The sequence below is a fragment of the Martes martes genome (genome assembly GCF_963455335.1).
Source record: "Martes martes genome assembly, chromosome: 8".
Lineage (NCBI taxonomy): Eukaryota > Metazoa > Chordata > Mammalia > Carnivora > Mustelidae > Martes > Martes martes.
In genome coordinates this window covers 85,182,852-85,248,660 of record NC_137895.1, presented here as the reverse complement: position 1 = coordinate 85,248,660, position 65,809 = coordinate 85,182,852, and the positions used below count along the sequence as shown (strand labels likewise).

Here is a 65,809-nt window from a genome sequence, read left to right as displayed (position 1 = left end):
AGTGAGCCTTATCCTGTCCCTCTATGCCCCTTTGTTAGCTCCCTTTTCTCCATGCTAAGGAGGCCATGTGCTCCAGCCAAGACACCCAGCTGAGTCCAGTCTTCCAGCTACGACCATCAAGAGGCAGCCATGGGAGGGAAGAGGCCATTTTGGAAGTAGAGTCCCTAACTTTAGCTGTTTCAGCCCCCGGCCATTTGTGTTTTCCTAGTTCTGGCCCAAGATACCATGGAGCATGGACTAACCATCCTTGTCCACATTCCTAATCCACATAATCCATGAGCATAATCAAATAGTTGCTGTTTTAGGCCACTAAGTTTGAAGTGGTTTGCTTTGCAGCAACAGATAACTGGAACAGAATTTGGTCCCTGGAAGTGAGACACTGCCATAACCAAACTTAAAACATCTGGCAGGAGATGCCTGACAGGCCTCAAGGAGTCCAGTAGGGCAGGCTAGAAGGGCTTCAAGGAGATGGCAGGTGGAAGTTCAAAGGAAAGTTGAGGAAAATGTACTTGGAACCTGGAGGAACAAAGACCCTTGTTGCATCATGGTAGAGAGTTTGGCAAAACTTTTCTCTGCACTAATGTGTTAAAAAAAAAAACAAAAACAACAACAACAAAAAAAAAAAAACAGAGAAAGTGCCTAATGAATGGAAGGATCTGGCTAAGATTTCCAGGCAGAACGTTGAAGGGGCAATGGGCTTATCTTGGCTTTGTATCCTAAGAAACAGGTAGTGAGGGGCGCCTGGGTGGCTCAGTGGGTTAAGCCGCTGCCTTCGGCTCAGGTCATGATCTCAGGGTCCTGGGATCGAGCCCCGCATCGGGCTCTCTGCTCAGCGGGGAGCCTGCTTCCCCCTCTCTCTCTGCCTGCCTCTCTGCCTACTTGTGACCTCTCTCTGTCAAATAAATAAAATCTTAAAAAAAAAAAAGAATTAAAACCACTTTTAAAAAAAAAAGAAAAAAAGAAACAGGTAGTGAGAGGAACACTAAAGAAAGAATTATTCTGTTTTTAAGCAGAATTTAGAGGAGACATAAAAAGCCCCTGATGGTCTTTTGAGCCAGCAAAGAATTCTCAAAGTAATAGAGGGTCCCATGGCAAAAATGAAATCCAAGACACTATCAGGAAAACACGGTCTCCTGGTAAAGATGAGGCCAAAAGTGTGATTACAAAGCCCGTTGTTAAGACCTCAGAAAGCTCTAAAATGGTGCCTCATAGAATCTTTCCAACAGATAGAAGTACTCCTAAGAGTCTTAAAGTTGCTTTTTGCACAGCCTCTCTGCTAGACAATGGGGTTTCTCAAGAGCTTAAAGATAGTAGTCTTCAGCAGCCTTACTGGGGGTCCAAGACAGAGGAGGCCTTCCCTTAGATTTATGAGTGCAACTTGTCTAAAGAAGTTGGTTACTGAGCCCCAGTTAGATTCAGAGAAAAACCACAGAGTTTTTAAGACCTGTATTTGAGGGGAGGAGGGCACCTGGGTGATGCAGTCAGTTAAGCTTCTGACTGTTGGTTTCTGCTCAGGCCATGATCTCAGGGTCATGAGGTGAAGCCCTGAATCAGGCTCTGTGCTCAGCATGGAGTCTGCTTGAGATTCTCTTCTCCCTCTGCCCCTCTCTCCCTCCCCACCCACTCTCTGGCTTACTCCCCCCCAAATAAATAAATAAATCTTAAAAAAAAAAAAAAAAAAGAAAAGAAAAGACTTGTATTGGTAGAAGCACCACCAGCTCAACCTGAAAGGGAGAGAAATAATACAAAATGAAGAGGCCATTGGACCTATGCCTGTCTTGCTCTTATATGGGGTGTGTGTGTGTGTGTGTGTGTGTGTGTGTGTGTGTATAGGTGGGTGCAGGTAAATAATTTGTCTTTAGTTCAGATTGAGAATAGCCTTTCCTAAGGAACCAAACCTGAGGAGACTCACATGCACATAGACTTGATTTAGAAGTGATTGTGGGGACGCCTGGGTGGCTCAGTTGGTTAAGCAACTGCCTTCAGCTCAGGTCATGATCCTGAAGTCCCAGGATCAAGTCCTGCATCAGGCTCCCTGCTCAGCATGGAGTCTGCTTCTCCCGCTGACCTCTCTCCTCTCATGTTCTCTCTCTCTCACACAAATAAATAAATAATTTTTTTTTTTTTTTAAAGAAGTGATTCTGGACCTCAAGCCTAAGCCTGATATAGTAGGGGAATGAAACTTCATGGGATCTTGGGAGGGGTACGAGGCCAGAGGGTGTAATGGAACAGTTCAAAACAACGAGCACAGTTCTTCGACTAATGGAATGTGATGGAAGGGCTACTCTGTGTTCCATGAGTTCTCTGGCCAAGCAATTCTGGCAGAAGTCCTGGCTGCCCCTGATGAGACCTCCTTGATTCAGAAGCTAGTTCTTCACTGGACCAATCCGTCTGGCACTAGAGTGAAATGCACTGAGTGACTGGACCCAGGTCATACATTCAGCCCAGAGCCACCCTCATGGGCAGGGATAGGGAAAATGAGGGGTATCTCTCCAAAGGAAAACCAGAGTATGGCTCCCAGGAGAATGTTGAATGTCAAGCAGGTGAAAACAGCACAAATCTAGCACCTTAAGACAGGGAGCCTGTCCTCAGGGAACTCAGCACAGCAGTATGGAGATGACAGGGAAGTGACTGTCATGGGGGAGGTGCCACACGAGTGTGGTTAGACAAAGAGTTAGGAAAGTCTTCTCCGAGAACTTTGAGCTGGATCTTAAAGGAGGAACAAATTTTAGTCAAGTAGGCAAGAGAGAAGAGGGCCATTCAGACAGAGGGAACAGCTTGAACAAAGGCCTGGTGTGTGCATGGTGGAGGGGCGGTTGGGGGAAGCCAAATAATTGACACTATGTGCCTCTTCTAGTGCGAAGTACTAACAAGGACACATTCTACTCATGCAATTTATACCAAAAATTCTCAAAGCCTGAGTCTTATGAGAAAACACTAGACAAAACCAAATGAGGGTTATTCCACAAGCTAATGCTTATATTCTTTAAAAATGTTCTGAAATGAATAGGTGGTGGGGATTAAAGAGTACACTTATGATGAGCCTGGAATAATGTAGAGTTGTTGAATCGCTATATTGTATACTTGAAACTAATATAACACTGTATTTAACTATCCTGGAATTAAAATTAAAAACTTAATACAAAAAAGACCACAAATTTTTTAAAATGTTCCAAAATGTAAGCTTTTGGTGTTATCTCCAAAGGAGTGTGCCCACTGTTGCATTTCAGTGAGTAATATTTTAAAAGTTGATTTATTTAATGTTAATTAAATATATAGATACACACATACATTTTATGTATACTTAAGAAGAAGAAAAAAATCTAGATGGATGGATATATGTTAAGAGGTTAATTGTGGTTATCTCCAGGTGGTGAATAAGATTTCAGGTCTTTTCTTGTGGTTTATCTAGATTTACTAATTTTTCTATACTGAAAAATTACATAACTTGTATAATTAATATACTAAAAAGAAAAATTCAAAGAATAGGGGCACCTGGATGGCTCAGTTACGTGTCTGACTCCTTTGTGGGTTTTTTAAAAAGATTTTATTTATTTATTTATTTATTTGAGAGAGAGAGAGAGCACAAGATGAGTGAGAAGCAGACTCCCTGCTGAGCAAGGAGCCTGATGTGGGGCTCCATCCCAGGACCCGGAGATCATGACCCCAGCTGAAGGCAGACACTTAACCACTGAGCCACCCCAGGTGTCTCACGTCTGACTCTTGATTTTATTTTATTTTTTAAAAGATATTATTTATTTGAGAGGGAGACAGATAAGAAGACAGAGAGAGAACACACATACATGAGCAGGGGGAGAGAGAAGCAGACTCTCTGCTGAGCAGGGAGCCCCAGGACTCAATCCCAGGACCCTGAGATCATAACCTGAGCCAAAGGCAGACACATAACTGACTGAGCTACCCAGGTGTCCTGACTCTTGATTTTAGCTCAGGTGGTGACCTCGGAGTAATGAGATGGAGCCCCAGATCAGGCTCCTTGCTGAGGGAAGCCTGTCTGAGATTCCCTCTGTTCCTCTCCCTCTGCCCCTCTCCCACTTCACACTCAGGAGAGCACATGCTCTCTCTCTCTCTCTCTCTCAAAGAAAAAAGAAAGAAAGGAAGGAAGGAAGGAAGAAAGAAAGAAAAAAAGAAAGAAACAGGAAGAAAGAAAGAAAGATAATGTAAGGGCCTATTTAGCCAGAGTGGCCCCACCTTGGTTGAACAGCCATTTTGTTGTTTATGCAGTAAAACTTAAATAGACCCTGTCTCCCCAGTGGAACTTACTTAAAAGCAAGTCCGGGAAACCAATCCCAGGTAACAAAGCCCAAATACGAGGGTGGGTCAGTTCAGGTGGAGATAACAGCCCGAATGCAGGGATGAGTCGGGTCAGGTGGAGACATCCAGTCGGTAAAGCGCGCGTATTGTCTAGCTACCAAGGAGTGTGGGCCCCTTGCCTTTTGGGCGCCAATTCTGTCCAAGGTAATAGGCTAGTTCAAATATCTACTATAGGGTAAATTGTAATTCAATTGGCCACCCGTGTGGGACCTAGCATGACTGTGCAGATTTCTCTGTGTGTTACAATCTCACTGGCCACCTGTGTGTGGCCAGGCCCAACCACATGGCCTTTGCTCTATAAAAGTTAGTCTGTGAGGCAGGGAGGGGTCGCCCTCTCTGTAAGAGGTGGCCCCAGCGGGTTAGTTTGATTCTTGATGCTTGGCGCGAAATAAAGCTTTGCTTGACCTTCGCTTTGTATCAGTCTCGCTCCTTTGACCATGGACCCATTATTGGGGGACCCAATAATAAGAAGAGAGAGAGAAAGGCAGGAAGAAAGAAACACAGACAGACAGACAGGAAGAAAGAGAGAATGAGAGAGAGAGGGAGGGAGGAAGGAAAGGAAGAAAGAGAGAGAGGAAGGAAGGAAGGAATGCACACCACAGACCTCCTGAATCATAATCTGCATTTTGACAAAAGGTTCAGGTGACTTATTTGCGTATCCATGTTTCAGAAGCCTTATGTAAGGACTTTGGACTTCGTTCTGTAGTCACCAGGGAGCCTGCCGTCAGATCTGTCTTCCCTTCCTGTCCTCAGTAGGGGAGAGAGTAGGTGGTTCCTTGTCTTCTCTTCCTGGTTTCTTCACCAGCTCCTCTCCTCCACCAACGTCAAAGCAGACCAGGCCTCCTGCTCTGTTCCCTTCACAGACCTTGCCTCAGCCACATTGTCCTAAACACACCTCACAAAACCCTTGACTGTTGGGAAACCCTTGGATCTGAAAGATGGTAAATGGAAAGGTAGGATTCAGTGATTCTATGAATGAATGCTTTGCACAGCATGGTGGTGACCTTATGAAACTCATTATGCCCAAGCAGGGGTACATGCTGAAAACGTACGTACGTTCGAATAACATTAAGAAAAACATAGAGATGCTAAAGTCCATAGCAAATTAAGAAGAGGAGCTGAGGATGCTTGGAGACATCATTCCTGACCTTTTCTTTGTAATAAGCTGTGTTTTTTTTTCCCCTGACTATAAAAACTAATATGTGTCCATTATTGAAAGCATGGGAAATACATTAGTTTAAAGAAGAAAATAAAAGGGGAGTCAGAGGGAAAAACAGAAAGTATTCAAAACAAACTGGGAGAGAGAGGTGGAAATCCAGGCATGAAAACACACACACACACACACACACACACACACATTCTTCCTTTTCCACCCACTCCCTGGGCCCTTCTGATTTGGTTATATCAATAATTATGAATTATTGATATATTTAATTCGATAATTATGAATTATCAAATATTTACATATTAAGACTATAAACCCGGTTGACCAGGGACTATGTAGTATATGGTGATTACTTTTCCTTTCTTGCACATTTTGCTTTTCTGGAGATTAATCAGTTATCGTTGTTAGTTGTTTGTATATTTACTTTCCTATGTCCTTATTATTTTTTCTTTGCCACCTCAAGTGGGTAAATATCGTCCCAATATGTTCAAATATATTGGATGTTCTAATTGGTTTCATCTTGTTGACACCATATAGTCTTTCCAAATCTTCGGACTTCTCTAGCCTGCCCTGGTTGTCATGCAGGGAGTCTGCAGGCATCTCCCCTCTTCTCCATCCTCGGGAACCCCCTTCACCACGCTCCTCTGTTGGAAACTTGCACTCTAGATTCCATGAACTTCCCTTTCTTGGGTTTCTACTCTTTTTGGTAGAAAACCTTCCCCAACAACTTCCTGAGAAAGAGTTGATGGGAAATAATAGTGTTGGCTTCTTGCGTGTCTAGAAGCGTCTTCATTTTGTGTTTGCCATTCATCATTTGGCTGTGTGTCAAATGAAAGGCTGGAAAGAACTTCCCTTCAGAATTTCTCTGTCTCCTAAATAAATAAATAACATCCTAAAAAAAAAAGTTTTATGTTGAAATAATTATATGGGCAGCGAGGTCCCATACAGCCTTCACCAGTTTCCCTCAATGATTCCATCTTCTGTGATGATAGCGTACTACCCAAACTGGAACATTAACATTGGTATGTGTATACACAGTTCTGTTGTTGGGTCCCCCAATAATGGGTCCCCCAATAATGGGTCCGTGATTAAAGGAGCAAGACTGATGCAAAGCAAAGGTCAAGCAAAGCTTTATTTCGTGCCAAGCATCAAGAATCAAACCGACCGTCAAACAGACTAGTCGGGGCCACCCCTTCCAGAGAGGACGACCCCTCTCTGTTTCACAGACTAACTTTTATAGAGCAAAGGCCATGTGGTTGGGCCTGGCCACACACAGGTGGCCAATGAAATTGTAACACACAGAGAAAGCTTCACAGTCATGCTAGGTGACCAATTGAGTTACAATTTACCCTAGTAGACATTTGAACCAGCCTATCACCTTGGTTAAAATTGGCACCCAAAAGGTGCCCAAAGGGCGGGGCCCATACTCCTTGGTAGCTAGGAGACAGTATGCACCCCCACTGATTGAATACCTCCACCTGGCCTGACCCACCCTTGTATTTGGGCTTTTTTACCTGGGACTGGTTTCCGGGACTTGTTTTTAGGTAAGTTCCCCGGGGGGGCGGGGGGGACAGAGTCAATTTAAGTTTTACAACAAAATGGCAGTTCAACCGGGGTGGGGCCGCTCTGGCTGAATAGGCCCTTACACTGTGACATGTTATCACACATGTAGATTTATGTAACTACCACTGCAGTGAAGACACAGAACCATTCCATCATCACAAACATCTTCCCTGAGCTATCCCTTTATGGTCACATCCACCCTTACCATCCCTAACTAATCTGTTTTCTATCTCCTATAATTTTTTTTTACATTTTCCAAGTGTTATATAGTGGAATTATACAGCTCTTAACTTGGGGGGGATTTTTCTTTTTTCACACAGCCTAAGGCCTTTGACACCCATTTGACATCCATTTGAGCTGCTGCATATGTCGGTAGTGTGTGCTTTTTACTGCTGAGTTAAGAGTCCATGCTATGGTTGTGCCACAGTTCACTTAACCATTCACCTACTGAAGGACATTTTGGTTGTTTCTAATTGTTGGCTATTACAAATAAAGCCTTGGGGCGCCTGGTGGCGTAGTCCGTTGGGTATCTGCCTTCAGCTCAGGTCACGATCTCAGGGTCCTAGGATCAAGCCCCTGCATGGGGTTCCCTGCTCGTCGGGTAGTCTGCTTCTCTCTCTCCCTCTGCCCCTTCCCCTTGCTCATTCTCTCTCTCTCTCTCTCTGTTGTTCTTTCTCAAATAAATAAATAAAATCTTTAAAAAAAAAAAACTACAAATAAACTCTATGAACATTCATGTAAAGGTTTTGTGTGGATATAAATTTTCATTTCTCTAGTATAAATGCCCAGGAGTGTGATGGCTTGGGTCGTATGGTGTTTGTTCATTTTTTTTTCTTTTTTAAACAGATTTATTAAGACATAATTTACATAACATAGAGTTCACCCATTTAAATTGTACGATGTAATATTTTTAGTATATTTAGAGTCCCTCCCCTCTTCCCCACTGACCCACAACGGACTGTGACAAAAAGGAAGAAATCAACCTTTATTACGGTAAGACATTGAGATTTGGGGGTTATTTGCTACAACATTTAGCCTGCCCTGACTAATTTGGCTCCATCTTTGGAGAAACTGCCTTTAACTCCTGGATCTCAGTTTCCTCATCAGAAAATGAGGGGTTCAAAATAGGGACTCTCTTGCTTGGGTTTCAACAATAACACTCCACTCCATGGCGAGGATGTGGAGAAAGGGGAACCCTCCTACACTGTTGGTGGTAATGCAAGCTGGTGCAACCACTCTGGAAAACAGTATGGAGGTTCCTCAAAAAGTTGAAAATGGAGCTGCCCTATGACCCAGCAATCGCACTACTGGGTATTTACCCTAAAGACACAAATGTAGTGATCCGAAGGGGCATGTGCACCCAAATGTTCACAGCAGCAATGTCCACAATAGCCAAACCATGGAAAGAACCTAGATGTCCATCATCAGATGAATGGATAAAGAAGATGTGGTCTATATATACAATGGAATACTATGCAGCCATCAAAAGAAATAAAACCTTGCCAATTGCAATGACATGGATGGAACTAGAGGTTATTATGCTGAGCAAAATAAGTCAATCAGAGAAAGACAATTATCATATGATCTCCCTGATATGAGGAATTTGAGAGGCAACATGGGGGGTTTGGGGGGTAGGGAAGGAAAAAATGAAACAAGATGGGATTGGGAGGGAGACAAACCATAGAGACTCTTAATCTCACAAAACAAACTGAGGGTTGCTGGGGAGAGAGGAGTAGGGAGAGGGTGGTTGGGTTATGGACATTGGGGAGGTTATGTGCTATGGTGAGTGCTGTGAAATGTGTAAACCTGGCGATTCACAGACCTGTACCCCTGGGGCAAATAATACATTATATGTTAATTAAAAAGAAGTGGACCGACCATGGGCCAGGACATCAGCTGCACAAGGTTCCTTAGGAAGCCATGGAAACCATTATACATGTCAATCATTCCTGACTTGGATATTTCCAATTCTCTATATACACACCTCTGCATTTTAACTATTCTTGTGTATATGCATATTCTTGTGTTCTGTGCAGGACAGAGATGAATTTTCCATGGAGCTAATGAAGCTGAAGCTTCAGCATCCACTGCAGGTGGTTAAAACTTCGATTTCCCACTTTGCTGTCCCTTCCTTCACATTTACCCCTGTGCTAAATGGCACTGGAATGGTTACAGGCATTTTTGGAATCAGCTAAGGGGAAGCTCCTTCATCCCCATCCCCCACCCAGCCCATTCCCCACCCACCAAGCACACCCACTCCCACAACTGTATAAGCATCAGGCTCCACAAAACCTGGCCAACTGCAGTGTAGAACATTTTCTCAGGTGCTGCTACAGCTACTTGAGGTGTTGGGCCTGATGACTCAGGCCCCAAGCCCAGGAGCTGACTTGTCAGGTCAATCTGGGCCAATCAAAAATAAAAAATGGACCCAGGTTCAAAAAGTCGCCAGAGTGGATCAAATTAAAATGCCTCTTTATGGGCTCATCTCTGAGGTATTTTAGGTCCCCAGTAATATTACCAGACCCACCTCTATCTTTGCTTCTCAAGGATCCCTGGATTAAAAGGAGCCTGCCATTCCCTATCTAGGCCTGGTGACTCCCTACCCCCCCACCCTGTGAACAGTGTTTTAAGCACTCAGAAACATGCCCATGTCCTTAATGAAATCAAACATTTCACTGGCAGTAACATATACTGTGTTTAAAAAAAACAACAAAAGGGTGTTTAAAAAAGCAAGGTGATTCCGTCTCCTTGAAAATTAAGGGGGTCAAGGGTTTGTGCTAGCACCATCTAGTGACAAAAAGAGGTAAGTTTGGCTCACCAAAATCTGTCAAAACACTGGGGAGAGAAATACCAGTGGTGCTGTCCCACCCCCACCCTTTTCTGGAAGCTGTTCAGAGTACTGTGGTTTACTCGATTCCACTATGCCTTTTGGTCTTTAACTTATGACCCCAAATAGATCAGGCAGAGATGGAAGTATGAAGTACAAACTGGGAGGGCAAGAGACAGGGCCCATTTTAACCTCTAATACGCAATCTTGTAGGGGTCACACTTCAGTCCTTTAGAAGTTCAGCAAGCCACTGGCTTCATGTAGCAGGAGGCCCTTTAAGATGGTAGGCCAGGTGGGGAGAGGTCAACACAACTCTGCTGACCCCTGGCTGAACCTGTTGCATATTCTAGACCATCCTGACTTCTAATTGGAAACTGCTCCCTGGGCTAAACCCTCAGTTTCTCTCCTTACCAGCTCTGTTTTTTTTTTCCTGCCTTTGGCTCAGTCTAGGTTTGGCCTTCCACTTCTTTCAGTTCAGCTCCCTTCTTCCTTCCATTCTAACTTTCCCAAAACAAACCTGGCTTTAGGCATGTACTTGCAGCTTTTATTGAGTTTGTTTTTGTTTTCCTAAATTTTACTTCATGTGCAAAGTACCTTTAATGAGATCTACCCTCTTAACAGATTTTTAAGTGTACAGCATGATATTGCTATCTACAGGCACAATATTGTACAATAGATCTCCAGGTCTTATTCATCTTGGATAACTGAAACTTTGCAGTCATTGATTAGCAACACTCCCTATCCCTCTTCCCCCAGTCCCTAGCAGCTACCATTATAGTCCTTGTTTCTATGATTTTGACTATTTTAGATAACTTACATAAGGGCAATCATACAGTATTTGACCATCCATGACTGCCTTATTTCACTTAGCAAAATGTCCTCAAGTTTCATCCATGTTATCACATATGGCAGGATTTCTTTCTTTCTCAGGATGAATAATATTCCATTATATATAATGGCACATTTCTTTTATCTATTGATCTTTTCAGTGGACATTTAAATTGTTTCCACATCTTGACTCTTGTGAATAGTATCACAATGAACATGGGAGTGCTATTATCTCTTGGAGAACTTGATATAAATTTTTTTGGATAAATACCCAGATATGGGATTGCTGGGTCATATGGTAGTTCTATTTTTAATTTTTAGAAGGATTTCCATATAGGCTGTACCATTTAACATTCCCACCAACAATGTACAAGGGTTCCACTTTCTCCGCATGTTTGCAAAAACATTTGCCTTGTTTTTGTTCTTCTATAATAGCTATGCTAACATGTGTGAGGAGATGTCTGACTGTGGTTTTGCTTTGCATTTCCTTGATGATTAATAACATTGAGTGTCTTTTCATATACCTGTTGGTCATTTATATGCTTTCCTTTGGGGAAATGTCTATTTAAATCCCTTGCCCAGGGGCACCTGGATGGCTCAGTGGGTTAAAGCCTCTGCATTTGGCTCAGGTCATGATCCCAGAGTCCTGGGATCGAGCCCCACATCGGGCTCTCTGCTCAGCAGGGAGCCTGCTTCTCTCTGCCCCCACTCCCTTCTCTGCCTGCCTCTCTGCCTACTTGTGATCTCTGTCAAATAAATAAATAAAATCTTTAAAAAAAAAAAAAAGTCCCTTGCCCAAGGGCCCCCGGTGTGGCTCAGTTGTTAAGCGACTCCCTTTGGCTCAGGTCATGGTCTCAGAGTCCTGGGATGGAGCCCTGCATGGGGCTCCCTGCTTAGCAGGAAGCCTGTTTCTCCCTCTCCCACTCCCTCCCACCCCTTGTGTACCCTTTCTCACTGTTTCTCTCTCTGTCAAATAAATAAATAAAATATTTTAAAAATTAAATCCTTTGCCCATTTTTAAAGTTATGTTATTAGTTCTTCTGCTGTTGAGTTATAGGAGTTTGTTCTACACTTTGGAAATTAATTCCTTATCAAATCTATGGTTTGCAAACATTTTCTCCCATTCTGTAAGTTGCCTTTTTACTCTATCAATGGATTTCATTGCTGTGCATTTTTTAGTTTGATGTAGTCTCACTTGTCTATTGTTGTCTCTGCTTTTCGTGTCACAGCCATGAAATCATTGCCAAGATCAGTGTTTCCTTTTTTTTCTACCTATCAAACAGTTTCAGTCTTACATTTAAGTTCTTCATCCACTATTTTGCATATGAGTATCCAGTTTTCCCACCACCACTTACTGATACTGAGTTTTCATTCAGCAGATATTTATTGAGCATCTTTGGACCAGGCATTATGGTACATACAGGGGATTCAAGGCTGAGAACAACATAATGGTTGCAAGCACATCCTCTGGAACCAGACAGCCTAGGTTCAAATCCTGGTACCATCATTTCTATCTGCATGACCTTGAGCAGATTACAAATTAGTTATACCCCAATGTCCTCATATCTAAAAAAATAACTATGGTCTTTTCCTCACAGGATTGACGTGATTATTGAAAGAATATATGTAGAAGTCCTAGACAGGTGTCTGGCACCCGATAAGCACTCTCAAGTGCTGCCTCTTAAGGCATGGTCCTTGCCTCTCAAGGAGCTCACAACTTACACTTGCCCCTATCCACCTGACCTACTTGGCAGTCAGGGCCATCTTGCTCTTTTAACACTTCAAATGACCCAAAGCTCCCGGCTACCTTTTCCTGGAACCATGAGATGAACAGGATACAAGTTCCTGTGTCACAGATTCCTTGCGTGACTCTGGGTAAGTAATATCTACCCTCTGGGTCTCACTTAATGCACTTGTAAAGGAAGGTAGCTGGGCCAAAATGGATTTCCAACATCCCAACAAACTCCTTGTTCTGGGTAGTTCAAGTTGAAACTATGTCAGCTTGGGAAGTCACTTAATCTCTTTGCCTTAGCTTCCTCACCTGTAAAATGGGATAATATTACTAACCACCCCCTAGGCTGCAGTGAGAGTTCAACGCAAACCGGGCTGGCACCGCTCTCCCAGCTGACCTCAGGTTCTGACCCACCCGCCTCCGCCATTCAACGCATGCGCGCTGTCGTCCCTGCCGCTCGCTAGCCGGTTCCCGACTTCCGGTTCCGCCGGGACCTGGAGGCCAGACCGACTAATGGCGGCGTCCACGAAAAAGGCCGCCGGGGGAGTTGAAGAGGCCGCGACGGAAGAGGAACCGCGAATTCTGGAACCCGGGGCAGCCCCGTTTGGAAACTTCCCTCATTATTCCCGCTTCCATCCTCCAGAAGAACGTCTCCGCCTCCTGCCCCCGGAGCTGCTTCGCCGGCTCTTTCCGCAGAGCTCCGAAACGAGGCCGATCCTGGGGCTCGACGTGGGGTGTAACTCTGGGGTGAGTGACGGGGGCGGGGTCGGAGGTCTGGGAGCTGGGCGGTTGGCTTCCTCCGCTTTCGCTGGGGCTTTGGTTTGGGCGGGGCATTACACCCATCACGACTTTTCCAGAATGAGTTTAAAGGCGTCTCCTGGGCCAACCCCTTGCTGCAGCTACCGGACCTCCAGGGTCCCACCACCATCTCTCTTAGGAATCGTGGGGAGGAACAATTTTTAACTCCGTTCCAAATTCCTGCGTCCCTCTCTTGCGTTCGCCTCCTCACAGCCAAACCTCATGTGGGTAGGGCCACCGTATTTGGGCGTCTGGCATTTGCCTTCTGTCCAGCGTGGCTGGCGACCTGGCCTCAGAGAGGGGGCTTCCGGAGACCCACCTTTGGGAGCACAGGGTTGGGATTGGTTTCCGGGGAGAGGTGAGCCGGGGTGACAGAATCATGTCTGGAATTTAGATTCGGGTACCATATAGTGTAGGATAGACGCTGGAGCCAAGTGGATATTTATTTAAAAAGCAGTGTGTTGACCGAATACAGTGGAGAGGATGAGAGGGAGAATACAGCTTCCTGGCGGAGGAAGGCATTGCCACGTCTTCTTACCACAAAGTATTTTTAGGCGTAGAGTGATTATAGTGAAATCACATCCAGAATATCGAAATCTCTCTCTGACACCTATCTGTAACTACTAGCGTATCCTAGAGGAACAGACATTCTAACCCTATGATTGCAGATCACAGGCATGTAATAAAAAGTAAGCCTTTATTCCTGACCCTAAATTCTTTCCCCCTACACAGTGGCACCCGCTGTTTATAATTTCTTGGGTATGCATCCTATGTGTACACAAGCATTTATGTATGTATAAATATCCCACCTCTTTTAGCTTTATACATAGTAACACACTATTTTTCACCTTGCTTTTCACTTAATAATTTGGAGGTCACCTATGTCACTACATTTTTTTAGCAGCTTCAAAATTGTATGGATGTACCATAATTTATAGGGTGCTTTTTTCACATTTCTAAAACTCCCAGGTCCCACTCTGGACTGATTCAGGATCTGGGGTGATTGAGCCCTTGAGTCTGTATTTTTTTTTTTTAAGATTTTATTTATTTATTTATTTGACAGAGAGAGAGAGCACAAGCTGGGGGAGCGACAGGGAGAGGGAGAAGCAGGCTCCCCTATGGACAGAGAGCCTGATGTGAGGCTCCATCCCGGGACCCTGGGATCATGATCTGAGCCAAAGGCAGATGCTTAACTGACTGAGCCACCCAGGCACCCCTGTATTTTCTTTTTTAAGCTTCTAGGGTGTTCTGAGATTGGGGAATTGAGGATGGAGAGGGTGAAGAGATGTGGAGGAGGAACTGATGTGACAAAATGACTAGTCAAATTGGCATACCCAAGATCAGATAGGAAGAGGGAGTCAGCAAAGATATAAGCATATAAATGGGGAGAAAATTAAGCAGCATAGTATAGGACCTTCCTACTCAAGATGTGGTCCTTGATCTGTAGCATCAGTATGACTTGACACTTAGAAATGCAGACTCTGAGGGTGCCTGGGTGACTCTGACAGTTAAGAGTCTGACTCTTGATCTCAGCTCAGGTCTTGATCTCAGAGTTGTGAATTCAAGCCCCGCATTGGGCTGCATGCTAGGTATAGAGCCTACTTAAAAAACAAAAACAAAAAAGACTAAAAAAAACTAGGAATACAGGGGCGCCTGAGTGGCTCAGTGGGTTAAGCCTCTGCCTTTGGCTCAGGTCATGATCTTGGGGTCCTGGGATCGAGTCCCACATCGGGCTCTCTGCTCAGCGTGGAGCCTGCTTCCCCTCTCTCTCTGCCTGCCTCTCTGCCTACTTGTGATCTCTGTCTGTCAAATAAATAAATAAAATCTTAAAAAAAAAAACAAAACTAGAAATACAGAACCTCAGTTCCCCTCCTCCACAGTCTACTAAATCAGCATCTTTATTTTAATAAGATCTGTAGATGATATGCATATCATTAATTATTAATACACATATTAAAATGTGAGTAACCTGGTATAGAGGAAAGAACCTAATGTAGCCTAAATCATTCCATGTACTATGTGACATTGGACAAGTCATTAGCCTCTGAATCATAATTTTTAAAATGTAGAATTTTTTGTGAACTATGCCACACATGCAGAAAAGTGCATAAAACATAAATTTATACTTTATGAATTATTATAATGTAGACACCTTTATGACAGTTGTCCAGATCAAGAATAAAACATTGTCATAGGAATCCCTTATATCACTACCCCTGTTCATAAACCCCCTCTCCATCCAGAGGTAAAAACTAGCCTGACTTTTATTATTATTTACTTGCTTTTCTTTCTTTTTTTTTTTAAAGATTTTATTTATTCATTTGACAGACAGAAATCACAAGTAGGCAGAGAGGCAGGCAGAGAGAGAGAGGAGGAAGCAGGCCCCCCGCTGAGCAGAGAGCCCAATGCAGGGCTCCATCCCAGGACCCCGGGATCATGACCTGAGCCGAAGACAGAGGCTTTAATCCACGGAGCCACCCAGGTGCCCCACTTGCTTTTCCTTATAGCTCACTATTTTTGTATCCCTCAGCAATATAGTTTAATCTTGCCCATTTTTGAACTTCATATAAATGGAAGGTTGCCGTGTATTTTGTTTTGTGTCTTGCTTTTTTACTCAGCATTGTGTATTTGTGAGAGCCATCTATATTGATACACTGAGCTGAATTCCTTCATTTGTAACTGCTATTTAGAGCACCCTAATGAATATACCACATTATTTATCCATGCTACTATTATTGGACATTAGGTGATTTCCCGCCACACTTTCTTCACCTGCACAAAGGGCATGAGTATTTTCTTTACAGGATTGTTGCACAGAGCAAAATGAGGTGATACATAAAAATGCCTTGAAGAAGTGCATTAGAACAACACAAATTTGAATTGGTTATAATGGTTATAGAACTCAGCATTAGAGAAGGGAGATGGTGACTTGTTTGCAAGTCAGAAAGGTGCTGAGTTGGTGAAAATCACAAATCATTAGACTTGGCTAGAAGGAATATCAGTAGGGACTTTTGGGAGTAATGGATGCAGAAGCAGAGGAAATCCCAGAACGGGGTGGTGAGGCATAAGCCAGGTAATAACACTGAGGCTGTAGAGTGAAGGCTAAATAAGGAATCTTTGGAATCCAGACTTACTCAACCACAAGTCTGAAAAGCAGATTTTCGTAATATGGTGCTTGCTGTGTTCTTCACCTTCCTGATAAGGAACACTGGTTATGACCTTGGAACTCTTTCCTCCTCCTTGGGGTCTGAGATACCTAAAAAAAGAAAGGAGAAAAAAGTGAGTTTACCAGCATATTACTTAAGCTGGAAAAGACTGCTCTTGGCTCCTTTGCCACACTCATTTGTGTAACTTTCAACCATACAACCCAATGTACCACCAATGTCAGGAAAGTATAGAGAGGACACATTATAGCCTGAGACCCCTGGAGGGTGCTGAGAATCTGCTCTGTGGAAAACTTTTTTGGCAACCTCCTTAGTCTAGGAGCTTCACATCCTATAAAGCCAAGAGTATGTAACAGTCTGATGGGATGATGAGAGATAGAGGTTTTTCTTCCATTCACTGGTTGAGAGCTGCAATGACAAAGCTCTTCTGGATTTCTCTAGGATCTGAGTGTGGCTCTATACAAACACTTCCTTTCCCTACGTGATGGGGAGACCTGCTCAGATGCCTCAAGAGAACTCCATCTACTCTGCTGCGACATAGATCCAGTCCTGGTGGAGCGAGCTGAAAAAGAATGCCCTTTTCCTGATGCCCTGACCTTTATCACCCTGGACTTTATGAATCAAAGAACCCGGAAAGTTCTCTTGAGCTCTTTCTTAAGCCAATTTGGACGTTCAGTTTTTGACATTGGCTTCTGCATGTCAGTAACCATGTGGATTCATCTGAACCACGGGGACCATGGCTTGTGGGAGTTCCTGGCCCACCTTTCCTCCCTTTGCCGCTACCTCCTTGTGGAGCCACAGCCCTGGAAGTGTTACCGGGCAGCTGCACGGCGTCTCCGGAAGCTGGGTCTTCATGATTTTGACCACTTCCATTCCCTTACCATCCGAGGTGATATGGCCAGTCAGATTGTGCAGATCTTAACCCAGGACCATGGCATGGAATTAGTTTGCTGCTTTGGCAACACCAGCTGGGACCGAAGCCTTCTGCTCTTCAGGGCAAAAGAAACCACAGAGACTCATCCAATTCCTGAATTACTGACAGAGGAAGGGAAAGAAAGGAATAGATTAGGCTTCTGGAGACAGTGAGATGGGACGGTGGGAAGACCAGGAAAGGTATTGAAAGGGTGTTTTACTAAGAACTAAGTTAACTTAATTCATGATTGTAAAGCAGCCTCAAAACGTGGCAGAAGCTTTTGGCAAAATGTGCAGGACATGAAATTGAAAGAATCAGTATCTATTCCCTACTGTTTGAGTTCGTCCTGGAAGGGAATATATCTGTGGAGCAATGAGCTGGGCTGTCCAGATTGAGATGGCCTAGAGAAAGTGATCCTGGTTCTAGGATATGGAAGGGGCTGCTTATAATGGTTAGAGACGTAGACCAGGCTAGCCTTAGAATGCATCAGGTCCATGGGCAACTTGAATCTAATCTGGCTTCTTCAGGCTGTTTCTGGACTTACTCACCCTGCCTTTAGGCAAAACCTCACAATACAATCTGGAAAGAAGAGTCACTGGCCTGGCTAAAGGAGAGGGTTGGTAAGAAAAACATCTTATTTTTCCAGAGCAGGTCAAGTGTCCAACATGCTCTGGCTCAGCACAGCAGGTAACAGATACTGTCCAAAATGAACTGACTAGCATTTATAAAATGTTTAAAAGATTTAAATTATGAACCCAATATCCAGCTGGTCCAAAAGAAATTAATGAAGTGGGATTGTATAATTATGTATAATAAAAGTGACTTGAGTATGATTGAGAATGTCCTGTGATTCTGGCATTGGTAGGAAACTTCTGCTTTTAACCACTCCCATCCAGGGAAGGTTTCAGCTAAGAAAAAGAACCTCACCCAAGCTCAGAATGGAAAACACGCCAGAGAGTAAGTTAATGGACTTTTTTGTTAGCATCCTCTGCCAAAGCATACCAGTACGGGGGTGGGAATATGTGCAGGGAAGCAGGCATAAAATGCAGTCTACAGTTGGATGACTTTAGCATAAATGCTATGGGATAGGTGTCACTGATGTCTGTCAGGTTTTTGACACCTGTGAGTTGAGTGCAAGGGAAAGTGGAAGATGGAGAAAGATTTGTTTGGTGGAGAGAAGATAAGAAAACAAAATATAGCTAAGAAGGGAGACTAGATTGACGAGCTTCAAAATCCTGAAGGTCCTATTATTTTCTGAAGTTATAGAAGGAGGAGTAGGGAATAAGAGAGTCTGAACCACCAGTTCGACACTGGATCTCTTGATGGAGAAGTTAGAAAAGTTCCTGCTAGAGAATTTGCGCTTTATACATGACAGCAAAAACTAGTGCAGTCCCTAAACAGTAGAATGGAACCAAAACCTTCATTTAGGAAAACCAGTTTTTCTATTTTGTGCAGGGTAATTACGTGGTTGGTGCCATTTCCAATCTCAGACTCCAGTACTACTTTTCAATCTTTTTATATTCCAGTTCCTGATCACTTTCATCCTAGTGACTCTTCTAGACTTTTACCCTTCTGCAGGTTCTTGACTGTATCCCAGCTCCATTCATCTAAGCAGATGACCTAGCCACCAATCAGCGCCATTCTTGTTTGCTGGGTCAGGAAGTCTTTTCTTGCCCTCCGTCTTAATCCCTTTCATCTTCCCTCCTTTTCACTTCTGAACTTACCCAGTGAGCTTTTACCCAGATAATCTCTGCCCAAATTCCTGATCCCAACCTCTACTACCTCTCCCAAACTGTGTTTTTTTGAGAATCCCCTTGGTGTCTCCTTGGCCTCATTGACTCCTTCCTGTCCACCTGCCAGCATGCTCAGTTCTCTCTCATCTTCAGTACCAACTTTTCCTCTGTCCAGTCTCCCTTCAGGTTTATTCAGTCTCTCTCCCTCTATCTCTTTACCACCAAACATGAGCAAAGTCCTTGAAAGAATAGACCCCAGAGCCACACTCTCTGATTTCCCATTCATCAGTGACCCCCTTAATGCCAAATCCTGAGGCCTTGTTCAGTCTTTCCTGGGTCAAGGCACTATTCACTACTGACCCCTTCTTTGAACTCCTCTTCCTTGGTTTCCTCACCATGCCCTTAACCATTTTTTCTTCCTCTCTCTTAGTTTTTCTCTACTCTTGAAGGAGTTCAAATTTTAATTGAACTTAAGTTACCTGGAGAGTCCTGGATTCATCTCCAGAAACAGTGATTCAGGTTAGGAATGGGGTCTGGGAATTGGTTTGGCTTGATTAGATTTGGGTTTTTTGCATTTTTAAAAAATTATGGTAAAATGCATATAACATAAAATTTACCATTTTAACTGCTTTTAAGTGTGTAATTCCATAGCATTAAATACACTCACAATGAGGAGTCAGCTCTTTGTTAAAAAACCCCAGGTGACTCTGTGGCAAACCAAAATAGACCACACTTTGATTGCTTAGGGTTCCTTAGGGTCCCTCCAGTCCACTTCCACTCCCCTGCCTTTAGCAACCACCTATGTGCTAATCACTCCCAAATATATTGGTGGCCCCACCTCCACAGTTGTAGGTTAATATTTTTCCTGTTTTGTAGTCATATCACCCTAGATAGCTGTTAGTCGCTTCAGAGTCAACATATCCCAAACTCATTACCCTCATTCCAAACCTAATCCTATCTGTTGCCATCCACCCATTGCTCAAGTTGCAAACTTCAGTTTTTGACAAAGTCAAAAAGTCCAGTAAATTCTACCAATAATATGTAAATCCCATTTATTCCATCCCAGGTGGCTGGTGCCTAACAGGCATTTCTGTGTTAAGTCATCTACCCTCTAACCCCTACTGCCAGTTTTCCCTTCCTCAGATATCTAGTTATGCCAGTATTTTTTTTTAAAGATTTTGTTTATTTGATAGACAGATCACAAGTAGACAAAGAAGCAGGCAGAGAGAGAGAGGGAAGCAGGCTCCCTGCTGAGCAGAGAGCCCGATGTGGGGCTTGATCCCAGGACCCTGGGATCATGACCTGAGCCAAAGGCAGAGGCTTTAACCCACTGAGCCACCCAAGCGCCCCTAGTTATGCCAGTATTATGCTTTAAAACCTTCAGTGTTTTCCTAGTGCCTAGAGTCCTGTCCTTTATCCAGTGCCTAAACCATTGTTGTTCAATAGTAGCCACTTGCTATTTAAAATTTAAATGAAGTAAAATGAAATAAAATTTAAAGTTTAGCTCTTCAGTCATACTAGCCACATTGCAGGCGTTCAATAGGCGATGTGACTAGTGGCTACCTTGTTAGTACAGATTTAGACCATTTCCATCACTGCAGAAAGGTATATTGAGCAGCACTGGTCTTAATGCTTTTCCTCCTCACACCAATCACACTGAACTCCTACCACCCTGTCAGACTTGCCACGTCCTTTCATACCTATGAGACATAGCATAAACTCCCTCTGTTTCCCTTCTTTCTCCCCCAGCTCTGCCACCTTGCAACCTAGTTGAACTGTTTGTACTAAAAGATGGCTCAGATGTTATATTTTGTCAGAAATCTTTCCCCCAACTCCTGTATACTTTGCATTTGTTACTACATTCTAGTGGGGACTTCGTGTGGAAGCCTCTATTACGGTATTTACCTCATTATATTATAATTATTTATATGGCTCTGCCCCCCCCCCCCACATAAGACTGATCTCCTCAAGCCTGACTTATCTTTATATGTTGAGGCCTAACACAATGGCTGACACATGGCAGGTAGCTGAGAAGTACTTGTTGAATTAATATATGAATGAACAAAAGAGAAATGGATCTGAATTCGAGTACTGAGAAGAAAAGGGAGATCTGTGATTGGGCAGAAAACTGCCCAGGAAACGGGGAGAAATTAGAAATGGGGAGAAATTAGAAAATTGAGAGAGAGATAAGCTTAGCCTTTGGCATGGAAGTTTGAGGTATGTTTTCTCAAACATATCTTTGCAATAAAATGTCCATTTTGGGGTCCCTGGTGGCTCAGTCGGTTAATCATCTGACTGGCTCAGGTCATGATCCCAGGGTCCTGGGATTGAGCCCCCGTGTTGGGCTCTCTGTGCAGTGGGGAGTTGGCTTCTCCCTCTCTCTCTGCCCTCCCTCACCCCCCGCTCATGTTCTGTCTCTCACCTAAATCTTTAAAAAATAAAAATAAATAAATGTCCATTCCAAGGCCTGGTTTGGGCATCTAGACAGTAAGACTAGATAGAAAAATTTGGAAGTCAGTCATATACAGTGATTGAGGTTTAAAGAGTAGTAAATTCCAAAAATACATGGATATGATGAGAGGACCAGATCCTAGGTCTGAGGGCTGCCAATAGTTATTGAGTTTGGGGGTGGCAGGGAGGGAAGGAAGAACCAAAAGAGGTCTGGTTAGAAACAGGAGAAAAGAAAAAAAGAGATAATATATCACCATGTGCCAGACAGCATCACAAAGCCAAGGCAGAGCTGGGCTTTGAACCTAGGCAGTGCAGTGGCAGAGTCTGGGCCTTGGCTACCATGCCTCAAGATGTCACAGAAATCCAAGACTGGGAAGAGACTCCAGAAAGCCAGGGAAAAAGAGCATGAGCTTTGGAGTTACTGTGCTTCCTCAAGTTAAGTAAGAACAGGAGACCCAGTCAGGCAGCTCTCGGCTATTCCAGGTAGTCTTTGAAATGCCCTCAGAGAAGTCAGGCCTAATTCTAGGTTGAGCAGTACTCTAGGTTGAGTACCTGAGTAGCACCCCTGCTGCCGCCTACCTATTTAACAGACTTGGCCTGCCTGAGCGTTTTGGAAAAGCAGTCAGCGGCTACACAGAGCACACACAGACACTGTTCTAATTAGTTTTAATTACGTTCTCACTGTACCTTTGACTCGCCAGCTACCCTGATCTTCCCCTGAATTCCTGAAATTCCTAATCGGCCCCTAACTTTGATCCCTGAGTGGGACCTCCAAAAAGTGGGTTTCGGGGCACCTGGGTGGCTCAGTGGGTTAAGCCTCTGCCTTCAGCTCAGGTCGTGATCTCAGGGTCCTGGGATGGAGTCCCACATCGGGCTCTCTGCTTGGCAGGGAGCCTGCTTCCTCCTCTCTCTCTCTCTCTGCTTGTCTCTCTGCCTACTTGTGATCTCTGTCAAATAAATAAAATAAAACCTTTTTTTTTTTTTTAAGTGGGTTTCAGTCTGTCTCATGCTTAGGAGGTGAGGATTCCAAGGCCAACTTCAGGATGTATCAGTCAGATCCTTCTCAGCCCCATGAGATCAAGTTTGACCCAGGAACAGTGCAGTGGAAAGAAAAATCCGGTTTGGAATCGAGATCTGTAACTCATTCCATAACCACCCTGTTCAAGTCACTTAACCTCTCTGAACCTCAGTTTACTCATCGGTACAACCAAAATCACAAGACCTTCCTTTTCCTGTGCCCAAATGAACTGGAGTGTGTACAGGTATTTTGCAGAATATAAAGTGTTAAACCGAAACAAGGTGCTGTGACATTCTATAAGCATGCCCCAGACTACGACTATGTTTGTTGGACTAAAAGCTTATGAGAAAAATATCTCATCTCTGTAGAATGCATCTTACTGTCTCTAATAATTTGTGTTTTAGGACAAGGAAGTAATGAGTTCAGCTTTAGCACTGCAGAGCATTTTAAAGGAAGCAATGCTGGGAGGGAATGATCGTTGCTGATGGAAATGAGGCCAATTTATGATGGTCTCAGAGTGATCACAGTGGTTACAGATGTGACTTTACCTACTTCTCTGTAAATTTTAAGGATACTTTGGAAACCTTGTGCCTCTGCAGCTGGTGCTCTCTCCCTTCACCAGGGCAGTGCAAAGAAATGTATGCAAGGCTGTGGCAGGTTGAATAATGGTCCCCTAAGATGTTCACATCCCAATCCCTGGAACTTGTGAATGCTACCTTAGATAGCAAAAGGGACTTTGTAGATGCGTACAGATGTGTAGATATATAGATTAAGGATTACAGATTTTCCAATTGAAAGATTAATCTGGATTATCCAGATGGGTCCTAAATGTAATCACATGTGTCCTTATAAGAGGGAGACAAAGGGAGATTTGACCACAGCAGGAGAGAGAATGATAGAAGCAGGAGGTTGGAGTGATGTGAGGAAGGGTTGTGGGCCAAGAAGTGCAGGTAGAAAAGACAAGAAAATGGATTCTCCATTTCCTTGGTAAGGAATGCAGTCCTGCCAACACCTTAATTTTAGACTTCTGACCTCCAGCACTGTAAGAAAATAAATTTGTGTTGTTTAAACCAGTAAGTTTGTAATGATTTGTTAACAACAGAAACAGGAAACTAATACAGGGGCTCTGACAACAGTGAGACTAGACTACAAGCCAAGCGGCACCTGTCCTGAATAACTTCTTAATGGCAGAAAATGGCCTCAGTGACCAAATCGATAGGCCAGGACTCCATCTACATGGTTAACTGAGGACTCCTCAATCACTAAACCCTTTGGGAGATGCTTCAGCTTCTGAACCTGACCTCTTCCATTGGCTCAGCAGTTACCTGACCTATTGAAAGGAACCATTGTATTTCAAGTCTGTAGCAGTTACTTTCAAAGATGTATAGTGTTCATAATCCATGAAGGTACAGATTGTAGACTGGCCCATGAGAGCCTTTGGAGACAGTGAGACTATCTTTGGCTCCAAGAGATCATCTTATTTATGCTCAAACCAGCATAATTTAGGAGCCAACACTAAGCATGATGAGCCTTCTTGAGGAACAAGAATCAACAATGGTCCTGGATATTCTTTAACTTAAGAAAATACATATATTTATGTATGTATACATATATATGTGTGTGTGTATACACACACATCTCTAACATGTATATATATGTAATCCAATATTTCTAAAAATGATCATTTCAACATGCGGTCAGTATACAAATTATTAATGAGATATGTTACATTATTTTTTTATTCCATCCAATATGCAGCCAATGCATACAGTTTTGTGGCAAATCAAGAAGTATTTTATTAAATTCCTTCCATTTACCCAGTGTGCTTTTAGCTGTTTGGGGGGTAGGAAAAAGTAGATGAAAGAACCCTGGACTTCCAAAGGTTAGATTTGATTCATTCAGCAAATATGTTAAAGTTGAGAAAAGAAGAGTCTCAAACAAGGCAGCACATTATCGTGTGAGCTTCAGCAAAGGAAAAATCTTTGTGGGCTACAGTGGGCATGGAAGACTTTCTAGATGATAAGGGATTTGAGCTGTTCCTGAAAGGAATATAGCTTTTGCGGTGATGGACAAGAGGGAAAGGCGCACACCCTGTGAGCCTGGAGAAAGGAACCTTTCAACAAAGGTACAAAGGAATGGGTACTGTGTACATTAAGAACAGATAGGATCAGCTGGTCTATAATAGAGATGTCATTCTGAGCAGTAGTGAGAAATGACAGTGGTCTTCACCATTTAAATCGATTTTGGATGAAATATTTAAAGTAAAAAGAAAACCTATAAACATACTAGAAAAAAAAGTTTTAAAAAAAGGTACTTTCTAAACATAAAAAGCCTAAAAGCTGTCAGGGAAAAGACCAATAAATATGGTAAAGGAAAAAAAAAATCAATGAAGTCAGAAGACGCACTACTAGCTAGGAATACAATTTGCGATACATGTGACAAAGAGTAAATTTCATTAAAACAACGCTTACACGTCTGTTAGAAAAGACATTCACAAAAAACAATAATGGCAGATGAACACCTGAAAACTTATTTAATGTTACCAATTATATACAAATAAAAACAATGCAGGAATATTTCAGGGGGCACCTGGGTGGCTCAGTGGTTTAAAGCCTCTGCCTTTGGCTCAGGTCATGATCTCAGGGTCCTGGGATCGAGCCCCGCATCAGGCTCTCTGCTCCGCAGGGAGCCTGCTGCTTCTTCTCTCTCTGCCTGCCTCTCTGCCTAGTTGTGATTTCTCTCTGTCAAATAAATAAAATATTAAAAAAAATATTTCAGCACTTATAACAATATTCACAAAATTTTTAAACAGTGATGGTGAGAATGTGGGGAGGTAGGTATTCTTACACCCTGTTAGTGGGAATGGTAAATTAGCATGACCGTGTGGAAGGCAACTTGTCAATATTTATCAAAACGTACACTGCACATACCCAAGAATTCCACTGCTAGGAATTTATTCTGTGGATATGCTCACAGAAATAATGCAAGGATGTATGTACAATGTTATCCATTACAGTTGTCTGATGAAAGTGAGAAGCTGGCAACAATCTAAATGCCCATCAGTAGGAAACAAAGAATATGGTACAGCCATAAATGGATTACTATGCAGTTGTTAAAAAGAACAAGATAGATCTATGTATGTTAAAAACAGAAAGGTCTCCAAGGTATTTTAAGTGCAAGATGTAAGGTGCAGAACAGTATGAATAGTAAGATTCCACTTTTGTACCTCTTAAAAAGAATATATACATAGGAGGTAATAAAACATCTAAAAGTGAAAGATCAAAGAATAGCAGTTATGAGCATACTTATATTGAAGAATCAACTGATTCATATTGAAGAATCAACTGGAAAGTTAAAATGGCTCATTACTGGAGGTGGGAAATGCAGCACATAATTGCTCTTGTGTTATTTGATTTGTTAACCATATACACATGGTACTTTTCAAAAATAATGAATTTTAAATGTTTTAAAATTAAGCAGTATCTTTCTAAAAATAGCTTTCTAAAAGAATTCTCCTCCCCTTTTGCCCCGTGCACCTGCCTGACTTGTCCCTTATAGCATAGTCAAAATTCTTGAAAAAGTTTTAAATACTCCCTACTTTGTGTATCTTTCTCAACCCTTCAAAATTTGGTTTTGCCAAAGTCACCAATGATGTGGTTAAAGTCAGCAGGTATGTCTCAGTCCTGATTCAACCTGACCTTAGTAATATCAGGAACTACTTTTTTTTTTTTTTGGAAACCCCTTGGGCTCTGGTGACTGCACTCAGCCAGTTGTCTTCCTTGTTCTCTAGAGGCCCCTCTCTAATGTTGCTCTTCCTTAGGGTTCTGCTCCAGTCTCTTTTTTCTCACATGATCTCCACTCCATGGCTGCAGTTACCAACTATGTTCTGATGTTCTCGTGCTTTACAAATCTTTTATCTCTAGTCCAGATCTCCCTCCTGAGCTTCAGAATTTCTTATCCAACAGCTTTAAACAGTAATGCTTTCCAACCTTTTCCATATCGTGGCACACATAAAGAATGATGGCATTTTCATGGCAACATACTTTACCAAGACCGCTGTCTTTTCCGAGGAAGTTCGTGTTGCCGTGAGGGCTAAGAAAATATGTAGCACATCTGTAACCTCTTCCTGAGGGACAGCAGTTGGGAAGCTCTTACCTCTTGGACAGACATTTCCACTGGGACATCCCCCAGGCATTTCAGTGTTAACATATTTGGAAGTGAGCATATCCTCTTCCAAAACTGCTCTTCGCCCAGTGTTTCCCATTTTAGTGAGTGGCCCTCCCACCTGCAAGTCACCCAGTCTGGAAGTCTTGGCTTAGCTCTCTGCTTCCCTCCCTTTCCAAGCCCAAGACCTGCTGACTGTGCTACTCTTCATTTCTTGAGGTGATCTCCTCTCCATCACCACTATCACTTTCCTAGTCCAGAGTACATCATTTCTCATTTTTCCCCTCAATTACTATAAAAACTTTCTATCTGTTCTCCAACTTCAATCTTGCTTTCTCTCTAAACCGTTCTCCACATTGCAACCATAGTAATCTTTCTAAAATGCAATTCTGATTCTGTCAACCCCCGGCTTAAAACCATTCAAAGGACTGATGGGAGCAGTGATCTACTGGTCACTCATCAGCACCACATGCACCATTAGGCTATGCTACCAAACTGTTTTACTAGTAGCAGCTTCTAGCAACAAGAGGCCTAAGAGACCCAGCCTGTTTTATAACAGACAACTCAAGTAAAAAACAATATGTGATGGGGTGCCTGGGTGGCTCAGTCAGTTGAGCATCCAACTCTTGGTTTCAGCTCAGATCATGATCTCAGGGTCGGGAAGTCGAGCCCCACATGGGATTTCGAGTTCAGCAGGTAGTCTGCTTCAGATTCTGTCCCTCCCCCTCCCTCTGCCCCCCCTCCTGCTCTCTCTCCCTCTCTAAAATAAATAAATCTTTTTGGAAAACCAACCATGGGACTTCTGTATAATTTTTAATAATTTAAGTGAATAATACCACTGAGGAATTAAAGTGTCTTAAGCCCCATCAAAGACAGAAAGTGATCATGGGGTAATAGTAGTTATACCTCATTAACCTCCTGTCAGTGAAAATGAAGGTTTATAAAGTATGGTGAATCTGCCAAAATCTGAACGCCTAAACTTCCAAATGTACAAGAGCCTTTGAATAAGGAGGGCAGATACTTGCTCTGACAAGTGCAGATGTTCTGGCTGTGGGTTTGTTTTTTTTTTTTTTAAGGGTAAACATCTAAATGAAAAGTTAAAAAATCCAGATGGTCTGTTTATTTCCCAAAATTTAGTTATTTGGAAAGATCCCAAAATAGTTAGAAATGCTTGGCATACTATTAAGGTTTTTCTACACTGTGCTTTTGGAATGCGGTAGATACATGGAGTCTTACAGGCTTTTTAAGCCCTGTGAGGAAAAGTTCATGTCTAAATTTTGGTGTAAACCCAGGACTAGCCCTCTGATCCCTATTCAATAAGTATTGGATGACTGAATAAGAATTAATTAATGCTGCAAGTTTCAAAAAATGCCACTATCATCAAGCTCCCTAAAGACACCACCAAAACACTATTAGAATATGATGGCTTAGTCAATTATGTGTCTGCCTTCAGTTCAGGTCATGATCCCAGGCTCATGGCATGGAACCCTTGCATTGGGCTCCTCGCTTAGCAGGGAGACTGCTTCTCCCTGTCACTCTGCCTCTTATGCTTTTTCTCTGTCAAATAAATAAAATATTTAAACAAAAACAAGCAAACAAAAAACTATTAGAATAAATGCCTAATAGGGGTACCTGGATGGCTCAGTCAGTTAAGCGTCTGACTTTGGCTCTGGTAGTGGAGTCGGAGTCTTGGGATCAAGCCCTGTGTCTGGCTCTGCACCCAGTGGGGAGTCTGTTTGTCCTTCTGTCTCTGCCCCTCCTCTACTCATGCTTTCTCTGTCTCTCTCTCAAATAAATAAAATCTTTTTTAAAAAGATAAGTGACTGGGCGCTTGGGTGGCTCAGTGGGTTAAAGCCTCTGCCTTCGGCTCAGGTCATGATCCCAGGGTCCTGGGATGCAGTCCCCCATTGGGCTCTCTGCTCAGTGGGGAGCCTGCTTCCCCACCTCTCTTTCTCTGCCTGCCTCTCTGCCTATTGGTGATCTCTGTCTGTCAAATAAATAAATAAAAATTTAAAAAAAAAGATAAGTGACTAATAAATTCCATAAAGTTTCAGGATATACACTTAATATACAGAAAGCTGTTGTGTTTTTATAATGCTAATAACGAACTATCAGAAAGAAATTAAGAAAACAATCCCATTCACAATTACATCAAAAGAATAAAATACCTAGAAATAAATTTAACCGAGGAAGTAATAAGACTTGTACTCCGAAAACTATAACACACTGATGAAATTGAAGAAGACACAAATAAATGGAAGGATACACCCTGCTCATGAATTGGAAGAATTAATATTGTTAAAATGTTCATATTAGCCAAAACAATCTACAGATTCAATGCAATCCAATGACATTTTTCACAGAAATATAACAAATAATCCTAAAATCTGTATGGAACCACAAAAACCCCCAAATAGCCAAAGCAATCTTGAGAAAGAACAAAGGTGGAAACATCACACTCCCTGCTCCCTGATTTCAAACTATACTACAAAGCTGAATGGTACTGTCACAAAACAGATACAAAGGCCAATGGAACAGAACTGAGAACCGAGAAATCAATCCACACATAATATGATTATTAAACTACAACAGAGGAGGCAAGAATATACAATAGGGAAAAGATCATCTCTTCAATAATCTGTTTTGGGAAATTGTACAATTATATGCAAAAGAATGAAACTGAACCCCTATTTTAACATCGTACCAAAAAAATCAACTCAAAATGGATTAAAGACTTGAATGTAAGGCCTAAAGCCATAAAAGTCCTCGAAGAAAACATGAGCGATTAGTTCCCTGACATCAGTCTTACCAATATTTTTGGGGATCTGACTCCACAGGCAAGGGCAACAAAAGCAAAAAAATAAACAAATGGGACTATATCAAACTAAAAACCTTTTTGCACAGCAGAGCAAGTTCTCAAGAAAACAACTTACTGAATGGAAGAAAATATTTGCAAGTCATATATGTGATAAGGGGCTAATTTCTAAAATATATAAAGAATAGCAGGGGCACCTGGGTGGCTCGGTTGGTTGAGCGGCTCGGCTGGTTGAGCATCTGCCTTCCACTCAGGTTGTGGTCTCAGGGTCCTGGGATTGAGTCCCGCATGGGGCTCCCCGGTCAGCAGGAAATCTGTTTCTCTCTCTTTCTCTTTCTGCAGCTCCCTCTGCTGCTCCCCCTACTTGTGCTCTCTCTCTCTCAAATAAATAAAATCTTTTTTAAAAAATAGAAAAAACAAAAAAAAAATCTGATTTAAAATTGGTGGGGAGCAGGGCAAAAAAAGTAAAAAATAAAATGGGCAGATGGTCTGAGTGGACGTTTTTCCAAAGACATAGTAATGGCCAAGAAGCACATGAAAGATGCTCAGTATCACCTAACCATCACAGAAATGCACATCAAAGCCATAATAAGATATCACTTCACAGAATGGCTAGTTTCAAAAAAACAAGAAATAACAAGTGTTGGGGCACCTGGGTGGCTCAGTGGGTTAAGCGTCTGACTTTGGCTCAGGTCATGATCTCAGGGTCCTGCATAGGGCTCTCTGCTCAGTGGGAAGTCTGCTTGTCCCTCTGCCTCTGCCCTTTCTCCTGATTGTGCTCTTTCTCTCTCAGATAAATAAATAAAATCTTAAAAAAAAAAGAAAAGAAAAAGAAATGTGATGACAAGGATGTAGAGAAAAGCAATCACTTGTGCCCTGTTGGTGAGAATGTAAATTGGTGCAGCCACCATGGAGAACAGTATGGAAGTCACTTAAAAAGTCTAAAAGAACTACCCTATAATCCAGCAATTCCACTCCGGGTTTTTATTCCAAGAAAACCAAACACCCTCATGTTCACTGTAGCATTATTTACAAGCCAAGATATGGAACAAACTAAGTATCCATTGATAAATGAGTGGATAAATAAGATGTGGAGGGTGTGTGTGTGTGTATATATATACATATATATAAAATACATATACACATATACATACAGTGGAATATTACTCAGCCATAAAACAGAATGAAATCTTGCCGCTTGCAGCAATAAGGATGGACCTTGAGGGTATTATGCTAAGTCCAATAAGTCAAAAAAAGACAAATACCCTATGATTTAACTTACATATGGAATCTGAAAAACAAAACAAACAAAATGGGACATATAGATACAGAGAGCAGACTGGTGGTTGCCAGAAAAGCGGAGGGTAAGAGGGTGGGCAACATTCATGAAGGGAATCAAGAGGTTTAAACTCCCAATTATAAAATAAATAAGTAATGGGGACATATTTTATAACATGAGGATTATGGTCAACATTGTATTAACTTTGGTGACACATGATAACTAGACTGGTGATCATTTTGCAGTATATATAAATGAGTCACTATGTTGTATACCTGAAACTAATATGATAGTATATTTCAGTAATAATACTTCAATTTAAAAAAAGATAAGGTGAGGGGCGCCTGGGTGGCTCAGTGGGTTAAAGCCTCTGCCTTCAGCTCGGGTCATGATCCCAGGGTCCTGGGATCGAGCCCCACATCGGGCTCTCTGCTTGGCGGGGAGCCTGCTTCCCCCCACCCCCTCTCTCTGCCTGCCTCTCTGCCTACTTGTGATCTCTGTCAAATAACTAAATAAAATCTTTTTAAAAAATAAATAAAAAATAAAAAAAATAAAAAAAGATAAGGTGAGCTTCCTCAGAAATGAAAACATGTTCACGAAGAGATTTGCACAAGAACAGCTCTATTCTAATAACCCCAAAACTGGGAAACACCCAAATATACGTCAACTGGAGAATAGATAAACAAATTGTGATATATTCATACAATGAAATATTACTCAGTGATAAAAAAGAATAGATTCACATTAGTGAAAAACATTACTAAGCTAAAGAATATAGACACAAAAAAAGTGCACACTATTTGATTACACTTATGTGAAATCCGAGAACAGACAAAACTATGGTGACAGAATTCAGGACGTTGTAGGGGGTGGGTGGTGGTAGGTGCAGGGTAGTTAACAATACATATAAAGGGGCAGAGGGAATTTTCTGGAGTAACGACTCACTATCTTATTTTCAGTGTTACATAGGTATATATTATTGTTGAAATTCACCAATTAGAACACCTGAGATCTGTGCATTTTATTGTATGTTAAGGATAAATCAATCAATAAAATTTGTTTTAAACCAAAGGTGAGAGAGCTGGTGGGAATAACCATCATGACATCTTTTAGGCTCCAGTAATAACTGACCTCAGGCACTCACTTCTTTGCTCAAGAACACAAAATAACTTCTTTATCACTTATCCTGTCAAATCCATACCCTCATTCTGATCTTCTCCATATAAAATCTCCTCTGCTAACTTCCACTTCCCACCCAGCCAAGGTGATCTGCTCACTGTCCCAGGCAGCTAATTTGCTCTTTCCTACCTGAGTCTCCTTGTGTCCTTACTGTGCCTAAATCTATTCAAGTTCTCTCTGCCCTTCAAATCCCATTCTAAATTAGGGAGCCTCCTTCAGAGAGGAACTCTTGGTTAATCCTAGCCGATTTGAGCACCCCAAGATCCCTCAGCTTTTATGTTCCTTTATTGGACTAATATGATGCGTTAATACATTCTGTGTCACCACAACAGAAGCTATTTTAATAAAAATGGGCAGAGACTGTGGCTAGGGATCCCTTTGTATTTCTCTAATAACTCCATCAGAACCTGCATTAACGGGCTGGTCACCACCATGCAAATTGTGAAGACCATACGGTATGGAGACAAGGACAAATAGATATTTAATCAAGGACCAATTATAATGGTACTGAACGGAGCTCTGAGGCCCTGCAGGGGTCTAGGTGGGCTGTTTACTTTTTTTCTTTTAAGCACGCGGTTAGTTCAACAGGGCAGGTACTCGTCCCCACCAAGAAAGCAAGTCGCTGAGAACAAGGTTTTATCTTTCTTCTGCTCAGCCTTACCTCCTGTGAGGAAACGACCAGCCCTACTCTGAAAGCAACAGAGCCTGTTCCCAGCGCCCAGTTTCCCGTATTACTGGGAGGACCTAATCCCGATCCGGAGGAGGAAAAGTGAGGAGGGAGCGCTTAAGGCCAAGGAGGCATTCAAGCGTCTTCCCATAGATTTACACCCAACACGTAAGCAGGAAGGCATATTACAAACACCAACGCTCACAACCACATATACACGTGCACGCCCAGCCCCACAGAAGCAGACGCGCATGCCCGTGGCTTCGCGAGCCCCTACTTAGTTTTCTCTGCTATAGATGCCCCTCATTCCACCCCCGCTCGGCCCATCGCTGTTTCTCCAACCCCGGCACCCGGGAGGTTTACCAACCCGTACCCGACCGGGCCCGAGAGAGCGTTTCTGTGTAGGGGGAGGGGAGGTCCTTCCCACCCGGGAGGAAGCAGCGCTCTCCGGACGGGCGGACTTAGCTCTCGTCCTGGGAACATCTGGACGGGGGCTGGGAGGGGCGCGCACCCAAGGCGAACGTGGATTGGCTGCACGGAAGGAGGGAGGCGGGGTCAGGGCGAGGGGCGGGGCTCACTGGCCCCTTTAAAGCCTTGACATCAAGAGGCGGCCCCAGTACCCCCCTTCTTCTGCCCCCCGCCCCCGAGCCGCGGCCATGGACCCGGCAGATCCGGCCTGCCCTGGCCCAGCTCAACACCTGATTTCGGTGAGTTCCAGGCCTACTTGGGATTTAAAGGGCGGCGAGTGGAGGGTCTGTAAGCTGTGGGCTGGGGGTGGGCGGTTTGAAGGGTAAGGCTCTTGTGGCAGGCTTTGGGTCGGAGGGGGCGGCGCGCCTTCCTGCCCGGACCTCGCTGCCTGTCCTTCCCTCCCGCCGCACTGTCCCCGGCGGGGGTGGGGGTGGGGGTCCGGCTGCGACTCTGTCCACCCCCACCCCACCCCCTCCCGCCCCCCGCGCCCTCCTCGCGCACACTCCATGGCCCCGGAAGGGAAACTTTCGGGACAGGGGGATGTTCCGGGGGCCGGTCTCCCTCCTTCTTTGAAAGCACTGACCTTGCCCCAGCTGCGCACCCCACCCCACCCGCATCCCACAGTCCGGGTGCCGCTTAGCGGTGCCGGGTTGTTGCGCGGTTGGGGGGGGATCTGGCGGGGTGCGGGGAGGGAGACTCTCCCCAAAGCGCAGGCGCGGAGACGAGCCCTGGGCTCCTCTTCGCCCTCCTTGCAGTCCCCGTGGCCTGGGGCGGTAGGGCGTGGGGAAGATGGAGAGAGGCGGAGAGATCAGGGTCTCTAGGAACAATCCTTCGGTGGCTTTGAGGGGCTGTGAGAAGGAAGGGGGGGGCGGCAGACTGAACACTGAAGAGAGGCTGAGGGAGGGAGAAGGGTTGGGCAGGGTGTGGGGCCAGGGCAGCGCCTGCAAAAAAGCCTCTCTGGGTCCTGGCTGCGGTGCCAGAAGAATGCAGAGAATTTATCTGTGCCCGACACTCCCCTGGCCTAGGCCGACTAGAAAAGCGGCTCACCGAACCCCAGCCCCCTTTTCCTTATTCTGGACTCAAGATCCTAGGTCTCCAGCCCTGGCACTGCCCCAGGGGCGCAGAGGTCCCTCACCTCCCGCAGGCTTGGTTTTCCAGATTCTCAGCACTATCCACTCAGCCTGCCAGCTGCTACTTAAATGCTAGTCCTTCTGAGGAACCAGGGGTCTTAGACTGATGGGTTCCCGGCTGTAAAGGCAAATCCCTCTTATGCCCTCCCAACCGCTCTCTCCCTCCCCTCGGGTCCTCCTGCCTAAGCACAACTGTCTGCCAGAAGTAGTGGCTGGAGGCAGATGCCTGGGACAGGGATGATACTGGGAGACAGTAGAGAGGAAGTCAATGTCTAACCATTCTATGGTCTGTACTTAATGGGGAAAATGAACCCAGCCCAGCTGCCTTGTTGCAGACCCTGTCTTGCAAGACCGCTTGTCTTTCAGGAAGGGAGACACAAAATTCACTACTCATATGGGTTCCCTGTCTTTCTAGGAACAACCTAGTTTAGTGGGTTTCTTGCTTCAGAGAAACATGTGTATTCCTGTCTGGGGAGATAGTTGCACATAGTTCAACTTTGTTTTCAAAGTCTGTGGTCTGTGCATAAGGTGGCTCAGGCCCTCCAGCATCTTTCTTCAGCTTCGGTCTCTGGAACAGAGTGGGAACCTGGAGAGGCAGATGACCTGGGTTGCAGGGAAGAAGGTTGTTCCACAATACGCAGAAACCAATGTGTATGAGGACCAGGCTCCTGTCCCTGTGGACTGGGAGTCAGAAGCCCTGGTCCCTGCTCTTCCCAGCTTGCTGTGTGACTTTGGCCCAGACAGTCTGCCTCTCTGGGGCTCTTTTCCCTCATCTGTAAAATTCAGCCGTTGTACTGGAAAGCTCTAACATTCCCTTTCGCTTTTTGACATTGTGTGGTTCCACTGATAAGTGAATCTGAAAGGGAGAAAGGTCCCCTGGCTGGGTGACTTAGTTTGAGGAGGTAGGTGTTGGCTGATGCAGTTTGAAATAACAGTAACTTAGCACTAGAACCTTGGGTGGAGGGTTGCAGACTCCTTTATTCTGCCTAAGAATAGCCATTGTCTTGCTCACCCCTGGTGGCTTGGGGTATGAACTCTTGCTGGCTGGGGTTTGGCCCACCCATCAAGGTCTCTGCTGAGATACCCTGGCAGGCAAGTCTTTGAGTTGGGCCTTTGGGGAGGAGTTGAGAGAAGGGTAGGCAGCCAAGGGCCAGCCGGGTAAGCAGATTCCCAGGAGACAGTTTGCATCTCAGCTGTTGGGACTTGTTTTAGGATCTGAGCCAGGGAACACAGTACACTCATCCACCCTCTTATGAGAAGAGGATGAGAGCCCCATTGTCCATGGCCATCTCCCTCCCTGGCCCTACTCACCTCACCTGTGCACTCCCACCCTCCAGTGCCCAGGCAGTGGGCTTAAGGAGTTTTCCCTGCTGGCCTCACCCAGCCCAGCCAGCCTTCGGGGCCTTTCCATGGCAGCCTGACAGCAGGTAGAGACTGCCCCAGCCCCACCTTTCCCAGCCTCCTTCCCTCCTGGGGCTATGGTTTCTCAGGAGTCAGGCTCTCCAGGTTGGGACTTGCTCTCTAGCCCAGGAGCCAAAGGCCTTCACGTTTTCCTTGTTTGTTTTCATCCTTGATCTCCCAGGTGCCAGGAGGGATGTTCCAGGAGCTGGTGGTTAGAGAGGCTGTGGGATTGGTTGGATGTGGGACACACTGTCTGCATTGCTTTTCCCTTTGCTAGCTCTCCCGGGCCTGGGGACCCCTCTTCCCTGGGCCCTGCTGTCCATGGACTGAAGCTGCCACAGAAGGTGTTTAGGTTAGACCCCAAGGAAACCTTCCTCACTGCGAGGAGCCCCTGGAATGGAAAATGGAAGCTCCCAGGGAGGTCAGTTTCCCAGAAAGTGGTTAATGGTGGAGTCCCTGTCAGAGTGAAGGATGCGGCTGTTGCTAGGCAGAGGCTGCTGTTTCCTCTTGGGGTGTGGCTCCGAAGCTGGCCAGCCAGAGGCCCCGTTAGAAGCAGGAGGAGAATGGACCCTTGCCCGGTAGCTGAAGAGGGGACCCTGGCCCCATCGGCTCTGGGTCACCAGAACTGCATCTCTCAGAACAAACAACACTTCTCACCCTGCTCCTCCCAGCTCCTCCCCCGGTTCACCACCAGCACCACAGCCTGCTTTTGAAAATCCTCACCCGAACCTGGCAGGCTCCTGCAGCCCCAGTCTGGCTGCACTAATGGACTGATTGGATTTTTCTATACTTGGAGTTTGGGATTTCTGATTGAACATGCAAATTTATGTAAATCAATCTGGGATCTGCCACCACATCAAAACAACACTGGAGTCATAGGCTGGAAGGAATCCTAGAGACATCTAGTCCAACGCCCTGGTGTTAAAAATGGGGAAACTAGAGTCCAGAGGGGGAAGTGATTCATACAATGATGAGTGTCAGTGGCGGGGCTCCTGACCCTGGGCTAGTGTGTTGCATGATCCCACTCAGCCTTAATTTCTCAGGCATGAAGTGCCTGGCTGAATTAAAGCAGAAAGGGCAGTTCTGGAACCTGAGATTGTGGAGAGCTGGACCCTTGGAGGGTCAGGTGTCATCTCAGGGCCTCCCCAGGGGCTCTGGTCAGATCTGCCATGCTGAGGAAAAATAACTTCAGATCCCTTCGAACAACACCCTTGTTTTTCCCCAGGCCTTGCCCTGGAAGGTGGGAGGACAAGGTCATTGGTTGGTGCCTGCCTTGGCCCTTGTGGTTTTCCCAGAGCTGAGACTGGGTCTGTTCCAGCATCTCTCACAGTACCAGGGACACAGTAGGCTGGGATGGCTCCGCACAGGCGCACGTCTCTGGCTTTCCCCTCCCATCCACGTGTTGAGTCTCCGCTGCTTCCCTCCATGGTCACAGTGAGAATAGATTGTTAGGCTCCTGCGACTTTGCCTCTCCTCCCCTGCTCTTGCTATAAGAAGGATCTCATTATTCTGAGATCGGTGTCAAAGTTGGAAGGGGGCTGCAGAGATGGGCTCAGGTCCCTAGGAAGTAGTCTCCCCACTTCTTGACATGTCTTTGATCGGATTCACACACCCTCCCCCCCCACCGCCAGCTGCAGGTGCCCCCTGTTCGCGCTTCACAGACGGCGGTGCCTGCGGCGTGGGCCCGTTTGGAGGACTGAGCCCTCACTTACCCCATGGTGCCCGCAAGTGATGCAGTGACGGCGGAGATGCCCAAAGCAGCTGTTGGCCTGCCTTGCCATACTTTGGCAGGGTGAGCGTGTGGGCTCAAGATCAGAGGCCCCAAATCCTAAGCCAAGGCCACCACCCCAAGCCCTGCTGCAGCCTAGGGAGGGGGCTTGGGACACATCTAGGGGTCTTCCTCACCTTCATCCTAAACCCAGACCCTGCTGACTCTGGAGGGAGAGCCTCCCCCACCCGTCTTCCACAACTTCCCAAAACACAGCCAATAGGAAGCCAGCTCCTCCAGTTCCTCACTGCCCAGCGGCCCTCAGCTCCTATAGCCTTAGTTGCGTGTGAGGGGAAGTCTTCCCTTCGCCTCAGTTTCCCAGTCTGTGTGGATGGATTAATGACACCTCATCACTGGGGTGTGGCACCTGCTCGGTTTTCCCAGCTCTGGGAGCTACACGGATGAAAGAGGCCCGAGGAGGCCAGGCTGTTATTAAGGTGAATTATCACTGCTGTTATTACTGATTTCTAAAAGTCGAGCAGCCACTGAGGAGAGCCCAGGCAAGCACAGCTCCCTGGACCCTTATGGCGGTCCTTCAGCTCTGGGAGATCTCCAGTAGTCACTAGGCTTCTTAAAATATCTCTGTCTCTATCTAGAGAGATATTTTAAAAGGAGAGACGACCCCATTCTGCTTCTCACACTGATGCCTGCAAGGCCGGAGCGGTGGTGGGTGCTGCTGCGGTGCTGCTCCGCGGTTCTCACTCTCATGCAAGGCTTGAAATGGTCCCTCCCCACTGACCCTCTGGGTAGAAAAATGATGAGTTTTTTCCTCGATGGGACTGTGAGGGGCCCCAGAACTCCTGGGGTGTGGCCCTAGGGTTCTCAGCAGTCATTGTTCCTATGGGCTGATTCATTTCACCCCCAGCTGGCTTGATGTGGGGGCTGTAATTGGTCCTTTTGTGTGAGGATCTGTTGAGACACCCCCAGAACCTGCCCACAGCAGCTGCAGCAACCTCCTGGTGTCCTTTACCCCAACTTCCTCCCACCTGCCCCAAAGTCTCCCCTTGCCCTACCACCCACCTCTGCCCCTGCCCTTTGGGATCTAGAATGAACTCAGCTCTTACCCAGGAGGAAAGGGCCCTGACCAGCTTCCACACAGTCTTTGTGCTACCTTGCCTCACCACAGGCTGGGGGTGGCAGGACCTCTCTCCTAGCCCAGGGGGAGAGGGAGTGAAGACCGGTGTCCTCTGGTCAGAGTCCCCACGCTCATCTAGCCAGACCTCCTCACTTCTCCCTTGTTCCAAGGGCCTGTTCCCCACTTCCTCCTAGGGGAGGAGAGTAGATCGCCCCAGCTGGGAGGGGCTTTAGAAATCACCTAGGCAGGTGGTGGTTCCTTCTAACATTTTTTTTTAAGTTTTATATTTTATTTTTTCACTAGACTTTTTAAGAAATAAAGTCCAAAAATCAAACTGATACAGAAGGGTCTGTGTTGAGAAATTGTGCTCCCACTTCCACCCCCTTTTCCCTCCGCAGATAGTCACTTACCAGTTTCTCACCTATCCCTCAAGAATGTCTTTACACAAAACAAATATAAGTGCCTACTCTTATTCGTCTCCCTTATCCAAAAGATAGCAGATAGCATACACTGTCTTTCCTCTCTTACCTGTTAGCAGTATCTGGGTGGGCATGGATTTCTCCTGCCACCTGTCAGTTCTTGGGTTTCTGATCTTTACTGCCCGGCCCAGGGTCACCCAGTGACGCCAGGCCTTGAGCAAGGTTTGTTCACCTTCGTACTCTAAACTTCATTCAGGTGCCAAGGTTTAGGCCAAAATCAGCCTCTGAGGCATTCTCAACAGTCACTGTGTGCAAGGTGTTGTGCTAGACTCTGGGGGTACAGGGGTGATCCCAAAAGGCTACCTTAATCAAATATTTCAGCAGTTACAGAGCCACAGCTATGATGCAGCCTACAAAGAAAGGGCATATGCCATAAGAGCAAGTAATCCGAGGCCCTGGGCCACCTTGGGGTGTGTGGGAGTGTGCAGGTACTGTGGGGAGGCATGTGGCATGGCACAGCAGAAAGCTGGGGAGGGGGCGGGTAGGGCAGAAGGCTGCGGCCAGGCCTGTAAGTATAGTGCCATGTGAACTGGAAAGCTGGGTTTTTCAACTTGACTTCTGTGGCTTCTCTTCTCCCCCCTCTCCCAGTCTGTGGGATGTCCTAGGCCCCTTGAGTTTTATTATGTCCAAGACAAGAAACCCCCTCCTCTGCCAGATGGTGCTGCTGATGCCTCCTCCCCACCCCCACCCCACTGCCTTCTCTCCCCAGCTCAGGGCCTGCAGGCTCCCGAAGCCAGAGCCTTCCTTTCCCCTGTAGGCTGAAGGGAAGTTGGGGGGTGTTTGCTTCTCACTTCCTCTCTAGACGGCACCTCACTTCCTGTCCCTGGGCCCAGAAAAAGGCTAAAAGCTTACAAGTTCGCTGACCCTTCCTCTGCCTACTCCCCACCCCCACCCCCCGCTTTCCTGGGAAGCCCATGGGTCCTATAGGAGGAAGACAGAATCAAAACCAAGGGCTTCTTGGGGCACCTGGGTGGCTCAGTTGGTTAAGTGTCTGCCTTCGGCTCAGGTCATGATCTCGGGGTCCTGGGATCGAGTCCAGTATCAGGTTCTCTGCTCAGCAGGGAGTCAGCTTGTCCCTCAGCTCCTCCCCACGCTTGTTCTGTCTCTCTCTCAAATAAAATCTTAAAAGCAAGCAAACAAAAACAAGACCTCTCCCTAAAAGCCCTGCTGAATTCCTCATCTTCAACCCCCTACCCCACACAAGGGGATCTGTCTTCCCAGCTGCAGTCCCTTTCCAGACATGATCTCATCCTTCTGTGCCCTGCAAGAAAAGTTAGAGCGAGTTCACCCCACTTTACTGATAGGAAAACTGAGTCCCAGAAGGGTTCTAGTCACTAGTCACTAGTTCTAGTCACTAGTCACTCAGTGAGGCCAAGCAAGAACCGGAATCCAGGAAGCCTCACTCCCACTTGTGGGCACAAGTAAGAGCAGAGTCCAGTTAGGGCTTTGTGGGTGAGCCAGAGCTACTCTCTGTTCCCAGAGAAGGCTGCTTGCTTCCTGCCAGAGCTGGCAGCCGAGGTCATCTCCATGCTCTGGCCACATGGCACCCACTGAGTCAACACTGAATCTGCCTGGACGTGGAAGGCACTTGGCCGGCCAGAGCCTATTCTCTTTGAAGAAAGAGGCCAGGATAGGAACCTGGGGGAGTGAGTACAGGGGGCCAAGCTTGGGGGCTGGGACGGCATAGCCAGCAGGTGCAGCCCGAGAGCCCGCTGGCCGTGTGGCCTCCCAGGCCCTCTTCCTCTTGGATCTGAGAGCAGAGAGCTGACGTTCCAGTAGTCAACTCAGCAGTCGCCTCCATGACTGCCTCCAGGAGCCTCTGTGCCTCAGCTCTTCCTGTGGGATCCAGCACGTGTCTCTGGTTACACCCCGGGTATTGAAAATATGCTGACTCTGCTGTTGGGTTGGGAGATAGGAGAGGAGTTAGTAACTGGCATGGGCCAGGGGACTGGGAAACACTCACCTTCAGATGCCCTTGAGTCCAGCTGCACTGAGTCACTGCGTTTCCATCCAGACCCAGAGATTTCTGCCTCCTTCTGTTTCTGCCTTCCTTTTGCCTAGAATGACCCCCTTTGCCATTCCCTTGTACCTAAACCCCACCGGTCTATAAAGTCTCCGCGCACTTGATGCCTTACATTCTGAAAAATGGTTGTAGCTGCAGCTTAATGTTTTCTCTCCTGATTTTTAAAGTTCTCCAGAAGTCGTCTCTCTGGCCATGTCCTCTGCTATACAGCTATGACCCGCATGTATTATGTCCCCTACTAGACTGAACGCCCCAAGAAGCCAGAAATGCTGACCCAGCTCTGAATTGCCCCCAAGTCCCCAGCCTCATGCCTCCTTCTGAGTGATCTGTTTGGAAGTATCTGCAGAACGAACAGATTAGTCCCATTTGCCAGAGGGAGTCGCTGAGGCCTGGGAGTGGGTTGAGGGCTCGGATAAGGTCTTATCAATGTTAGGGACAAAGCTGAAAATGTCCCTTGCTCACTTCTCCCGTGGTTTGTCCTCTGGGTCCTCAGAGCCATTTGGGCGGGGACAGTTGGGGGTCTTTAAGAGAAGCTGAGGAGCCCATCATCCCTTCTTTCTGGTCTTACTCTGTCTGGAAGAAAAGGAGGTGACCAGGGTTGGGGCTTCGCTGGCAGAAAGTGTGGGGGAGCACAGAAATGCAGGCAGGGCTCCTCCTCAGGGAACTCCCCTTCTAACAACATGGGACGTCCCCTCTTCCTCATGGGGGAGGACTAGAGAACAGGACGCATGATGGTTGGAGACACCGCTCCTGCGGAAGGCGCCTCAAGAAGCTGCAGTCAGTGTGGACTGAGTCCATTCAGGACAGCTTTGCAGGGGAATTGCTCTGGGGCCAGGGTTGGGCTTCCACGCTGTGTCGAGGACTTTGGTCTGTCCCCAAAGCAATCAGAGGTCATGGGAAGGTTTGAAGCAATAGGGACACAATCAGAGGTACGGTTTTAGAAAGAGGATTGCTCTGGTGGAGCTCCTTGGAAAAGTGATTATGGCAGAGAAAATATAAGATTAGTCTGGAATATCTTATGATGCCAGGAAGCAAGCAGATGTTCAAAAGTAAATACGGTTTTTTAAGATATTATTTATTTATTTCAGACAGAAAGAGCGCGCATGTGGGGGCGGGAAGGGGAGAGGCAGAGAGAGAGGGAGCCTGATGTGGGATCATGACCTGAGCCAAAGGGCGACGCCCAACCAACTGAGCCACCCAGGTGCCCAGTAAATAACTTTTTTTAAATGGAGGCATGTGGAAAGAGGAGGAACCGACCAGAAAGAGTTCTTAATGATCAAAGCTGGAATTTAAGCAATGAAATAAGTGATGATAATATTGGATTCTTCTTTTTTTTTAAAGATTTTATTTATTTATTTGTCAGAGAGAGAGAGAGAGAGCGAGCGAGCACAGGCAGACAGAGTGGCAGAGGGAGAAGCAGGCTCCCTGCGGAGCAAGGAGCCCAATGTGGGACTCAATCCCAGGACGCTGGGATCATGACCTGAGCCGAAGGCAGCCGCTTAACCAACTGAGCCACCCAGGCGTCCCGATAATATTGGATTCTAATCCAATGAATAAAATATCTATGAGTCCATGCTAATATAAATGTGTAATTAAGTAAATCAGTGGCAGAGAAGGGACTTCCTTTTTTTCTTTTTTTCAGATTTTATTTGTTTGACAGAGAGAGAGCACACAAGTAGGGAGATTTAGAGAAGCAGGCTCCTGGCTGAGCAGGAGCCTGACATGGGGCTCGATCCATCATGACCCAAGCTGAAGGCAGGTGCCCAGCCAACTGAGCCACCCAGGCACCCCTAGGGACAGCTCTTCCTTATAGAAAATTTCTAGTTAATAAATGTATAAGGAATAAGGGAAATCAAAAATTATCATTAGGACACTGCAGTAATTGCTGTAAGCAAGATCTACTAGTGAATCCTAAAATTAGTGGGTGAAAATTGAAGCAGAAACAGGGTATTTGCATGGTCACCAAGTATTGCCCCCCAAACTGGTTTCTAATTACAAAAGGAAAAATAGTAATTTTACAACAGATAAACCCACTAGATACCACCTAACTAGGTGCTCAAGGTTAATCTCATCAGTCCTAAAACATCTCAACTTTATACCCCCTGATACAATGCACTGAGAAGGGCACATCACCTCTGCGGTATTCTTTCTCAAAAATTAATAACTTCAGTCTCACTGGAGAAAACATCAAACAAATCCCAATAAGGGAACACTGTCCAAAATACTGACCTGATCAGTTCCCTTCCAAAATGTCAAGGTCATGAAAGACTACTGAGGAACTATCATGAATCATAGGAGAATAAGATTTGGTGATTAAGTACAATGTGGGATCCTGGATTAGATGTTGGAATAGAACATCAGTGGAAAGGACATCAGTGGAAAAACTGGAGATCCAAACAAAGTCTGTGGTTCCGGGTTTTGTTTTTTTTAATTGTTCTTCTGAAGAAAGTTGTAGAACAGTGAGAACATTGCTGTGTCTGTGTTTTTTAAAGTTGTGTATGTGTATACACAACCATACAAAACCAAAGTTTTAAAATACACACACATATACATAGAAGTAGAGACGCAAGATGGCTGGGGGGAGAGGGGAAGGATCATAGACCAGACAAAAGTCATCCAGGAGAAGGTGGTCACCATCAAGAAAGTGAAAAGACAAGCTATGGAATAGGAGAAAATATTTGCAAGTCATATATCTTATTATAAGAGACTTGTATTCAAAATATATAGAAAATCCTTATAAGTTGATTTTTTTAAAAACCCAATAAACAAAAAATGGGCAAAAGATCTAAATAGACATTCCTCCAGGGAAGATATACAAATGGCCATTAAGCACATGAAAAGATGCTCAACATCCTTAATTAGGGAAATATAAACCATTTCCTTCATGAGGGATCACTTCACACTCGGGTGACTAGAATTCGAGAATCAGATAGTAACCAGTGCTGAGGACATGGAGAAATGGAAACCCTCATACATGGTGCCTTCCCTTTGAAAAACAATGTGGCAGTTCCTCCAAAAGGTAAACCTAAACTTACCACGTGATCCAGCAAGTCCCCTCCTGAGTAAACACACCCGAGAGAAGTGAAAATTGCATCCACACAAAAACTTGCACACGAACGCTCACAGCAGCGCTACTCCTGAGAGCCAAAACGTGGAAACATGTCCATCAACAGATGAAGAGATAAACACCTGATGGCACATCAATTATTCGTCAGAATATTATTGGGACAGCAAAAGGAACGTAGTGCTGATCTGCGCATCAGCATGGCTGCGCCTTGCAGACATGAGGCAAGTGACAGAAGCCAGTTACGAAGACCACCTGTTTGAGTCCACTCATCTGAGGTGTCCAGAAGAGGGAAATCTATAGACAGAAAACAGATTAGTTCAGGGGCGAGGGGGTGTTAATTAAAGGGTAATGAAAATATTCTACAGTTGTCACGATGGCATAGATCTGTGACTGCACCATGAGCCACTGGATTGCACACTTTAAATGGGTGAGTCATAGGGGATGTGAACTGTCTCGAAGCTTTAAAAAAAAGTCCAGGAGGAAGTGGCCACCAGGGGCACTTGTGCCTCAGAAGGCGACGGGGGTGGAAAAACCTTGTTTGGGTTGAGCATTGAGGCAGTTAACTGCTGATGTTGGACTGAGTCGAGGAAGGAGTGAGAAGTGAGGCTGGGTGTTTTGTTTTGTTTGGTTCTAGAAGTTTGAATTGGAAGGGTAGAAGAGGGCACTGTCTGGGGAAATGTCAGGGGGAAATTATTTTGTAGATGAAAGACGCTTGAGAAGCTTTAACGGCGGATGGGAAAGGTCCCTTGAGGAGGTAAATACTGAAGACCTAAGTGGGGATGGGCCAGGGCAGAAAGGACTGGTCTTGCCTGGGAAGGTGGCAGTCGGTCTGCTGTACCAGGAGGAGAAGGGGAGAGGGGGAGGTACAAGGGTTCTGATGGGGCTGGGAGGACAGTGGCAGATTTTAGGGGTTTTCCCTCTGCTGGCTCTAATCCCTGGGGAAAGGAGGGCAGGCGATGGAGGAGAGTGGAGTGGGTGTGAAGCAGCCCTTAGAGGATAAGAGAGCAACTCGAACAGTTAACCTTGGTGGGAGTGCCAGGCCGTACTGACCGTGCTGATGAGCTGGCTGGGGTGGCTTTCCTTCGGTGAGGACAGAATAAGAAACAGTGTGAGCAAAAGCCTGAAGACAGAAATGAGTGTCAAGCCCCGTCCTGTCCTATCCTCAACCTCTAGACTCTGTGGAAAAAAGCATTGACCTAGAAGGCTCAAGTCAGGGAATCCCAGGGATCTTCTAGAATTGTACCATCCAGGACAGTAACCACAAACTGCATGTGGTTGTTTAAACTTAAAATTCATTTTCTCAGTTGAACTAGCTACATTTCTTTTTTTTCTTCTTCTTCTTCTTCTTTTTTTTTTTTTTTAGATTTTATTTATTTATTTGAGAGAGAAGACACGTGAGGGCATGAGTGTGGGAGCGGGAAAGAGAGAGAGGGAGAAGTGTGCTCCCTGCTGAGCAGGAATTCAGTCCCAGGTTCCTGGGATCATGACCTGAGCTGAAGGCAGACTTGAATCAACTGAGCCACCTAGGCACCCTGAACTAGCTTCATTTCAAGGGCTCAATAGCCACATGTAGCTAGTGGCTACCATATTGGATGGCACAGAATAAATGTTGCATCATCACAGAAAGTTCTACTGGACAACACTTCGAGAAAAGTGATTCTCAAACTATTTTGGCCTGAGGACCCTTCCAACCTCTTAAAAATTGAGGAACCCCAAAGAGCTTTGGTTTATATACGTTATACCTTTTGACATGTACTGTCATATAAATTAGAACTGAGAGTTTTAAACATTTAATTAACTAAGATAATAAATCCATTGTATGTGAACATATTTTATGAAAAGTAACTATATATTTTCCAAGGGAAAAAAAAAACCTGAAAAGAATGGCATATATGTTCTTGCATATATGTCATGTCTGACTTAATAAAAGGCAGCTGGATTCTCATATCTGCTTCTATATTCAGTCTGTTGTGATATCACATATCATGTGGTCTCTGGAAAATGCCACTGTATACTCATGAGAGAATGAGAGTTAAAAAAGCAAATAATGTCTTAGTAGTAGTATGAAAATAGTTTCAACTCTGTGAATTCCTTGGAAGAACGTCAGGGTCCCTGGACCATATTTTGAGAACCAGTGTTCTACAACAGCTTCCATTTGGCCCAAAGGAACTTGTCCCTGAGAGACTGAGTGATTTGCCTAAAGCAACACAGGAAGTAAATTGCAGTGTTGGGACCAGACTCTCCCACTGCCTGCTGGCTAGAATGGGCCCAGCTAGGCTTTGGTCAGTGGGGACTTGGCTACCCGCAGTGTCTGTGTTCTGAGCCCCTTCCCTCTCCCCACCTCCAGCAGCTCCTTTTTTTGTTGTTGGGTTATGCTGTGGGCCGGGAGAGGGGAGGTAAGGGGTATTGGGGCTCAACATGACCTCCCTTCCTCCTGCCTGCCTGGGCGGGCTGGGGGACTGATCCTACTTTGGGTCAGAAAGAACCCACACTAAGGGATGGAGGTTCTTGCAGTGCTTGTGAAGAGGAAGCTGGACGGGGCCACAGGGCCCCTTCCCCATGGACACATGCTTCTCAGTGGGGCTATTGTGTCCTGGGGCCAGTTGTCAGGAGGAGGGAAGGAAATTCTTGTCTGTCCTCTTTCACTGAGGGGGGAGGAGACCAGTTGGAATTCTTTGGGCTCAAGGATGCTCTGGGCCGGGATTAAGGTGGCTACTTTCAGGCCAGGAATGCCCTGGGGCACCAGTCCCTCTGTTCCCTCCCCACACCCACAGCAGCCCCGGGCTGATATGTCTGGAAAGGAGTGTTTGCTCTGGGTTCAGAAGTCGTTGTTTACAAGTGGACTCTTGGGTGTGACGGGGATTCCAGAAAGCAGCTGGGGGATGGGGGGAGCAGGGGGGAAACGGTTGTTGTTACGGATGATTCTGCTATTAAAGCGAGCTTCTCCATCTCTGCCTTCCCACAGCTGCCCACCCTCCCCCACCTCCTGGTCCCTGGCTTCTGTCCCTAGAGGACTCTGGGGGGAACAGCTGGTGAGTGAGGGGCTCATCAGGGCCCAGAGTCCTTGGCTAAGGGCCGGGATGAGGGAGCGAGGGAGCGAGGAAGACAGGCTTGCTGCCACCTCTCTAGTCCCTTCCTCCCAGGCCTGGGCCCAGAGTTCAGCGAGGGGTCTTGGCTGCTCCCTGGCTAGGCAGAGGGTGGGTGCTGCAGACCTTACTCCTTGCCCTGACCCACGGAAAGGCTGGGACAGTCAGCTCTCTTTGGGGCCCTGTGACTGCCTGGGCTGAAGAGACCAAGTCACCAGATTCTTTCAGCCATCAGGCTGAGCCAGCCCTGTCCCCAGGTTACCCAGAGCCCTCTGAGCAGCTGCTCCCCCTTTCCTGTCCCTGGTTGCTGCCAACAGCCCCCCACCCCCACTGAAGGAGGGCCCAGGAGGCTCTGGTCTTCCTCCCTTCCTCTCCCTCCCTCCCCTCAGCACTGAGGTCACCTCCCTCTGAATCAGGCCTTTGTGGGGGGCGGGGCTGCCCGTTGGCAGTTCTGGCGGGAGAAGCCTCCAGTTCAAGCTGCAGCTCCATCTCTACCCAACGTGGCCCACATCATGTGTTCCAGACCCAACATCCAACATCCAGGCGCATCGTGGGACCACGAGAGGAATGTGTGAAGCCAGGGCCATCCTGAAGAACCCAGGTTGGGGGTTTTCCAGGCCCGGGGTGGGGCTGAGCCCAGAAGCTGTGAGTAGGAGCTGTGGGGCCTGAGGGAGAGGGGGGTGTGCAGCCCCCGGGAGAGGGACCCCACTGACGCCCGGCAGGGATAGCCGCTGGGGAACAAACATGGGTTGGTTTTTTCCCCCATGAGATTTAAGCTGAAAACCCAGATGGTGATGGGTCAGATTCTTGACTGGGCTCAGACTGGGAGCTGAGGTGGTAGTAGCTTTTTAGATATCCTAGAAGAGAGAGAAGCTGTACGAAGTATTCCTTCTGCCATAGAAATCTTGAACTCTGACTGTGGTCCTGCTCATAGCCTGCCCTGCTCTGGGCACCAAGTTTAATGCAGGCCTCTTCCCTGTAACTCAAGCAGTCTGGGCTGCCGGCTTCCTGGCCCTCTGCTTGTAGCCTGCAGATGGAGAGAAGGCCGCTCTGTCCCGGGTTGGCCAGACCACCTCAACTGAGGGCAGAAAACTTCTCCCTAAAGTGAGGTTGAGTCACAGCCTGTCTTCATTTCCGGAGCCTCTCTGAAGCCCAGCTAGGGAGGCAGAGACCATTCTATGTGACAGAGCTGCTGCTTTGGGGTGGCTTATCACCTGGAGGGTCTCCCGCAGGTCACAGCAGGGCTCTGGCCTCCCTGCCCTGGGATCCACAGAAACTAGATGGAAAGAGTGGTGGCAGTCAGCTCTGGGGCCTGGGGCGGGGCTGGGGGTTGCATATCGGGTCCCCACGGTCCTCAACCACAGACATCATCCACAGCCAGTCCGCAGGATCTGGGCCTCCTGGAGGCGTTTTTATTTTTGTTTCTTAAGGAAAAGATATTCTCCCAAAGCATCTTCACCGTTAGTTTGGTTTTTGCTATCACCGTTGAGAACTCAAAAGACATGGGCTTTTCCCCCATTTTATCTTCCTCACTTTCTGGCCCTGGACATTGCGTGTTCACCCCGCTGCTTTTCTTCACCCTCCCGGGTCTGTCTCTCCCTTCCCCCGCTACCCCCTGGAGCTGTCCACAAGAGAGAAAGGGTGAGGGGATCGAGGGGAAAGATAGGGCACACTGGGGGCACTGGGAGGCTCTAACAAGTGGGGGAGAAGGGCGGGCTGGGGTGCTGGGGTGGGGTTTAACTCCAGTGGTGGAGGTAACCCGAGGCCTTTTTTGGTTTTAACCCCTATTTATGTATGTGGGAAGGAGGGTATTTCCTGAATTTTTTTCATTTTTTTCCAAGCCCGTCCATTTCTAAAAATACCAAACACGATAATGTCATGAGCAAATGAAGTTATACTCAATACATTTTTCATGATGTTAAAATAACAAAGGACTTGAGATTGTTGTAGGGTGTTTTAAAAATAAGTATTCTAAGTTTTTTCCTGTAGTTTTCAGAAGGCCACTGCCCGCTGTCCTCCATACACGGGCACACAGTCTCTCTCACTGGGAAAGAAGGTTCTCTCCTTTTGCAATCACCCCTTTCTCCCTCTGGGGTGAAGGCTTGGTGGGCAACTGGTGGGGGGCAGGTTGAAGAGGAGGGGTCCCCTGAGCGCGGGGTTGGTGGGTGTCACAGTCAGGTCTGCAGGGTGCCCCCACTGCCCAGACCCCACAGGGAGGAGCCTGGGCCTCAGGGTTCCTTACGGATGAACATCCAGCAGGGGCAGGGAACGAGGCAGGCTTTGCATCATATCCCTGTCGGGATAGGCTCATGAAAAGTCCCCATTTACAGAGTTCATATAAGACCCTCTGCACAGACGATCTCAGTTCATCCTCCAACATCCATTTGGGCTAAGTATTCTTAGGCCCCTTTTCTAGGTGAAGAAACAGATTTTGGAGAGTTGGGATTCTCATCCAGATCTGTGCCCTTGGCTTAGCTCCAGGAGCCTGGAGACTCCAAGGAGCTTATAGAGGGCCAGGAGCTTACAGTGCAACTTACATGTGTACAGAGAGGCCGGCTAGGGAGGGGGAAAGGGAGGCGGGCCAGGGGTGCTTCGTGAAACAGCCGTGTGTCTCAGGTAGCCTCCTTCACCTCCAGACACCACTCCCCCACCCCGGCCTGTGCCTCCCCTCGTAAAGTTAGGATTGGGGGCAGTGGTGTCTGAGAAAGTGCCAACACGCTGCTTGGCTCCATTGGGAGCATAATTTCCTGCTCTTTGGTTTCTTTATTTCTGATATAGGTGTTGCCAAGAGCATGGTGTCCCCTTTGTGGTTGTGAGGATTAAAGAAGCCAGTGTGTGTTGCCAAAGGGCCATAAAGCCTCATGTGTTGCTGCTCATCCCTCTTTGGTATCTGAATGATGTCTGGCTGACAGCTGGCCCTTTGCACTGGCTCTTTTCTCAGCCTGCAGTGCTCTTCCTGCTCCAGGATTTCATCTGGATGTCCCTGAGCTCTCTGTTTTGGTGTCACCTCTCGGTGCCTTATTGGGACCAGATGTATGTCCATTGGCTTCTCTGTGCATTATCTGCCCCCGCCCCCAGTAGAATGGAAGCTTCATAGAGGCAGGGCTTTCTCTGGCTTGTTGATCCCCAAGACCCGGTGCCTGGCACACAACAGGAGCCCAATAAATGCTTGTGGAATGCATGACTGATGTCGTCTCCCTCTTTCTCCATAGGTGAGGTGACCATTCTGGCTGCTAGCGTGACCATTCTGGCTGCCAGCCTGGGTGAGGAGGCAGAGACAGGTGAGGGGCTTTGAGCCTGTGCCTGCTGTGGGGAAGGGAGGGGGACTGGAGGAGAAGGGTGGGGGGTTGGGAAGGCATTCCCTGCGCCCCACTGCGGGGGACAGAGGAGGGATGGTTCAGATGCCTACCCACTGAGCTGCTAGAGGGCTCCTCTCTTCCTTGGTCTGAAAGTGTTAAGCTCCTTTTGTGGGGGCTACAGTGGGTCAGAGAGGCACATAATCTGTGGTGGACTGGGGGCCTCCACCCTTTTACATTAGGAAGGGTTTTCCCGTCTCCTGGAAATTTCTGCACTATTTGTGCTAAAGAAGGACATGAGGACTTTCCTCTAGGAGAGAAATTGCAACTCAAATAGCAGCTGAAGACTTGTCAGGTACAGCCAGGAACTATGGCCATAGTCCAGTGACCTATACGTCATGACACAGGACAGAAGCCTGGCTGTGCCATTCGCAGGCATGACAAGCGAGTCACTTTCGTCATCAGTCTGTCCCGGACGTGCCAGGTAGCCCACCAAGGAGTGGGAGTCTGGGCAGGGAAATGAATGCAGAGTCCCTGCCTTCACGGGTCGAACCTCCCAGGGAGGCCGTTCCAGATCCGAGAGGGATTGGTGCCTGACCTGGACTTGGAGCAGGAACCCTGAAGAATACATAGGAAGGACTTGGCGGGTGGAAAGCGGGGAGGTGTCAGAGGACCCCTGCAGAGGGAACGGCATGCACCCTGAGACTGGGCCACTGGGGCCTGGCCAGGAGCAGGGAGCTGGTGAGGCAGCGGGCTCACTCCCACTGTGCCTGGAAGACGGAGTGTGCCGGTTTGAGGCAGATTGCAGCAGAGAATTCAGCTTTCTTGGCCGTTGGCCAGTGTCTGTGTGACCTGCGGTAGGGTGAGCGCAGGGACTGAGGTTTGTAAAACAATGGTCTCCGTTCTTAAAATGGAAAGAGTATGTCTGTCCTGGGATCAGAAGAGCCTGAGTTGTTACAGTGTCGGTGGCCCATCAGTCTCACTAAACTTCCAGAATCCTGACGAGGTTTTGTCCTCCTCCTCCTCCACTCTCGTCCACCCTGTGCCCTGGAGTAGCCTGCCGGGTGTCTCTCACGTGTTCCCAGGGCCCGATGTCAGAGGCCATGGAGCAGCCCGCTGGGAGTCCTGGAAAGCCGAGGCCGGGAGAGGTTGGTGACAGCGGCACGGAGCCGGGCACCTGCCAGGAGCTGCTGCACCGACTTCGGGAGCTAGAGGTGGGGCACCAGGCAGAGTGGGGGTGGCAGGGCCAGCCAGGGCCCTCAGGAGCTTGGGTAGGCTTTATGCATGTGGGTGGACCTTCCTCTCAACCGGTTTTGCTAGGCTGGAGCAGAGCCGAACATTCTTTAGCAAAGCTCCTCTGAGAAGCCCTTTCTTTGCTCTGATCTCTCCAACCTGGGCTGGGGGTCGGGGGGTGCAGCTTGCGGCAAGAGCATGAACAGGAGCAGGGCTGTCCTAGCCCCCAGATGGCTCCCTTCTTTATCCTTTACCCTTTGTCTCTCCCGATTTTCATGCCCTTGCCAGTCTAGGAAAGGTGTGGTCACAGAGGCCCCAGGAAGAAGGGTTTAGATGACCCAGGACTTAGGGGTTGAGGGACAAGGATCCCTCCACCAAGCTCTTCGCCATGTTCTTAAGACACTGCCCTGCTCCCTTCAGCCTCCTCTGCCCTCCCTCCAGGGAAACAAGGATTACTTCTGGCACCTCCCAGCTTAGGTCCTCTTGGCCACCATGTCTCTACAGTCCCTCCCACCTCCCTGACTGAGGTTGGGGTTTATAGAAAACCAGCTATCTCAGCTCTGCCTTTCTGATGCCTTCCATCCGTCTCTGTAGGCCTTGCTGTGGGGAATCCAGCCAGAGCTGGTGTAGCTGGTAGACTCCATGCTTCCCTTTCCTCACTAGGGAGTTTGCCCTGGTGGAGGAATGATCCCAGACCCTCCTTGTTGGCCCTCTTTCTCCTTCCTGTAGGCAGAGAACTCGGCGCTTGCCCAGGCCAATGAAAACCAGCGGGAGACCTATGAGCGCTGTCTAGATGAGGTCTGTAGGGTCTCCAGGGGGACTGATGCAGGGGGAGCTGGGGAAGCGGGGAGGGGCATGGGCTGTCAGTGCTCCAAGCAGAGGCCGGTGGGCTGAAGCTCTGCCTTGGGCCCTCTGTCCCCAGGTTGCCAACCATGTGGTGCAGGCACTGCTAAACCAGAAGGTAAGCGGCCATGGGGAGATGGGGAGACCTTCTCACCCCTGAGCCCAGACACCCTGGGGAGAGGCCCTGAATATAGCAGGGGAAGTCCTTCCTGAGGACCCCTGAGCCTATTCACGCAGGGGCTAGAGGAGGGAGTTTGGTGGAAATGGACTATTGACCCTCCAACAAGGCTCCTCCTCACCTCAGACAGGTCCATACTGTTCTGCCTGGAGGCACAGGTGGGCTAGGTAAGGCCAGGTCTCTGAGTAACTTCGATTTGGGCTTGAACCCTTCCCCAGTCCTGGCCCCAGCAGGCTTCTCCAGATCGTGATGGCCCTGATCACAGTGTTAATATTGTGAGCATAAGGTGGCATCTAAATATTTACTCAAGTACTGTGGGAACTTCTTGACTTCTGAGCCACTCTGACCCCCAGGTCTTCCTCTGCCTTATATGGGCCCTTCTTTGATGTGTGGTTTCTAAGAGGCCGGGGGTTGGCTCGAGGGATGGGAAAGATGCCAAAGGGAGTGGGATTTACCTCCCACTGGGGGTGGTAGACTTTAGAGAATTTACCATCCCCAGAAAATGTGACAGCTATCAACACAGGCAGGCTCAGCTCCCCCTAGACAAGGAGGCTGCAGGAGAAGGGCATGCACAGCAGGAGTGCCCGTCACTCTGGTGAAGGAGACTGGGCTCCTACCCCTCACTCGCTCCCTGCCATCCTCTCCTTGTATCCCTCCATCTCCCCGGGCTCAGGACCTGCGGGAGGAGTGCATCAAGCTGAAGAAGAGGGTGTTTGACCTGGAACGGCAGAACCAGATGCTGAGCGCCCTGTTTCAGCAGAAACTCCAGCTGACGACAGGCTCCCTCCCTCAGGTGGGCACAAGCTTCACCTTCCCTTCTCCTACCTCAGCTTCCTGCCGCTCCCAGCCCCATCAGCTTCATCACCTCCTTCTCTCCTGACACCTGAAGAAGCAGGCCACCAGCCATCCCTTCCGTTCTGGGAGCTGTGGCCCTATGGGGAAGCCTGATAGATGTGAGCCTGAGATGGGGAGGGGAAGATTCCCTGAGTCCCCTCAAGCTTGGCCCTCCCCCACCTCCCAGGTGCTCCTTGCCCCACTGGAGGGCATCCCTTGTTGTTGACAGAGAAGGTTCTTGCTTGGCTCTGGCTCTGTGTGGGGCGATGGGCGGAGGCTGAAAATGCAATGATTTCAAGCTCCCAAGGGGCTCCTTTGGCCACTGAGTTGCTTCTTCTTGGCCAGGGGCAGGGGTGGGGCTGGGCGTAAGGCGCCCAGTGCTGGGTGTCACAGAGAGGTCAGGAAAGGCACTTCCCCACGGGGTCACTCTGTGTGTGCGCATAGTTGCCTACACTCGCCCAGTGACACGCAGGCATGTCCTCAAACGCTAGCCCCTGATCGCTAGCCCCTGATCGTAGACCTGCCTCACCCAGGAAAAGCAGAAGCTACTAGTAGTGAATCCTGAACTCAGTCAAGATGTCACTTGGGGGAGCCTGGGTGGCTCTGTCGGTTAAGCGGCTGACTCTTGATCTCAGCTCAGGTCTTGATCTCAAGGTCGTGAGTTCATGCTCTATACTGGACTTAAAACAACAACAGAAAAAGATGTCACTTGCGGTCTCTCTATCAGGAGCCCCAAGGCTGGGTGAGGTGGGGGGTGGGAGTGGAGGTGAACCTCGGGTTCTGAGGTCAGCATATCCAGCCCCAGGGAGTGGAGGTGAACCTCGGGTTCTGAGGTCAGCATATCCCTGCCCCACCCCCCAACCTTGACAAGAGAAGCACCTTTTGTGTGTATCTGTCTGAATGTGCGTGCCTGTCTTATGCAAGCCAGGCAGCTCTTGGCCCCCAGACCTTAAGCAGGATGTTCCACAGCTCACTGGGAAGCCCCGGCCTCTGGTTGAGGCTTCTCATCACTCTGGCTTTTTTGGAGGCTCTGTTCCCAAGGCTTGTGCAGAGCTGGGTCTGACTTGGTAACAGTGACCATGTAGTTCTTCCTGTCCTGGATCTGACCCTGCTGCCAAGGTCACCTGGACTCCCCGGAGGCCTAAGCCCACTAGCCATGCTCACCCTGTCCGTGCCTTTCCTTGACGACCAGTGATAACAGAGGTGTGGAGCATCCTTAAATCACTGAAATGAAATCTGGGGCCTTTGAGGGTTTGGGGCAATAATAGCTCTATCTTCCCCAGCAGTAACATGACATAATAAAAAGAGCATGAACCTTGGCCTCAGATACGCTTGGATGGGGTCCCTAACTGAGCTAATTCTTAGCTGCATGACCCTGGGCAAATTATTTAACCTTATGAACCCCAGTTTTTTTCTCAAAAGTGAAGATTAAGATCCCTATGTTGCTGGTTGTCGTGAGGATGAAATGAAATACTATATAGTGTTTGGCCCTTAGTCGTGGTCAATAACTAGCAGCTGCTTATCATTATTAATGTTACTCTCAGGCTGTGCTTTGTTATAATGAAAGCTCCATTGAGCAAATGCTAATTAAGCTCTTACAGTGAGCAGTGCCTTTGCCAACACGTATATAGAATTGGACATGGAATTGGACGGGGCTGTGGTCTGTGCCGAGCACAGAAACCCTCGGGGCTGTACTGCTACAAGCTAAAGCAGGTCCACAGATAGCCATCGTACGGGGCTGTAACATCCTGGAGCCCAGAGGGGTGAGAGGCCAGCAGAGTGGCCTTAAGGAGGTGACACTGGACCTGGGCCTTGCTGCACAGGTGATTTGAAAAGTAGAGTTGGGGGTGGGGAGAAGGGAGGCCCTGTGGGAGGAACCGCGGGGAAATTGAGGCAGAAGCAAGCTGTTCGGCTGGGCTGGAATGAAGGCTGTGCGAAGGGGCAGTGAGTGAGAACCAGAGGTGGAGGGAAGGACCAGCAGGCTGGGCCCAGAAAGCTGGTGGAGGGGTCCAGACTGTCTCCTTTAGGCAGTGAACAAGGGTAGGAGACTTAGAGCACAAAGATGCTTTAGATAAAAAAGGAAAAATTACTTCTGCTTTGTGGATAAGGGGTTGGTAAAGCCACTGAACCAGGTCAGGGAGACAAATAGCCAAGCAGCTTCCAGGCCAGAAGAGTGAGTAGTAGTGTAGCCCGCCCCCCACCCCCCCAAGAGGGAGAAAGGCCACGGAAGCAGGAGTTTAAAGCTAACTCCTGTCTAGTCAAGATGCCTTGGAGATGAAAATGACATTCTCAGGGACGGAGAGAGAAGTGACCGGTGATTAGTGGTACCTTCGTCATCCTCAGGGACCAGTTGGGGGAGGACAGAAATGATAATTCCTGCCACCTCTGTTCTCCAACCCAGTAACAAATGCCTTTCCCTTAGTCTCAGCCATCCCAGGGAGACACGGGTCACAGGCAGTCAGAACAGGAAGGGCCCCGCAGAGAAGCAGAGTGCCCTTGGAGTCTCTGGGGGCACCCAAATTAGGCTGGCCACTGCCCTCTGCCCCAGGGACGTTGTTCTTTCTCCAGAGCCCCAAACCAGCCCCATCTCCCTGCCACTTGGGGCCACATGGCTTCATTCCACCTGTGCACGGTCTCCCATGGCTCCTGTGTCCAAGTGGTGGGGACAGTGGCAGAAGCCACACTGGAGGCCAAGAGACATCCCCTGAAGGAGCAGACTTGGAAGAATGCGAGGGGAAGGCCTAACTTCAGGAGGGGCCAGGGACCCTGGACAAAGCACCCCTGGGCTGACTCTGCTTCTTACCTGCAGATCCCGCTAACGCCACTCCAGCCGCCATCAGAGCCCCCGGCCTCCCCCTCCCTGAGCTCTGCCGAGGGACCGACCACCTCGCTGCCTCTGGGGCACTGTGCGGGGCAGAGAGAGGTAGGAGGGCTGGGCACAGTGGTCTGTGGTTTCGCTGGCAACGGACTCCTCAGTTGCTACTGCGTTGCTTTTTCCTAAGGAGTCCCAGGGGAAAGGCTGCTTCCTGGGGCCCAGATGCCCGTCTGGGTGTGAGCCCTCAGTGGTCAGTCTTAGACGGAGAGAAACAGGACCCCACTGGTGATCACTAGCCTTGCAAGCAAAGTTAGTTAGTGGTAGACTCGTGTAGTTCACCTTTCCTGAGCTCTCACTCAGTGCTGCACACCTGGGTCTCACTTATATATTTTTTAGTAATTTTTGGCCTATATTTACAATTGTCTCTATTTATTCAAGTCTAGAACTATTACTCATTTATTCTTTTGCTTTTCTGATTTGCTTTATTTTATGAGGTTAAGCATAATCACCACCCCATTTTATAGGTGATGCCATGAAGCTCAAGTTAAAAAACTTGCTGAGTCCATACAACTAGTTGAGCAGTAGACCTGGGACTTGAACCTGCATAGTCTGGCTCAAGGGTGCAGGTAGTTAACCACTTTGCCAGATGAGCTGGGCCCAAGAAGGAGCTGGGCAGAAACAGGGAGAGGCTTGCCATGGAGTTTCCCCAGTTCCCGCCTCCCGGGGGAGCAGGTCTGCAGCACAGCTGTCTGACCTGAGAAGGCCTGGGTTTGCCGGCAGGGACTGACTTAGCACTTGGCCCCATTGCCTCCCCTTCTTGAGTCTCTGTGTTCTTTCTGGAGCCTGGAAAACAGACAGGCCTCCCTCCCCTGGGGCAAACATAGATATCCAGGTTGTAGGTGGTGTCAGCCCTGCTAACCCAAATAGCAGTGGGAGAAGTCCGCACCCGCCCCAGGTACATCAGGAGGAAGAGGTGGGGTAACCAGGGCCCAGTGACTTGAGGAAGCTGAGCTGTCCTATCAGAGAAGCTATTCATTCCTTGTGGGGACTCCGACAAAACCAGGCCTGCTATGTTCCTGACACAGTCAGTTTGGTCCAGCTCAGGTCCTGGGCCTGCACATGGGCTCCTGCTCACGTCCTTTCTCCCCAAAGGTGTGTTGGGAGCAGCAGCTGCGGCCAGGAGGCCCAGGACCCCCGGCCGCCCCACCGCTGGCCCTGGATGCCCTGTCCCCGTTCCTTCGAAAGAAAGCGCAGATCCTGGAGGTGCTGAGAGCCCTGGAAGAGACCGACCCCTTGCTGCTTTGCTCGCCTGCCACCCCGTGGCGGCCTCCCAGCGAGGGTCCCGGCTCCCCAGAGCCCATCAACGGCGAGCTGTGTGGCCCACCCCAACCCGAACCCTCCTCCTGGGCCCCCTACCTGTTCCTAGGCACTGGTAGCCTGGGAGGCCTGCTACACTGGGAGCGCCTCTTAGGGGGCCCAGGGGAGGAAGAGGGTGCTGGGCGGCTCTGGGGCCCTGGCAGGGGCCCCTCCCAGGCCCCGGGCACTGGCTCTGTGCCCCCCTGTGCCCCAGGCAGCAGCTCCTCCTCCTCCTCTGATGAGGCGGGTGACCCCAACGAGGCGCCCAGCCCGGACACCCTACTTGGGGCCCTGGCCTGCAAACAGTTGAACCTGGGCCAGCTCCTTGAGGACACAGAGTCTTACCTGCAGGCCTTCTTGGCCGGGGCTGCGGGCCCACTCAGTGGGGACCCGCCAGGTCCCGGGCAGCCATCTTCTCCAGACCAGGGGCCCCCACAGCTGTCCAAGTCCAAAGGCCTCTCCAAGTCAGCTTGGGGTGGGGTTACTCCAGAGGCCCAGAGGCCAGGCTTTGGTGCTACCTCAGAGGGCCAGGGGCCCCTCCCCTTCCTCAGCATGTTCATGGGTGCGGGTGATGCCCCCCTGGGCTCACGGCCCGGCCACCCCTACTCCTCATCTCAGGTGAAAAGCAAGCTCCAAATTGGCCCCTCTTCTCCTGGGGAAGCCCAGGGGCCACTTCTGCCCTCTCCAGCCAGAGGTCTCAAGTTTCTAAAGCTGCCTCCAGCTTCGGAGAAGGTCCCCAGCCCAGGAGGCCCCCAGCTCAGCCCCCAGCTTCCCCGGAACTCCCGAATTCCCTGTCGAAACAGTGGCTCTGACGGCAGCCCCTCCCCACTGTTGGCCCGCAGGGGTCTGGGTGGAGGAGAGCTATCCCCAGAGGGAGCACAGGGCCTGCCCACCAGCCCTTCCCCCTGCTCCGCAGCTCTGGACTCCGCACAGCTCAGACCACCCCCGCCAGCCTTGTCTACCACGCTGTCCCCGGGACCCGTGGTTTCTCCCTGCTATGAGAACATCCTGGACCTTTCCCGGAGCACCTTTAGGGGGCCTTCCCCAGAGCCACCTCCATCCCCATTGCAGGTACCCACCTACCCACAATTAACTCTGGAGGTGCCACGGGCCCCTGAGGTCCTCAGAAGTCCTGGAGCTCCCTCCAGCCCTTGCCTCCCAGAATCCTGCTCCTATGGGAGTGCCCAGGAGAAAAGTCTGGACAAAGCTGGCTCGGAGTCTCCCCATCCTGGCCGCCGGACCCCCAGCAGCTCATCCAAGAAACCCAACCAGGGGGCCGGGCGGCGACCTGGGGATCCTGGCTACACCCCTCTGCGGGACAGACTGGCGGCCTTGGGGAAACTGAAGACTGGCCCCGAGGGGCCGGAGAAAAACGGGGTGCCAGCCAAGCCTGGCACCGAGAAGGCCCGGGGAGCGGGGAGGTCAGGTGAGAGCCCTGGAGACGTGGCGCCTCCCACCCCCAGGCCTCCTGAGGGGCCAGAAGCCAAGGGGGCCTTGCGGGGGGCAGTGGCCTTGGGCACGAGCAGCCTGAAGCAACAAGAACCTGGGCTCCTGGGAGATCCCGGGGCCCGCATCTACTCCTCCCATTCCATGGGGGCCCGGGTGGACTTGGAGCCCGTCTCACCACGGAGCTGCCTCACCAAAGTGGAGCTGGCCAAGAGCCGGCTGGCAGGGGCCCTGTGCCCCCAGGGACCCCGCACCCCTGCCAAAGCGCCAACCTCAGCCCCCAGCCTTGGCAAGCCCAGTAAGAGCCCCCATGGCAGCCCGACAAAGCTGCCTTCCAAGTCACCCACCAAGGTGGTACCACGCCCTGTGGCCCCACCGACCACCAAGGAGCCCCCGAAGCCTGACAAGGGGAAGGGCCTGCCTTGGGTTGACTGTGGAGGCGCTCCTGCCCAGTCTACGGCCCCCACCCCCGGCCCCACGGACACCAGCCAAGGCCCCGAGGGCCGGGCCCCACACTCGGCCATCGAGGAGAAGGTGATGAAGGGCATCGAGGAGAACGTGCTGCGACTGCAGGGCCAGGAGCGGGCACCAGGCACCGAGGCCAAGCACCGCAATGCCAGCAGCATCGCCAGCTGGTTCGGCCTGAAGAAGAGCAAGCTGCCGGCGCTGAACCGCCGCACCGAGACCACCAAGAGCAAGGAAGGGGCCGGCGGGGGCTCCCCGCTCCGGAAGGAGGGCAAGATGGAAGCCCGGAAGCTGGAGGCCGAGAGCCTCAACATCTCCAAGCTGATGGCTAAGGCGGAAGACCTGCGCCGGGCCCTGGAGGAGGAGAAGGCCTACCTGAGCAGCAGGGCCCGGCCTCGGCCCGGAGGCCCAGCCCCGGGACCGAGTACTGGGCTGGGGCAGGTGCAGGGCCAGCTGGCTGGCATGTACCAGGGCGCAGACACCTTCATGCAGCAGCTCCTCAACAGGTGAGGGTGCCCAGGGACCAGGCTGCGGGTGCAAGTGGCTGGGGGCTGCTTGTCCCTCCCTGGGCCCACCTGGGGCTGGGACTGCTTTTCCTGAGAGCAGAAAGGGTAGGGGGTCAAGTACAATGCCACCAGAGCAGCTGGGGGTTAACAGCCTGGCCCAGAGGAGAGACTGGGTCTTGGATCCAAAGCCTGGGGTTTGTGGCCCAGCTCCGCTCCTCTCTGGCTGTGTGGTGTTGCACGTGCTGAGACCCGGCTTCTCATTTAAGGGGAGCTGACCATCCACGTTTTCCTAAATCATCTCTGGCATCAGCCGAGGCACCGGAAGTGCTGCCTGCACAAGAAGTTAGGGGACTGCTGGTTCCCAACTGGGGGGCTGATAGCTCACTCTGGGATTTTCTGCCGTATAGCACAAGGGGGCTCCCCTTCCCATCTTGTCCACTCAGATTCGGTGGCGGGAGCAGGGTCGCAGAGAAGGGCCCATCTGTCTGGTCTCGGGGTTGCTTCATCCGGACCAGATGAGGCAGAATGTCCATGGGGGTTGGGTACCAGGTGGGGTGTGTCATGTATGGACAGGAGGTGACCAGGCTGTCATCTGCTAGCAAATGGTATCACGAGATCTCTGGGTCTGACCTTGTATGGCTTTGGGGAACTTGTCCCATCTCCCCTGCCCCTGCTGTTTTTCTGAGGTTTTCCCTAGGGTCTCTGCCTGTCCACAGCATGAGGAGGGGTTGCTGGCAGCAGCCACCAGGGCTATGTCCCCTATCCCAGGGGCAGGGGGCAGTGGGGATATCACAAGACCCACCCCCACCAGCGGAGGTGAGGTTGGAGTGGATGCACCCAGGCCTCCCTTCACCTTCGTCTACACTGCTGCCCGTAGGGTGGATGGCAAGGAGCTGCCGCCCAAGAACTGGCGGGAGCCCAAACCCGAGTATGGCGATTTCCAGCCGGTGTCCTCTGACCCCAAGAACCCCTGGCCAGCCTGTGGGCCTCGAAATGGCCTGGTGGGGCCTCTTCAGGGCTGTGGAAAACCTCCTGGAAAGGTAGGCTCTTGACGGCTAGGTATTGGGCCTGGCTCTGTGGCCTGGCTTGATGTCCCGCCCCTTGAAGGGTCCACTTCCCTGGGGTGTGGAAGCTGGTGGGTGTGTTCTTGGTCTCTGGGGGCTGATGGGCTCCAGGGGTCCTAATGACGGAGCTTGGGTAGGGGCCTGGGAGGGGGCGGAAGGAAGGAGTCCTGAGGTCTCCCATACCCCCACGCAGCCGAACAGCGAGTCAGGAAGGCGGGAAGAGATGCCCTCAGAGGACAACCTGGCTGAGCCAGTGCCCACCTCACACTTCACAGGTCAGCAGGGTCAGGGGCCAAGGATGGGACCCGTCCCTCACCCCCTGCCCACTTTGTTCCTTTCCTGTCACTGCAGCAGGTGCCAGGCCCTGAGCACCATCTTGGGGCCAAGCACCAGGTGGGCATTGGGACTGCTCAGAATTAAATCCCTCCCTGCCCTCGGGTCCCCGGCCAGCCCACTCCACGTATCCCTGCAAGTCTAGGGGAGTGGAGGGGGAGGACTGGCAGGGCTAACAGCTGGTTGGGCTGGGAGGGGCCATGACCAGGTGGGGAGCCTGGGCTGAGACAGGAAGCCAGAAGAAGGCGGCAGAGGAGCTGAGACCATGGCCTCACATCCCCAACTTCCCCTCCCCTCCCCAGCCTGTGGCTCCTTGACTCGAACCCTGGACAGTGGCATTGGGACCTTTCCACCCCCAGACCATGGCAGCAATGGGACCCCCAGCAAGAATCTTCCTAAGACAAAGCCACCACGGCTGGACCCCCCACCCGGAGTGCCCCCGGCTCGGCCCCCACCCCTTACCAAAGTCCCCCGCCGTGCCCACACACTGGAGCGTGAGGTGCCGGGCATAGAGGAGCTGCTGGTGAGCGGGCGGCACCCTAGCATGCCGGCCTTCCCCGCGCTGCTCACCACCACTCCGGGCCACCGGGGCCATCAGCCCTGTCCTGACGGTGAGTGTCTACATGGAAGGGTGTGCCATCCCTGGAGCTCTGCCCGCCACCATCCACCTTCCCCTTGTCCCCTTGCAGATCCCTGTGAAGACCCAGGTCCTCCCCCTCCCGTCCAGCTGGCTAAGAACTGGACCTTCCCCAACGCAAGGGCAGCCAACAGCTCCACTGACCCTTTTCTTTGCCCATCCCGACAATTGGAGGGGCTGCCCAGGACCCCCATGGTGAGCATGACCAGAGGGGAAAGGGGACAGACCCAGAGGGCAGGGGGGATGACATGGGGAGCCCAGTTCCTGTCTTAGAAGCGGCTGAAGGGTGAGCTCCCTTGGATTCCCCTCTGGGCAACCCAACCACCTGCCCCTTCTCACACTGCTTTTGGAGAAAGGGTTTCTCTCCCCCCAGAACGTTGTCAGGACCACACTCAGTTGTGCCTCTAGTCGCCTTGGTGGGCCCCATGGGCAGCACCCCATCAGGTGGGAGGAGCCCAGCACCTCTCAGGCCCAGCTGGGAGGTGAAAGGTGCCTCCTCCTGAGCTTCCCTTCCTTTCCCAGGCCCTGCCCATGGACCGGAAGCGGAGCCTGGAGCCCAGCCGCCCAGCCCCTCCACCCCAGGGCCCGGCATTCGGAGGTAGCCGCACGCCCAGCACGTCGGACATGGGCGAGGAAGGGAGAGTGGCCAGTGGGGGTCCCCCAGGCCTGGAGACCTCAGAGTCTCTCAGCGACTCCCTCTACGATTCGCTCTCCTCCTGTGGGAGTCAGGGCTGAGCGGCCACACCGCACGACGGCCCCTCTCTGGAGTTGGAAACCACTGACTGGACCAGCTCTCCTCGTGCCCCATCCCTCGGGGCAGGTGGGGCCCCTCCCTGCAGGGACCAAGGAGGCAGATGGATCAGAAGGTGAAGGGGGTCCCTGACATACCCCACTGCCCACCGCTGCTGTGGAGGAGATGACCGCTCTCAGCTCAGGGAGAGACCCCACCCTTGGTCCCTTCTCTCACCTGGAGTAAGGCTCTTCCTCTGAGGGACTGGGGGTTCAAGGTCGCTGTGTCCTGGCCCCCGCTCCCCCTTTCGGGCTGAGCCATCCTGTGGTGCTGGGCTTCCTGCCCGCCAGCTGTGCCATCTCTGCCCAACCCGGCTGCTCCCTGCCCTGGAGCCCTGTGGGACTAGCCCAGAGGCCCCGGGCCGGTGGAGTCTAGGGGCAAAGGGTCAAGTTGCCTTCTCTCTCTGTCTGCCCTGGTCCTCTCTGCTGTCTGGATGGTGCTGCCCTCCCTGCCCCATGTCTCTGGGGTCCATTTGTCTGTCTTTTTGTTGTTTTTTTATATTGAAGCGCCTGGCCCAGTCCCCAGCCCCCATCCCTGCGCTGCGGTTAATTTATCTGTCGTTAAGAACTCGGCTGCTCTGCTTCCAGCCTCTGCTTCTGCCCTCTTCCTAATAAAATGTGGAGGCCCCTCCCTGCCCTCGACTCCGCTTTTTCTCTGGGAGGACTCCGGGTCGGACAGAGGGGTGGAGGCTGCGTGGGCACCAGGTTGCGGGACCCCAGGGACCTAGATTTTGCCTCAGGTGCCCTTGTCACCTTAGAAGGTCACTAAGCATCGGGGAAGTGGGGCCTGCTTAGGCCTGGACTGGTTCCTGCAGTCAGGAGGATTCGTTCTTCCTGGGGTAGGGCAGAAGGCTGGGCTGTCTGTGGGGAGGGTGGCCGTGGGCGTGCACACCGATTCCTGTACGTGCTGGGGGGATGGGATGTGCAAAGTGAGCTTTGGGGGCTGCTGTGTAGACAGACTTAAGTGTCTGTAGCCTCCTCTTGCCAGAAAGCAAAGCACAGCTGGGTCTCAAACTTGCCACCTCCTTTTTTTCTCTTTTATTTATTTGAGAGACAGCATGAGCCGGGGAGGGACAGAGGCAGAGAGAGAAGCAGACTCCCCGCTGAGCAGAGAGCCCCAAGACAGTGGGGCTCCATCCAAGGACACCAGGATCATGACCTGAGCCAAAGGCAAACGCTTAATCGACTGAGCCGCCCAGGCACCCCTCTACCTCAGATTTCAACCAGGAGTACCCCTGGCTCTGAAGTTCTCACTTCAGGAAGGGGAGGCCAAGAATGAGGCTTTGTGGAAGGGTCTAGGCTTCTAGGAGTGATTTCATACTCTCCACATGGCATGAAAAGGCCACAGGGTGGGGGTGGCTCCCTAGCCCTTGGATTTCCTGTTGGGCATGGAGCTGGGCACTATCTGAAGGTGAACCAGACCGTCACACATCGGCCAGCCAAGTTGGCCATAGCAGGGCCTCCTTCCTGCCCAGGTTGCTGGGTGTGGGTGTGGGGTGACTTGTGGAATGCCCACCAGACCAAGCCTGCACTCAGCATCTCCCTGTGACATACGGTCTGAAGGCCCCGTGGGCGGCATGCATTTGGTACCCCTGGCCTTGTGGGGATTCCGGACGGTTCATCATGGGTGGGTGGGCCCTCTGGTGACCACATGGTCTGTGATGGCAGCACAGGCTTACAGAGCTGAGGTCGGGGTGCCTGGTGGCCAGTAGGCCTGGGCCCATTCACACGTTGGTGATACCACTGGCTGCCACTCTGTGCCCTGGCCAGCCCAAGGCAGGTTGGGATGGGGAGGGTGTCAGGGCCTCCCTCTCTACTAACTCCTTCTAGTAGCGTCTCCAGCCACAGAATGCTCCAGAAAGTGGTAGAAGAAACTCTCCCATTAAAATAAACACTGACCATGCCACCAGCCTCCGGATCCCCAATACCCACCAGAGCCTTATTTCAGAGACAAAGGCGTCAAGGTTCGGAAGCATCCAGTGGTTTTCTAAGGCTGAGAAGGGATGGAGTCTAATGAGGGGGATTTCTTTCCAAGTGTGTAGCTTGCCTTTTTTCCAGCAGAACTTTAATTTTCTCCCCCTTTTTTGGCCTGTGGATCACTCCTGATGGACAGGGCTTGACAGCACTAGACAGGGAATGCAAGAGACTTAGCCATTAAATCTGGTCTTGTGGGGGAAAGTGGCATCCTTTCTCTGGGCCTTGGTTTTCCTCATCGATAGAAGGAAGATTAGGAGGTTGGGCCAGACCACCTTTGTCTGTAGCTCTGTAGTTCCTCCTATGTCTCCTTTAAGCTGGCCTCTCTCCCTCCCATTTCCCTCCGTCGATGTCCTGGAAAAAATTAACAAGACTTAGAGAAGGGTCAGGTCGGATGTCTTGGTTTTTCTCTAACCGTCCCAATACCATTTTCTCACTTCTGTCCTCTATCTGCAGCTCCTACCCCAATGTCCCTTCCACTTTCCCGGGCCTGCATCTGATATTGCCAAGAGGCTGATCTGCCTCTTACCACAAGGGCTATACAAAGGCTACATCCTTCTAACTTCTTACTTCTGGGTTCTTCAAGTGCCTTTCTCTGTTTGAACCTGATGTATTACCTCATTTCCTTGTCATCCCAGAATTGTTTGCCTGCCGGATATTTACTCTCTGTCCTTTCCGGGAAAGAGTTTTGCATGGTGGGTTTGACTCAGGACTCCGCCTCTGGCAAGCTGAGACCAAATGGCCCATCTATATTTCTGTCCCCAGGGTCTGGCCCGTCTGCTCTCAGGCTCTGTTCACAGGGTTGCAAACGCAAGGTGACAATGTGGGCCAACCAACGTCAGCCCTGCCCCACTGATGGTTCCAGTATGGGCCTCTCTCATTCCTAAATCCCTCCCTGTCCAGCCCATGGAACTG

At 49.0% G+C, this 65,809-nt stretch overlaps 2 protein-coding genes across 5 annotated transcripts; both read left to right on the top strand.

Moving 5' to 3' along the window:
* Positions 1–12,949: 12,949 nt before the first annotated feature.
* On the top strand, positions 12,950–18,160 carry BCDIN3D (BCDIN3 domain containing RNA methyltransferase). Its single transcript, XM_080812250.1, has 2 exons — positions 12,950–13,194; positions 16,851–18,160. Exons 1-2 carry the CDS (start codon positions 12,961–12,963, stop codon positions 17,493–17,495), a joined length of 879 nt encoding a protein of 292 aa, XP_080668376.1. The 5' UTR covers positions 12,950–12,960; the 3' UTR covers positions 17,496–18,160.
* Positions 18,161–33,271: 15,111 nt separating this feature from the next.
* Positions 33,272–63,555, top strand: NCKAP5L (NCK associated protein 5 like). 4 transcript variants are annotated; one of them, XM_080811054.1, is made up of 14 exons: positions 33,272–33,335; positions 47,649–47,726; positions 50,338–50,406; positions 51,478–51,635; positions 52,384–52,452; positions 52,577–52,615; positions 53,349–53,468; positions 56,319–56,432; positions 57,477–60,097; positions 60,975–61,137; positions 61,355–61,436; positions 61,797–62,105; positions 62,184–62,326; positions 62,654–63,555. In XM_080811054.1, exons 2-14 carry the CDS (start codon positions 47,693–47,695, stop codon positions 62,864–62,866), a joined length of 4,134 nt encoding a protein of 1,377 aa, XP_080667180.1. In that variant the 5' UTR covers positions 33,272–33,335; positions 47,649–47,692; the 3' UTR covers positions 62,867–63,555. The 4 variants fall into 4 exon arrangements, with proteins under 4 accessions (XP_080667180.1, XP_080667179.1, XP_080667178.1 ...); XM_080811053.1 differs by having other exon boundaries at positions 61,854–62,326; XM_080811052.1 differs by having other exon boundaries at positions 61,797–62,326.
* Positions 63,556–65,809: the final 2,254 nt, after the last annotated feature.

Coding starts and splice junctions, on each gene's coding strand:
- NCKAP5L (XM_080811052.1), top strand. CDS start 47,693: ATGTGTGAAGCCAGGGCCATCCTGAAGAACCCAG. Junction 50,407..51,477: donor GGGTGAGGAGGCAGAGACAG/GTGAGGGGCTTT, acceptor GCCCTGGAGTAG/CCTGCCGGGTGTCTCTCACG. Junction 56,433..57,476: donor ACTGTGCGGGGCAGAGAGAG/GTAGGAGGGCTG, acceptor TTCTCCCCAAAG/GTGTGTTGGGAGCAGCAGCT.
- BCDIN3D (XM_080812250.1), top strand. CDS start 12,961: ATGGCGGCGTCCACGAAAAAGGCCGCCGGGGGAGTTGAAGAGGCCGCG. Junction 13,195..16,850: donor ACGTGGGGTGTAACTCTGGG/GTGAGTGACGGG, acceptor GGATTTCTCTAG/GATCTGAGTGTGGCTCTATA.